The sequence below is a fragment of the Adiantum capillus-veneris genome, chromosome 5 (genome assembly GCF_014529385.1).
Source record: "Adiantum capillus-veneris isolate H3 chromosome 5, ASM1452938v2, whole genome shotgun sequence".
Taxonomy (NCBI): domain Eukaryota; kingdom Viridiplantae; phylum Streptophyta; class Polypodiopsida; order Polypodiales; family Pteridaceae; genus Adiantum; species Adiantum capillus-veneris.
This window is the reverse complement of record NC_140935.1, coordinates 20,755,723-20,827,811: the sequence shown is the minus strand read 5'-3', so window position 1 is coordinate 20,827,811 and position 72,089 is coordinate 20,755,723.

The following is a 72,089-nucleotide window of genomic DNA, read 5'->3' as shown; positions in this document are numbered from 1 at the left end:
ACAGATTTACTAACTAACAACACATCTACAACAAATTTATTTTTATGCTCCTCATTGTCTAGAGATTCCTAATCTCTATCTAGCTACATTAGTTCTTTGTCCATGATGGTGGCATCTAGAAGTATACTTGGAGAAACATCTATGCCTTTAAGCTCTAGAACACAAATCTCATTTTCTATTGCACTATCTTCTTGCATTGGATGATTTCCTTGAGTAATTTTCTTATGGCCTTTAGGTCATAGGGTTCTCTTTATAGATACCTCTATGAATTTAAGATAATCCAAAATATGTCTCTTTATGGCCTCAAGGCCATAGGGTTAGGATTGTAATCAAGTATCAACATATAAATAGATCTATGGCTTAAGCCATATGGTACTTTATTTATGTGTCACCCTATGGCCCTAAGGCCATGGTGTCATAGGGCCACAAGATGCCCTCGATGAGCACTAGTAAAAAATCATCTATGCTTTATGCTGGAACCCAAGGGCCACAAGGTGTGCCTCTTGAATAGTAAGAAACCCTTTATGCTATATGTTATCACTCCATGGCCCTTGGGCCATAGGGTTTCCTCTATGCTTTATGTTTGCACCCTATGGACCTAGGGCCACAAGATGCCCTCTATGATAGTAAGCAATCCTCTATGCTCTATGTTTGCACCCTATGGACCTAGGGCCACAAGGTACCCTCTATGCTAGTAAGAAATCCTCTATGATCAATATTCAAACCCTATGGCCCTAAGGCCATAGCTTGATGTCCTCTATGGTAGTAAGAAAAATCCTCTACGTTCTATGTTGGCACCCTATGGAGACTTGAGGACCACAAGGTACCCTTTATAATGCTACTAAGAAACCTTGTATACTCTAAGTTGGGAGTACCAAATGGCCCCTAGGCCACAAGGTTCCCTCTATGCTAGAAATAAAACCTCTACGCTCTACATTCGCAACCTACAACCCCCAAGACATAGTGTGGATCAAATGGATCCTAGGCCACAAGGTGCCCTCTATGCTAGAAAGAAAACATATATGCTCTACATTGGCACCCTATGGCCCCAGCGCCATAGGGTTCCCCCTGTGCCTAGTAAGAAAGCATTGAAACTCTATATTAGTATCTAAAGACCATAGGCCACAATGTGCACTCTATGCTAGTAAGAAACTATCTAAACTCTATGTTGGTAACCTATGGCCCAAAGGCCATACGGTGGCCAAGGAACCCTTTACGAGAACTCCCCACAAAGACCTAGGTGCCCTTCTTAATACTCTTCTATTTTGGTATCATATGACCCCAGGGAAACAAGCTATCCTCTATGCTAGAAAAAAACCCTTTATGCTCTTTGTTGGAACTATATGGGTCCAAGGCCATAGGGTGCTCTCTATGCTAGCAAGAAACCCTCCATGCTATATGTTTGCACCCTATGGCACCAAGGACACAGGGTGCCCTCCATGATTGTAAGAAACTCTCTATGCTCTATGTTTTCTCCCCATTTGACTATGTTGGTGACATCCTATGGCCCCAGGGCCGTAGGGTGCTCTCTAGGATAGTAAAAAGACCCTACATGCTCTCTGTTGGCACTCTATGGTCCCAAGGGCCATAGGGTGGAAAATGTCACCTTTGATAGTATTCCTTATTACCATGTTTGCAAAGACCACTTTAGCCTAGGTGCCATCTTAGAGACTCTATATTGGCACCCTATGACCTAGGGCCATAGGGTGCCCATTATCCTATAAAGAGACCCTCTATGATTTGGAATAAACCCTCTATTATCTATGTTGGCACCCTATGGCTCTAGGGTCAGAAGGTGCCCTTCATCCTAGCCTAGAGACCCTTTATGCCCTACATTGTTACTCTTTGGCCCCAGGGTCATAGGGTCCCTTCTATGCCAATAAGATACATTATATGGTCTAAGTTTCCACTCTATTGCACGTAGGTCTAAAAAGTTTTCTCTACGAAGAAATCATGTATACTATATGTTGGCAGTGTATGGCCCTAGGGCTAGAAGGAAAACCTAGGGCTATAGGGTGTCCTCTATGCTACTATCATATGGCCATCTTGCCCAAGGGCCAGATGGTGGACAAGGTGTCTTGTGTGAGAGAATTCTCTACTGGGTGAAAGCATGTTAACATGTCGTGCTTTTTGTGCGAGTTAGCATTTTCAAGTCAGCACATCTTTAAAATGTTGGGCGTCCGATAAAATTTTTACAAATAATATCAAAATTTATCGGAGGTTGTCCATTTGGACTCTTTGTTTCAAGAGATTTCTACCGATATATCATAGATCTTGGAGATGTAGCTCATGTTATTGTTCTAGTTAGCATATGTCAAAATTATGCTAGTTAGCATTGTCCGGGACATGAAAAAGTGTGACCATGCTTTCACCCTACTACATATACAAAAACCACTTTATGGCACTATGGCATCCCAAGGGCAACAAGATGCTAATAAAAATCCCTCTATGCTCTATGTTGCCACCCTATGGTCCCAAGGCCATAGGATGGCCTTTATGATAGTAAAATTCCATCTCTGCGCTATGTTTACGTGTATACTAAGAAGCCATTTATGCACTATGTTGGCATCTTATGACCCTAGATCCATAAGATGTCCTCTATGGTAAAAGAGAAATCGTACATGGGCAATGATGGCGTCCTATGGTCCTAAAGCCATAGGGTGTTCTCTATGCTAGCAAACCCTCTATGCATAATGTTGGCACCCTATAACCCGAGGGTCACAAGGTATCCCTCCATGCTCTAAATAGGCACCCTATGGCCCCAGGGCCGTAGGATCCCTCTATGCTAATAAGAACGGCCTCAATATGTTTTATGTGGGCACCCTATGGCCCTAGGGCCACAAGGTGCCCTCAAGGCTAATATAAACCCCTAATGTTTCATGTTTGCACCCTATGGTGCTATTACCACAAGGTATTGTCTATGCTAGGAAGAAACCTTGTGTGCTCTGCGTTCACACCCTATGGCCCTAGGGTGCCTATATGCTACTAAGAAACACCATATGCTCTATGTTGGAACCCTGTGGCCCTAGGGCCATAGGGTGCTATCATAAGAAACCATCTATTGTCTACGTTGAGACCCCATGGCCCTAAGTCCATAGGGTGGCCAAGGTGTCCTTGAAGAGAATTCCCTACTACATACATATAGAATACTTTATGGCCCCAAGACCATTGAGTGACCTAACTGCCCCTTTAGAGACTCTATATTTGTATCCTATGGACATTCAGTGACTTGCGTGCCTCTTCATAGACTCTATGTTAGAGCCCTATGGAACTAGGGTCATAGAGTTCTCTCTATGCTAGTAAGAGACCCAATATGATCTTTGCTAGCACTCTTGGGGCCATAGGGTACCTTTTATGTTAGCAACAAATTCTGCATGCTTTAAGTTAGCACCCTATGGCCCTAGGGCACAAGGTGCCCTCTACGATTCTATGCCAAAACGAAATCCTCCATGCTCTAAGTTTGCGTATAACCACGATTAAATTGTCAATCCATGGGATGAAGCTGACTCGACTAGTGCATAGAGGCTACAAGAGGTTGTCAATTTCTCAGAAAACAACTAACAACTCACATCTAGCTCAAGCTACACTCAAGTGACTGAAATCACCAAAAGCCAATCGCTCATTGACAACAAATCACATCCGTTACAGCATCAAATGACATCCAAACGTAATGAAACTTCTAGGACATGTTTATAAGATCTAAGCACACATGCTTATGATCTCAAACCCCATTTTAGGTCAAGTTCTAAAATCGCGATTATTAGCAGCAGTGGATTTTTGACCTAGTTGTTTTTGATCCACAATGCATCTAAATGCTTAGCAATGATGCCCCAACACCTCACCTATGCTTAGTTTTTTATTTGAAAGTGTAAATTACTAGTTATAATGAAATTAGGATGCAGATCAGTGACACTAAAATCTACAAAATATTGTGATGTGTTTATGTCAATGCGTAGAGCTCTTACCTGCGGTTGCAATGCAACAAATGTGACTGCAATGTGACAACCGAGGAGGGAGTAGGAAGCACGAGAAGGAGAGGAGTGAGCGTCGTTAGCTGACGCTGTGTAATTCATTATCCAAAACTTAATAATAACTTACAAAAATTGGCTTTTATACCTTAGCCAAGGTTTTTGGTGTTCAAAACTAATAATCTAGGATTTCTACCAAAGATGGGTAATGACAGATTGATACAATCTGGAAGCTTGTAGCCCTGACTCATTAATTATAAATTTTATCCAAGAAAATAAGAGTTACAATATTCCTGATTTATCAAAATAATAAGTGTTTTACAATGAGAACTCTTAAAAATGGTATCGTGGTGTTTGTGTTAGCTTGCTACTAACATTCCCCTCTCCTTGCCTGTGTCGTCCCTTGACACAGCTTTATGGGATGAAGTAGTCTTCAAGCTGACGGCAGGCGAGGCGGTCTTTAAGCACTGTTAGAGCGTTTTGATATCTGATTTTCCATTCTTTATCTGGCACTTGCAAGGACTACATAGTTACTCTGTTTTTTAGCTCCACTTCTGAGTAGCCTACAAACCTTGAGGTTAGATTGGTGATCATTGGCGTGAATATCTTTGTTCGCCAAGTGAAGAATCCTATGCAGAATGCTTCCTCAAACGATAGCATATTGTGTGAAGGTAGAAACATGCATCTGGCGTAGAAGACATAGAGGACTTCTTCAAAGGTTGGCCATTGAGATCATAGCACAAACCTTTGTTACCCTTGAGGAATGACATCTAAGGGGTGCCTGCTTGTTCTGGCTCATTGAACACTTTGATGCATGTAAGCAGCATTCAACATATTTTGTATAGTATAGCACACGACAATTTTGGTAGACTTTTAAAGAATGACATGGCACCCTTTAGGGTTTTCACCATGTATTCTTCAATCGTTGGTCCCTTTTTTGGAGCAGGCAATCTGGGAAAATTCAGCCAAGTTGGCCGCTTCTTTAGTAGTGCCTCATGTGCTTTCCAGGTTCTTACTCTTCATATAGAACAGAAGGTAGGATTATTTTGCAAGGCTGCAGGTGCTCTTGTGAATAGAATCAAGTACCTCGGGTTCTTTTTCAGCCAACTCAACCTCCACTTCGGATGGTGTTTATCTGCACCCTCGACTTGCATGTTTGTGTAGCTCTCACCCAGTTCTTCCATTTCTTTCTGTTGCTTATCTCTTGGAGATGATGTTGTTTAGCCTCCGCTCTCAACTCGTGCACTTGCCTCTATAGATTGGGGATGAAATTAAGTCTATCATCTAACTCCCCTTGGAGTGCATCGATCACCATTTCTAACTCTTTGGCCCGTGTGCTACGGTCAAGTGCTTCTGAGTGAAGTCTTTCTGTCATCTCCTGCATTTGCTTAGCATATTCGTTTACTTGCAGGATGACTTCATCATTTCATTGTCAATCTTTGCTTTGTGTTATTTGTCTTGATGTCTCTGCATATTCTTTTACCGCTGGCTACATCATGCCTATTGGTTGCTACTGTTGCTCTTGTATCGGCTAATATTTTTCTGTGGAGGTAGAGGGTGGTGCCTCGGCCTTCTCTACCTGTGTTGAGGTGGAGGGTGTTTCCTCGGAATCTTGTTCTCTTGTGTGCTCAAATTTTGTGGAGTCCGCTTCTGGTGCAGGATTGGATGCCTTTTCTGTCTCTGGCTCTTTCTCATTTTGCTTCTCTTGATTAGAGACATCTGCTTGTTGTGTTTTTTCCGCTGCTTCTTGCTGTTTGGATTCTTGTGTAGCTTCAGTTATTTTTTCCTATTCAGCTTTTGTTTCTTTTGTTGGCTCATTTGTTGTGTCTTTAACTGTCGGTTATGGTGGTGGGCTCGGCATTGGTTGATCTTCGTGCTCCAAGACAAGAGAAGAAATGCGGGGAGACACGTCGCCTTATGCATGTTGTGCTTCTCCTTGTGCAGTAGTTTCCTCTACTCTCTTTTGCTATTCTTCCACCTCTTTTTCTTTTCTCGCCGCTTCTTCGGCTTCCTTCAATTTTAAAGCTTCTATTTCTTGGTACATTTTTTCCAAGGATTATGTTGGATCTTCAAATTGCTTTCTGGTATGATGCTTTGTTCTAGGTCCTTTAGGCTCAATACGTACCCACTTTTTTGGGTCCTTTCCTTGTGCTTGGCAACTGCGTTGGTATGAGTGTTTCTCTCTTTTGAACCAGGCTTGCTTTTGCACAGGCTTCTCCTAGTGTGTTGCCACATCTTTCCTCTTCATCTCTTCTATGCGTGCTCTCCTTTCTTCATTATCCGAGCTCTCACTGTTGTGCCGTTCCGGTGAGCTTTCAACAGATTCTTCATCAAATTTGTAGGATCTCTTAGCCGATCTTATAGCTCGAGGAGATGGTTGAGATGACACTATCCAAGTGTTTTGATTTGGGACAGGTGGTAAGTCATCGGCCATGCCGATGGCATGGTATGCAATTCTTGTCAACACCTCTGGTGCACCCAGGTATGTGATCTTTCCTTCTTTCTTTACTCCTTTCAAAGTGGTGAAGACATATTGAGCATGGTCAACTAGTTGCCTGCTTGTTGACTTGAGGACTTGCATGAAGGTGGTGGCAACCGCATGGTTTGGTGTTGTATAGCTTGGTGGCCTCCTATCAAGGAAATAGATGTGTTGGTAGTATATCTTGGCTCGCTCTTCAATCTGCTTGTGAATAAGGTCCACAAAGGTGGCCGTTGTGGTTTCTTTTGTGAAAGTTTGGGCCGTCTTCCTATCCCTTGCCCTCATTGTCATTCCTTCTGTGGGCAGTCTGAGTTCTTCTTCCACTAATTCCTTGGTTAGGAATTTGCACCGTTCCATCTTTCTTGATTGTGGACAAAATCTCATAAGCTTTTTGGAAGTCCACTCCACACGGCTCCTATTCATAAAAGTCTCTGAGTCCTAGCCGTTAATTGGCATCTTTGGTTTTGGGATTTGAGACGACATCATACACTTATTTTGGTAGGAGTTGCAACTCTACCTGACGTCCCTCCTCACTCTTGAATCAGCCAGTGAACACTTTGGTGTGATGCTCTTCAAGCTGTTCTTTTGAGAGATAGGTTGCTTTGGCGGTTTTGACTGAATCGGGGTCCAGTTGGTATGCTGGTAGTTCTTGCAATGTTTCTTTCTGGTTGAGCTTCTTCTTGGCCCTCTCTGCTGCTTCCATGGCTCCAGTTCAGTGAATAGAGTGTCAAAGTTAGCAGATTTGATGGATTTTTCTCCGAAGTGTCCTTTAGTGTGAAATGCTGACAATTTTGGTCCAATTTGATTCAAATCAATTTTTGAACAAGCATAGATGCATAAAAACATGCAACGAACAAAATTGTAAAGTCCAAACAAAAATTTGTAACCAAAGTAAATAATCGCGATTATTTGTAGCTGAGTTTTTTCTCCAACTTTTTGCAAACTTGACATCACATGCTTGAAGTATAAACCAAATCCATGCTCTGAGTGAAATATGGGATCATTTGGATGCATAGGGTAAAAATGGTACTAGATTTTGGCTTTAGGTCTCTGAAACAGTAGATATAAAGGAAATTTGAGATTTTAGGCTCCAAATTGGTTCAAACTTGGCTAGTGGGCTTATCACAAGGACATCTTCTTCATTGAAAATATCACAATTGTCTCCTAAGTCAATCGCATCTGACACACACGCTTCTAGGGTTGTATGCTTCTTGCTATAGAGTATAGCATAAATTTATTTGTTTAGCAGTCCCTCTAGAAACAATGATACCAGTCGTTCTTCTGCAGATATCTCTAGCTCTGGGCATCTAGCAATGTATTTCTTCATACGTGTTGCGCAATCCCTAACAGACTCACCATGTTTCTGTTTAAAGCTATAGATTTGAGCTACCGTATTATGTTTGATCCTTGTTTTGGAACAAGCAGCTACAAATCCTTGAGCTAATGTGTTCAAGTCCATGATTGACCTTGGTGGAATGTTTTAGAACCATGTCAATGCTTTTCCTTCTAATGTCATTCCAAACCCCTTGAATTAAGTATGGAAATCGAATATACGTTCTGCTCTTAGTACTTGCTTAAAGCTTGCTAAGTGGTCATATGGATCCCCTGATCCACTGTATTTTCTGACCCATTTTTTAAAATCAGTTGGTCTGACGCGTCTATTTGGTTCAACTCCCGGTCTCTTGGCAGTTGGTCCTGTTTCAAGTCCTTCAAACTAGTCTGTTGGAAATAGTGACTCACGTAGCCCTAGACTAGCCTTAGTGTCACCCAATTTTCTTCTTGATGAGGTGGTTTCTGGTTTCTTAACATTACTCTCGTAAGATCTCTCACGGTGTTCATCTCTTGGAATGGTTTCTGGTCCTTGGCCCAATATCCAATCCCTTATGGAATACCCTTGGTATTGGTTTGTTCTACCTCCTCAGGAGTCATCATAACAAAGTTGTTGTTATAAAAATCCCTAAATAGATAGGTAGGTAGGTCTATTGATCCCTTATCCTTAATCTTGAAGATATAGATGATCTTCATGGCTATCAATTGTCCTGATTTGGCATGCAAAGTTCACAAAAGATCTTTTACGTTTCTATCCTCCCAACAGTGGAGTCCTATCCTAGGATTATCCGTACTAAGCCGTTTCAAGGGCTTCAATCTACTTGATCGTATCTCTCAGACTCTAAGGTTGGTGGTCCTTCTTTCGTTGACATATTTGAGATTATGGTGTTTAATTCTAACCCCCATTTTTCTATCACGTCAGGGTTTTCAACTTGTAAATATTGAGATCCGTTTTGATCTATGTACATTTTTCCTTGTTTGTTTGCCCTGATTTCTTCTTCGAACTCAATACCATGGTCATCAATGCGAATAGTGTACTCTTCGTTAGGACTTAGGTAAACTTGAGCTCCATGGTGACCAGTCTTATAAAAGGTGAGTATATGCTTATAGCGCATTGTCGTCCCGGTTTTTGGGTGAGTCAAATAAGAAGACATTTCGGACGTGGAATTATAAAACGTATCTGAGACTTCTTCCGGAATAGTGTGCAAGGAATTGCCTTGATTTATGCTTTCTTCGCTAAATACTCTACTGGAGGTTTATCCGAGTATGCCCTAATTTCCTAGTACACGACCAGATCTAAGGTTCATAAAGACTTGTGAAGCCCTGGATAGAGTACTTAGCTTTGGATTGACTTGTTGTCAATTTCCACTTGACTCGATTGCAACTTTCTACAAACTATCGATTCCTTGTCTGCAATCTGATACCTGTACAAATTTAATCAAGTTAGCTATTCTTCTATAAAGCAGTAGAGTTTTTGCTAACTATCGTGATTGGTCTATGTGCATCACTTTAATTCGAACTATGGGATTCAACAAATGACTTTCCGATTGACTTTGATAAAAAATCAAAGGATAATCAAAGTGAGAAAACAACATCCACTAAATGAATATAACTGGGAACAATTGCTGCAACACTACTTTCAGCCATAGAAGACATGCTCAAAAGGATGAATCACATGATGAGCAACATGCAAAAAGCAACTATGAGGGGACCAGGACAAGGGATACCTCAAAAGAAACAACCAATTAGGCCACAAAAATGGTGTGCAATCGGGAGTAAATTGACCAACCATGAGACCCACGAGTGCTACTTCGGACCAAAGTATGATGGGAATGTTCAGTATGTGCCCATGAGGCCACAATGACAACCCATGTACAGATATCAGCCTAATATGGCCCAAGCTCAAAGACCACCTATGGGTATGGAAAGACCTCAACCTGTGTTGGGTCAACAACCTCCATATCCAGGACATAATGTAGTGCATGTAAAGTACATGCATTCTGAAGGAGTCATAGCCTATTAGGAAGAGGATGGGGTCTAGGAGGGCCTCTTTATATGCCATGAGATTATGGTGGTGATTAACATTTGGACGAATAGATACATGCCATGTGTGCAAGAATGGTGGGTGTGTAAGAGTGATCAAAAGATGCACTTTTCTCCCAAAAAGAGGGAGGACAAATTTATGATTTTCGGCCTTTCATAACTCCTACATATGATCTCCGATTTGAGCGGAGATTTTAGATCTAGAATCTGCAGGCCGAGCTCTTTCCATAGATATGCTACATGACATAATTTTGCCTGCTAGATTTTATATTTCATTTTGGGAGGAAAATTTGAATTCAAATAAACTAGCCGTTTTAACTGTTTGAATTCAAAAGTTGTCCTTTGATTGCTTTCTTAATAATAAAGGTTTGACTCCCTTAAACTGCCAAACAAAGAGGCCCTCCTAGACTCCATTCTCTTCCTAATGGATGAAGAAGCATTAGTGCCTACTACACCTTATGCCGAGCCTAGTCCATCTACATTAATGGTAGAGGGAGATTGGTAGAATTCACATCCACGAGCAATGGAGGAACTTGTGACTTATGCTCCACCAGAGCTTGCACCAATGTATTATGTAGCTAATCAAGGTGTCAGAACTCCTATGGTAAGACCCATGATTAAACCAAGAACAGAAAACTATCAAATTGTGGTGCAGATGATCATTAAAAAAATAAATGCTCAGAGCCTGACAAAAACCTCAAGCCGGTTGAAGCTTATTGCATACAATGTTGCAAAAAGGGAGGACACTCCGAAAGATTGTCCTAAAAATCCTTTAAACAAGGGTAAAAAAAAGTAAACGTAGTCCAAGTGATACCTAGTAGCTTGTCTGAGAGTGAATCGATTGTTCCAATCAAGGTACTCACTAGAGCTTAGGCTAAGAAAAAGAAACAAAACTCCTCTGATGATTTGGAGACTACAAAAGCTGCCTCTCAAAAGACCAAAAGAAGCAGAAGCAAAAGGTATGAACTGAGAAAATAGAAACAACAATCTGAAATCAAGGAGAAAGCAAAAACACCACTCCGAGAAAAGGTGAAAGAAATTGGAAGCGAAATCAGAGAAGCAGTTGTGAAATCTGGAGATCAATTTTGGTTGATGAAATTTTTGAGCCTATTAATGCATCCTTGGAAGCTTACCAAGAAGGACTAAAAGCAAGCCAAAACATGGAAAACAAATGGAAGAACTATCCTTCTGCAGACATGGAAGCAGCTAAGCTTGAAGCTTATCAAAATTTGATAAGAATCATGCAAGAAATGCTGGAAAAACAAAAACCCAAGCTTGAAAATATCACAAAACCTAAAGAGCTTGTGTTAAGAGACATTAAAGAAAAATCCAAAGTGGTGGTAGAACCCCACCTAGAAACAAAAGAACCAAAATTTATAGTGTGAAAACAAGGCAAATTACGAAAACAAGGTGAATCCTACGAAGGGCCTGAGAACGCGAAAAATATAGACTTGGCTGAACCAGGGGAAGAACCTAGGCCTGCCTACATTGCAAATGACCTAACAGAGGATGAAGAAAAGATTTTACTAAGCTTACTAAAAGGATACCAAGATATCTTTGCTTGGTCTTACAAGGATCTCAAGGGTGTTGATCCAGAAATCTGTTAACATACCATACCCATGAGAGATGATGCGAAACCAAGTAGACAAAGGCCATACACATATAATAAAACATTTGCCAGAAAGATCAAAGAAGAGATTAAAGAACTAAAGGAAGCCGAATTCATTTACGAAATTGAAAACACAGATTGGGTTTCTTCCTAATTGTGGTAGTACCTAAGAAGAATGGAAAACTAGGAGTGTGTGTCAATCGCAAAAAAGTGAACGCAGCTACCATTAGAGACAAATTTCCTCTTCCAATCATGGAGCATGTTTTAGAATGACTTGCAAGGAAAGAAGCTTACAATTTCTTAGATAGATTTTTGGGATACAATTAACTTTTGGTTGATCCAAAAGATCTGCATAAAACTGCTTTTGCAACAGAATGGGGTATTTTTGCTTATCGCGCTAGGCCCTTTGGGTTAACTTATGCCCAACCACCTTTCAAAGATTGATGAGCCATGATTTTAAAAAATATCTGAGGAAATTCTTGGAAGTATATATGGATGATCTATGTGTACATTCATAAATCCGGGCTGATCATTTTGAACATCTCAAAAAGGTATTCGAAAAATATAGACTTTATTGTATTTTCTTAAATCTTGAAAAGTACACATTTATGGGTAGACAAGAAAAAATTCTTGGACATATAGTGTCTAAAAATGGTATAGCTACTGATATGGAAAAAATTCAGGTCATTGCTTATTTGCCTAGACCAACAATGTAAGGTCCCCAAACCCGCCGACACCAAAAGCGGGATGGGACCATTGACAGGTCTCTAGGTCTACTAAAGTCAGAGTCCTTACACAAGAAAAATTCCAAGGAATTCACCCTTACCATTGACAATGGTTTAGGTTTATAGCCCTAGAAGGAGACCCAGTCCTGTCTAGGAGTGGAAACGGGACCACAAAAAAAAAACTATTCTGGCCGTGTAACTTCCATCATTAGATTAAGGTTTCCTTAGCCAACGCTTTTTCCCCCCTAACATATGTGAGGGCACAGACGTTCGTGGATTCCTATTCCAAGTGAAGAAGTTTCTAAACGTTTTAGTGCGCGGGAATGGATATATTACCTGACTAATCAGGTCCTCCCGTCCATGATTGACAACCTTAGTCAATCCCCACTTACCACCCCGCACTCACACATGATTTTTGTGTTGTTTAATTACTACCACATTCTTTTCACAGTTAAAAAAATGATTCCTTTTAACTTTCATAACTAAATTTCATTAAGACAACCCTTGAAAGCAGTATTGAAAATATTCTTTTAGCAAACAAACATCTTTAGACTTAAGACAAGGTAATGTCATTCTGAAGTATCTCTGACCAGTACTAGCTTGTCTCAAGACCACCTATATAGGGGTGAAAAAAACGCACCCATTCCTTATTTATAAAAACTTGGGTGGAAAAAACCATCACCCAAAGTCCGGGCGCCCATACGCCAAATGGTTGCCCATACAACCGGGCGGTTCCTCTAGGATAAACTTGATATCTTAAGTAATATCCGCAAGCACAAACAAGCACGGGGTAAAGACTCCACACGCGCTGAGGAAACCGAATCGTCTATCTGAAATCACCATCATTACTCATTACCTGGAGTAAAATATTCCAAGGAATCAGAGGTGTCTTGAGATAAGCTGTCTTAAGGATGGTTAAACATTTCTTTCCTAGGTTAATCAGTCATAACCCAATCATTTCTTTCTTATTTACAATCATTTCTCGTTGGTTTCCTGGAAGTTACCTTCCATTTACAGTCAGTTTATCCTTCCTAAACCTTACGTATGCAATGCTAACTTAGAAATTGACTTTAAAAGACTTAAGTGAACAAAATAGAAATCCACCTGGGACTGGTCGTCCATGTGCTGCTGCGCTGGAGCCTGCAGACTTTCCTCAGTCGGCCTATGGCTAGGCCCAACCTCATGTTCATAAGTGGCTTTATTTCTTTTGCTGCTAATATCCTCTTCCTCGGTAAGAGGATTTCCTCAGGTTCTCTTTGGATCCATATCGGCAACCGTTAATTAACCAATTGGAGCTTTGATCTCTAGTGATTTTTGCGTAGAGGTCTCTCTAGATGAGAGATAATGTGCCAAGGCTCCGAGTCTAATTTTTTATGAAGGAAGGGGGTCTTTTTATAGTTTTTATGGGCCCCGAGATGTTCTTGGCAGGTTTTGGCAACCTCAAGCAAGGCCCCAGCTTCTAGGTAGCGCCACCTGCTGCTAAAACTGTCCCGGGCAGGTTCCCCACAGGTCCACACTGCCTCCTCAGCTTCAGAATCGTTTTTGATTGATTTTATTGATTTTCAATGATGAAAATTGGAATATCAATAATTTCTAGAACCTTAGGATAAGAAAGTCTTTGTTAATAATAATTTATTGAAACCATCCAATTTTTCTTAACTAATTGAATTCCTAATTAACGTTTTAAGACCCGTAACTTTTCCAATTTTTATCGGAATCTGATTCTGAAAAATACCAACCATAGTAAAGCTCTGGTTATGATTCCAAAAATACCAATATCAGCCATGATTGAATCGTTCAATAGTGTTTTCAAGTTAAATTTACAGGTTGTGTACAATTTCTAAGGTTTCAAAAACTGGAAACTTTACAATCACCCCAAACTTAAGGAATTGAGATGTCCTCATCTCAACCAAAATTGAGTAAATCTTTGCAAAGTGATACTTCGTCTTTGCATGTGGCGTCTTCAGTGGGGTAGTCCTTCCATTTTACTAAATGTTCTTTGATAACTCTATTTCATAGACTCCTTTCCCTAGTATCGAGAATACAATCTAGTTGGAGTTCAAGAATTCCTTGCTTCTGCATCACTATCTGTTTGTCATCTAGAGTGTGGTTTTGATTTGGGATGTAGGGTTTTATTGAGGTGTTCAGGTAGTTTTAATCTGTAAGCTTGTTCACTGATTACTTTAATCACTTCATAAGGTCCACAATATCTGGGGCTTAGTTTTTTGTATTTTTCCAAGGATAAAGTGCTTCTTTTTTGTCATACCCTAAGGAATACTTTATCCCCTTGTTTGAAAAACCGATCATACCATTTTTTATCAACATAATGTTTTTGGCGGTCCTTAGCTGGCTGAATGTCCTATCGTATGGCTTTGGTTTGGGCATCCATCTCCTCCAACATTTTCTTTGAAGCTTCAACTCTTGTAGTAGGGTCAGAAAAGTTTAGGGTGATATACATTCATGCCCATAAAGAGCATTAAATGGTGACATCCCTGTACTTTTATGAAATGATGAATTATAGGCGAATTCCACCAGAGGAAGAAATTGTATCCATTTCCGGGGTTCTCTACTACAGTAGGCTCTAAGGTTGTCTTCAGTAACTTGATTCACTCTTTCCGTCTGGCCGTCCGCTTGAGGGTGATAGGCTATACTAAAACATAGCTGGGTACATAAGGATTCAAATAAAGCTTTCCAAAATTTTGAAGTAAATTTTGCATCTCTGTCACTGACTATTCTTTTAGGAATTCCGTGTAAAGGAAGTCCGTGTAATCTGAAGATCTCTTTGATAAATAAATGGCTTATGTCTGATGCAGTGTAAGTTGTTTTTACAAGGATCAAATGAGATACTTTAGTCAGCATATCCACTACCACCATAATGGAGTCGTAACCCCCTTGAACAGTGGGAGGGCCCGTTACAAAGTCCATGCTAATGAGTTCCCACTTCATTTGAGGAATGTCCAGAGGTTGAAGTTTTCGTAGCATCATTACTCGTTCAGCCTTAATCCTTGACAAGAAAGACATTGTTTGATGTAGTGAAGTATATCTCCTTTCATTCCTGGCCAGAAATAGCTTTTCCTTATGGCATTACGGGTCTTTGCATAACCAGGATGGCTGGAAACTGGAGTGTTGTGTCCTTCATAAAGGATTAACTCTTTTAATGTTGGATTCTTAGAAATGTAAAACTGATACTTATAATAGAGAAGCCCATCCTCAAGTGAATAATCCTCAATTCTGTCTTTCTCTTTCTCTTTTAGGTCTTGTTGATTAATAACCTGTAGAAGTTTTGGATAATCCTCATCTTCCAGGGAAGCTTTCTTAACCTTGTTTAGGACTGGATTGTCGACTGTGGAAATAGCCCCAAGAAAAACCTTACAGCTAAGAGCGTCAACAACCACGTTCTTTTTCCCTGGTTTATATTTTATTTCAAATTCATATTCTTGTAAGAGTTCTATCCATCTTCTCTGCCTCATGTTGAGTGTTGCTTGTGAAAAAATCCATTTTAAACTTTGATGATCAGTGATTAACTGGAACTTCTTCCTAGAAGATAGTGCCTCCAGAGTTTTAGAGCATGAATGACAGCTAGGAGTTCCAGATCATGAGATGGATAATTCAGCTCGTGGATTCTTAATTTCTGCCTTCTTGGTTTAAGACTCCTCCTATAGAAAGACCACTAGCATCTGTCACTACTTCAAACTCTTGAGTGAAGTCAGGAAGTTTGAGTACAAGGGCTGATGTGAGATTTTCCTCCTATTCTTTTTCCCATGTAAGTTTGGTTGTCTTTTCAAGTAGCTGCATCAAGGGGGCGGTGATGGATGCATAATCTTTGATGAAGATTCTATAACATCATGTAATGCCCAAGAATCCTCGAATCTCACTGACCGTTTTGGGTTGTGGCCAGTCTATTATATCCTTAATCTTTGCATGGTCTACTGAAATTCCTTCAGGGTTTATTATAAAACCAAGATAACTAACTTCGGGCATGAAAAACACACATTTAATCATCTTGGCATATAACTGATGTTGGCGTAGAAGATGAAGTACTTTTCGTACATGGCCTTCATGCTCTTTTTCATCTTTGGAATATACCAAGATATCATCAAAAACTACCAACACAAAGTCATCCAGATATTCTCTCAATATATCCTGCATGAGACGATTAAAAGTAGCCGGAGCATTCATAAGACCAAAAGGCATCACGATGAACTCATAATGCCCATACCGGGTGTTGAATGCAGTTTTGTAAATATCTGCCTCCTTGATCCGGATTTGATGGTAACCTGGTCTAAGATCAATTTTTGTGAATACCTTGCTCCATGTAATTTATCAAGCAATTCCTCAATGGGAGGAATATGATACTTATTCTTTACTGATACCTGGTCAAGTCCCCTATAATCGATGCAGAGACGTAAAGATCCATCCTTCTTCTTTTTGAATAGAACATGCGCTCCCCATGGTGAAATGCTTGGTCTTATGAATCCTTGTTCAATAAGCTAACGAACCTGTTCTTTTAATTCAATAGGTTCAGGGAGGGACATTTTGTAGGGTCTTTTCGAAATTGGTTCACTACCTGGAAAGGTTTCTATTTCGTGGTCTATGTCTCTTGGAGGCGGTAAATTTGAGAGATCTTTCGAGAATATATCCGAAAATTCCTTAAGACATTCAGGAGTTGACTTGTCCCTTGAATCATCTACCTTATTAAGTTTTACTACAAAGATTTGTTGCCCCTTGCGTAACCCCTAGAACCTTAGGATAAAAAAGTCTTTGTTAATAATAATTACTGAAACCATCCAATTTTTCTTAACTAATTGAATTCCTAATGTAACCTTTCAGGGCCCGTAACTTTTCTAGTTTTTATCAAAATCTGATTCTGAATAATACCAACCATAGTAAAGCTCTGGGTATGATTCCAAAAATACCAATATCAGCCATGATTGAATCATTCAACAGTGTTTTCAAGTTAAGTTTACAGGCTTTGTACAATTTCTAAGGTTTCAAAAACTGGAAACCTTACAACAACAGTCAAGGGGGTTCAAGACTTCATGGGGCATTGTGGATATTATAGACGGTTCATTTACATGTACGCTATAATTGCAAAACCCATTTATAGCTTGATTACACACTTTGAGTGGACCGAGGCATGTGAAGAATATTTCATGAAGCTTAAGAAAGCTCTCACCTCAGCTCCAATATTGAAAGCACCATATTGGAATAAGATATTCCACATACATGTAGATGCTTCAATTTTTCCATAGGTTGTATACTAGCTCAACCAGGAGATGGAAAATTTGATTTTCCTATTTCATATGCTTGCCGACAGTTGAGCATGGCAAAAAAGAACTACACCATCACTGAAAGGGAAAGATTAGGAATGATCTATACCGTAAAAAAGTATAGACATTACCTACTTGCAAACAAATTTGTGTTCTTTGTAGACCACCAAGCTTTATTGTACTTGGTCAACAAGCCATGCAACACAGGAAGAATAGTGAGATGGTTCATCATTCTTTTGGAATTTTATTTCATTGTGGTTGTAAAAAAAGGCACTACTCATCAAAGAGCAGATCATTTATCAAGATTGTTTCAGGAGAATCACCTAAAGGGGTAGAGGATGATCTACCAGATTCCTATTTGTTCTCCGCGGAAATGATACCTCGATGGTCAAAAAACATGGTATCATTGATGAACATAGCTCAAGGTGATGCACAAATACCACTTCCTGTTACAATTTGGATTAATCAAGCAATTGGCTATGTACCAATTAATAGCTGGGAGGCTATACAAAAGAAATTGTGATGGAATATTTCTCTTATGCATTAATCCTGAAGAGAAAGACCAGTACCTAAGTTGAGCACATATTACCATAGTAGGACTTCACTTTGCAGAAGACCAAACTATGCAAAGGATTTTGAGACTTGGAGTATTTTGACCAACTATGAGGAGTGATGTTCGCTCTTTTGTAAAGAAGTGCCCTCAATGTCAAAAACAAACACCCATACCTCACATAACATTGTTTCAAATGTCACATGTCCCAAGTTGGAGTAACTATCTAGTTACTTACTTATCAAGTCAAACATTTCCTGAGGATATGAATAAACATTGTCAAAGAGAAATTAAAACTAAAGCAAGAGACTATGCTTTTATTGGAAACCAATTGTATGAGAGAGGTAAGGATCAACATGTGCATCTTTGTGCAAATGAAGATGACTATATTCCAATTATAGAACAAGCACATGCTAGACTAGCTGGAGGTCATTTTTTTAGTGAAACGATTGCAAGAGCAATCTTGATGGTAGGCATATGGTGGCCAACACTTTTTGCAGATGCCAAGGAATATGTTAGAAGATGTGATGCTTGTCAACGAGAAAAACTGCCAACACGAGTAGATAGCATGTCCTTAAGACCAATGATGGCGGTAAGAGCTTTCGCAAAATAGGGTATAGATTTTTTTGGGCCAATACAGCCACCTGCTTATAGGACCCACTCTCAATATATCATTGTAGCTGAGGACTATTTGACCAAGTGGACCAAGGCTAAAGCAACTCAAAAGAATGATGCCAGAACAAGTGCCACATTCTTATATGAGTATGTACTCATGAGATATGGACTGCCAATTGAAATTTTCAGTGATCAGGGAACTCATTTCCTCAATGAGGTAATTGAGTCTTTTCTTAATGAATTTATGGTCATCCATAACAAATCAGCTCCCTATCACCCATAAGCAAACGAACAATCTGAGCATACAAATAAAAATTCTTACCTCGATACAGACTAGAGTGCTTAGTTCAGGAAGGACAAACTGGGAAATAAATCTCCATGCAACTTTATGGGCTTATTGAGTTTCATTCAAAACAGCTTTAAATGCTACACCCTTTAACCTTGTTTATAGTCTTGATGCCATACTGCCAATAGAATTTCTATTGTCGACATTAAGGGTAGCTAAGGATCTTGAGTGGACTGGACATGAATTGTCAGAAAGACTAGAAGATTTAGAGAAGCTAGATGCGCAAAGGCTAGCTTCCGTAGCTCATAGCTATGCACAAAAGTGGAAAACAAAACATTTTTTTGATTCACATCTAGTAACAAAAATATTCAAGAAAGGGGACTTAATTTCAGTCTATTCCCTCAAGCAACACATTCCAAGTTTAAGAAAAAGGGAAACGGGCCGTTTATCATTGAAGATGTATCTCCAAGTGGAGCAGTAAAGTTGTCCACCCTAGATGGGGCATCAATGGCTAATATGATTAGTGGATGTCGTTTAAAGAAATAGAATTTGCCGCTAGCCAGTGATTTGCTAGAAAGAATGCATGCAGCCAAGCAAAGAAGGATTAAACGACAGCAGGTTATTAATGAATCTCAAGAATAAGCTCGACTTTTGGTACTCAAATAGGAAGTTACTCTCAGGAATCAATAGACACCGATTCCCATCAACACTCTGGAAATACATGACCGACAATGGGAATTGCCTAAAGATGCAGTTTCAAAAGATGATGAATGGTTAGACAGAATGTACATATGCATCAAGTACAGCTCAACAATCATAGCACAAATGCTTTTGTCAAGATAGGAGCTAGGGTAAATACAATCAGTTATTCCACGTACAAGAAAGCAACAATTCAAGCATTGATGACGGGAATAGCAACAATCAAAGGATGCAAAAGAACCCAACACCAACATTGGGAGTAGTCAACTTGAATGTGATAGTACATGGATGTTCATGTCCTCATTAGTTTGTATGCTTACTAGATGAATACATGAATGAGACGATGATTCTTGGAATTCCCTGGATGCGGACATACAAGGCAATACCAGATTGGGATACAAACCAGCTCAAGCTATCGCTGAAAGGCAGACAATTCATTGTTCCAATTGCACCAAGTAAGGAGGAATGGAAAGGAAATCAGCATCAGAGCAAACCATGAAGTAATCAATCTTCTCCGGCCTCTTGACAAGTAAATGCTGCAAGTAGCATGCAAGGAGTCATGCAAATTTGGGTACCAAAAGCACAGCTTAAGGACAAGCCATTCAAATCTGGGTGCCCAAAACAATACCGACATAACCAAAGACGGTTCCAAAGGTCAAAACTCAGAGATGAGCATCTCCGAGCAAGGAACCTAACTTGAAATGGATTTGGCAAAAAAAGGAGCACTTATCTTCTCCACAAACCGTAAAACCAATCAAGCAATGGAGAGTTAAGTCTGAAAAGAGTCCACCACACCATTCCACACCAAGAAAATCAACCTACGAATGGCGAGAAAAAGCTCGACAATAGTCAAAAGTGCTACCAACAGCTCACGCAATCAGCATGTTGAAGCATCTTGATGATACAATCAAGCAAGCAACACACAAGATATAGGACTTGCTCTTTGGAAAACAACAACAGCAAGCCTTGACATCAGAAACCCTTGAGTTAATTACTCAAGACCCAGCTCTTGCACAGGATATTGGTTTGAACTGCATTGATCTTCAAAGCATGGTAGAGCCAACCACGGCTATGCATAGACACGATTGTTCAACCCATGCACACATTCGTCCTGGAGTATGCCATCTAGGAGGAGTGGAAGTGTACTAAGTAATTAAGGGCAATGTTTGAAGAGTGAGGAAAAACTTTTGATGTTAACGTGTAATTTTTTGCAAAATTAACTAATAATTCCCTTATAATTCATCATCAAGGGAAAGTTCAATGATAATATCTTTCCGATGAGTGTATATAATGTATATACTATAAGAAGATCATCAAAAATTAGTCCTTTTTTGTTATTTTTCATCATTTTTCTTGATAAGGAGACTTAAAAATGGAGAAATCCAACAGAAAACAATAAAGCTATGTTTTTCAATGGACTTTCTTCATTATTGGATTAACACTTTGCCTTTTTAGTGTATTTTGTTATTTTCTTTGATTTTTCTCATAAATGATCCATTTTGTATGGCGAGAAGCTAGTATGAACCCCTGGAAAAAAACCTAGAATCTAGGCAGTGCACGAAGACCTACGACCAAAAAATGATCATAACGGCCTGTCAGCTCGACCAAATCAGATGGGATTTGAACTGTAGCATGCCCTAGCATAATAGAACCTTTCTATATCATCAATTGACCATTTGACAGGGGTTGAGGGGGTACCAAGTAGAAAAGCTAGGTTTTGACAGATGCCAGAATTTGGTTCTAGCTCCATGGACAACTTGCCAACGAGGTTTATATAGAATGTATATGATTGGTTTCGTAAAATCAATCAAGCAAAGCCCTCAAAAAGCATAAAATAGCTCGAAGGCTACAAAGCATCAAATTCGACATACGAGGTCAAACTGACTCCAAATGAGCCAAAAATGGATGAGTTGCTTCACGACTATGTTGCGGACAAGTCCAAAGCCTCATAAGTGACAAACCAACTCAACAGGCAGTGTAGTCACATAAATCGGTGATTTCAGAGTTGACAAAGCACAAAGTGATGCTGACAAGACCAAACTTGACCAAATTCAATTTGGGACTTGTTTTAGGTGTATAGAATGTGTTTAGGCCAAAAATTTTAAGTTTTGCAAGAAAATTATGACTGCTGTAAATAATCACAATTATTTACTTTTGCACTATTTTTGCTTGGAAATTGTATCATCACCTCACCTATCATGTGTACACACCCCTATTACATGCCAAAAATCAAGTATGAGACAAAATGAGCACTTATAACTTGGAAAAATTTCCAAAATATGCAAAGAAGTCTTTGCAAGCCAAATTTTGAGTTATGGACCATTTTTTTGATCCAAATCACTTCATATCACATAGACAAGGTCTATGCAATGCCTAGAACTTAGTTGTACCAAAAAATGTTGATTTTGGAAAAAAAGTTAATAATCACGATTATTTACTTTCATGCCAAAATGGAAAATTTTCTCTATTTTGCCATCCTACATCCAAAGTACATGACCTGCACCGTGGCAACTGAGTGACCATGTACCCATTTGGATCCAATTGAACCAAAAATTGCCTGGTGTCTTTGTATTATGCTGGTCTAACACTGTATAAGTTCAAAAGTCAAAACTAGTGTCCCTGGATAATTTACTTTTGCTAGTTTTTTTGCACTTTTTGGCTTGGTTTGGCAAGTACAGCCTGTTAAAATTCGTGGACAAGTTTCAACAAGTTTGGACAAAATCTGTTCAAGATTATCAACTATTTCGTGTCTGCACACTCTGATTTCAAGAATCTAGCTTAAGTCTCACTTTTGTGATGCAAATTTCATCAAAATTGATTTGTGCGGTCTACTTGATATGCTTGGCCTTAAGGTATGCTGAAATTTGTGATTTGTCGATTTTTGAAGTAGATGTAAATAATTGCGGTTATTTACTCCAACTAATTTTTTGCAAGTTTTTGTCCCTATCTTGACACAAATCTGTTAAGCACTTCAACTTAAGGTCTCTAGCCAAGTTTCATCAAGTTTCGACAAGTTTTGGTCAAATGGTCATCAATTTTCTGTTCGTAGACTAACTTTGCAAATTTGGTCACATTTCCAATCCAATGAACCAAATCTTACCAAATTTGGTTTGTGGGCTTATTATAACATGATAAAGCTAGTGATATGCTGACTTGGTCAAAAAAGTTGAAAGATGGGGCATATGTAAATAACCGCAATTATTTACAATTGGCAACTTGTGCATCTTTTTGGTCAACTGAGCATGTACACATGTTTATCACATCAATATAAGCCTATGAATCAAATTTCAACAAATTTGAATACTTTTTTTTCCAATTTACACTCATGATTCAGAAAGTCAGTACAAACTTTAGTTTTTACCCAGTTTTTTGCCAGTTTGGTGATCCAAATCTTTTGTGCCTTTACAAAAGGTTGTTTGTACACATGCAATGAGTCAATGGTATGAGCCTTGGTCAAATCTGAACTGAATGTAAATAATCACGATTATTAACTTCAAGCTTGAAATGAATACTTTTTTGCAATTTTTCAATGGACAGTCTTTTTATGAGCTAATTTAAGCCTATGAATCAAGTCAAAACTTAATTTAGCCTAAAATGTCAAGAAAAAGTAATAATTTGAGTTTTTGTCAACTCTTGAAACTTTTACCTTGAAGTGTCCTTGAACTTATCAACTGGCTCAGACAAATTTTAAGCTTACTCCCCAATCAGATTGAGTGTTTTAGAGTCTTTTTGTGCTATTTCTAGCCGTAGACCTGAAATTTTGCAACTTCCAATAACAACTCACAATGATTCTTTCAGAGAGAGCAACGTTCTGAAATCCACCTCGGATCCTACTTACCCTACTCCTAGATTCTCATGCAATGGGATTGTGGAAAGTGTCCACAAACACTCATTTACTTGTTTTTAATGATTTTCCGAGCATTGATCTTAAGACTTGTCTCGTCTATCAATCATCCTCAAAATCCTAATCTAATCGTACAATTCTAAAGGCACTTAGCAAGTACGAATACTTCCAAGCTACCTCTACACAGCAAAAGACGACAATCTTACGGTAAGGGGTTTCTAAAAGAAAGTTTTGAACTCTAGCTGATCCTAAAGGAAGTTAAAGAATAACTTCACAAGATGCTCGTGTTTTTTCGTAGTTTAGGTCTCTTCGTTCCCCGGTAGCGGTGCCAAATATGGGACGCATGTCTAACCTCACCATCCTATCTTATTGCAGTATTAGCGAGAACAACTATTAAATTGTCAATCCATGGGATGAAGCTGACTCAACTACTGCATAGAGGCTACAAGAGGTTGTCAATGTCTCGAAAATCAACTAACAACTCGCATCTAACTCAAGTGACTGAAATCACCAAAAGCCAATCGCTCATTGGTAAACAAATCACATCCATTACAGATCAAATGACATCCAAACGTAATGTAACTTCTAGGACATGTTTACAAGACTTAAGCACACATGCTTATGATCTCAAACCCCACTTTAGGTCAATTTCCAAAATTGTGATTATTAACAGCAGTGGATTTTTGACCTAGTCGTTTTCGACCCAGAATGCATCTAAATGCTTAGCAATGATGCCCCAATATCCCGCCTATGCTTAGTTTTTGACTTGAAAGTATAAATTCCTGACTATGATGAAATTAGGCCGTGGGTCGGCAACACCAAAAAAGCTATGAAATATTGTGATGTGTTTACGTCAATGCATAGAGCTCTTACCTGCGGTTGCAATGCAACAAACACGACTGCAATGTGATAACCGGGGAGGGAGTAGGAAGCGCGAGAAGGAGAGTAGTGAGCACCGTTAGCTCACGCTGTGTATTTCATTATCCAGAACTTAATAATAACTTACAAAAACTGGCTTTTATACATTAGCCAAGGTTTTTGGTGGTCAAAAATAATAATTCAGGGAGTTCTACCAAAGATGGGTAATGATAGGTTGATACAATCTGTAAGCTTGTATCCCTGGCTCATCAATTACAAAGTTTATCCGAGAAAATAGGAGTTACAATATTCCCAATTTATCAAAAAAATAAGTGTTTTACAATGAGAACTCCAAAATTGATATCTGTGGTATTTTTGTTAGCTTGCTACTAACACTTGCAGCACCTTCTACTTCCAATTTACAAACTTAAACAATTGTCATATATTATACAATCATTTCTTTGCAAAACCTTGATACAATGTTGCAATTGCTACATGAAAAGCAAAAAAAATGTACTAGTCCTAGCTTCCCTCTATTGAAAAAAATCAAGATATGAATTCCAATTCTCTGCATCATCTAGAAGAAAAACAAAATCATAGTTTGGAACAAAATACTCGTACTTTATATCTATGAATAAAATATTTTTACAATTATAGAACTAGATCTTCACATAATCCAAAGGAAAAATGCTTCATAAACCATTTGCACTTTGATAGTCGATGTTTACTATCTAAGCAAATAACTTGCATTTACAACAAATGTTGAATATGTGTTTAATCTAATTAGTTGCAATACAAAGATAATTATTTCAAATGCTTACACCATCAATCCATAATAGAAGAACTTACACCCAACCAAAAACGATCATACATCAGTTGTTCACACTGTCATTTTGGAATTTTGAGGACTAAATACTTTTTTGTTTTTTCTAGCTTATTTCATTCTCAATAGAATGTTAAACCTTAATCACAAGATAAGCAATATATGTCCCTAATGTATATGAACACAAGGTAGTAAGGCCAAAAACAAATGTTTTTGAAACACTTAAAGAGTCTTTAGGTGATCTAGAATAACCAACCTATGGTCTAAAGGCCATAGGGTATCATGTGATATTTTATAAGATGTCTGCATAGAGAGCTAAGTGATTTTCATCCATGGGGTGGTTTAAGTGCCCCTGTGGAGATTTTATTTCATCACCCTATGGCCCTAAGGACTTAGGATATCCCAAATGCTCTTGGAAAACTTATGTTTCCTTCTAGGATAGCCCAAATGCTTATGTACCCTTTTAGAGACTTTATATAATCACCCTATATCCGTAAGATTGTAGGGTAGCCCAAAGATTTTGGGGATTCTATGTTGACACTCTATGGCCATAAGGCTGTAGAGTAGCCCAATGCTTATGTGCCCTTTTAAAGACTCTATGTAATCACCCTATATCCATAAGATTGTAGGTTAGGACAAATGCTTTTGGGGGATTCTATGTTGACACCCTATGGACCTGACGCTATAGAGTAACCCAAATTCTTATGTGCCCTTTTAGAGACTCGATGTAATCACCCTACATCCGTAAGGTTGTAGGGTATCCTATTTTCTTTTTGGGGATTCTATGGCCCTAGGGCCATAGGGTGCCATGTCTACAAATAACTCTATGATCCTCAAGTCATAGGGTGTTCTTCCCAAACCTCATATGGTCACTTAACTTTAAATTATTACATAATATATCTTATGACCATATATATATATATGTAAAATTCTATTTTCTACAACATGTCCATATAATATCATACACTAAAGTCTAATTCATTTATTGTGAAAAAACTCAAACTTACAAGTTCAAATGTTTTCAAAGAAAATAAATTGAAAAAAATAACAAACCAAACATTGATGTTTTTAACATCATGGGAGGATTTGAGATGGGACAAATAAAATAAAATGACAACAATAATAATCTAAATATTAGTAATGTAATATCATGGGTGGCTAGCTTAATCTGTTTCCTGTATAGTTTATAGAATGGCCTCAGCACTTGCATCCAATGGTTCTTCAGTTTCTTCTTCCTCTGAATCCTTAGCATTGACTTTCTCTATAATATCCACACCTGCCCACCTTCTAAGATCAAGGTCTTCTTTCACTATGGAATGGCAAAGAGATTCCAAGTGCATCATTTGATCACTAGTACATGCACGTGATATCACCTTTCTCTGTTGTTGTAGTGCCTCTTTAGTCCCGGCCATAGCCTAATGAGAAGATGTCTATTACTTGATCATCTTCTTTGACACAAATTCATTTGATTGCATGATGCACAAACAAGGATTTGGCCATGGTCACAGCATCATACTCGCCGTCGATGATGCAGAGAGTATGCATTGGCTCCAACATTGACTCTTTAACACTAGAGTAGTTGGTGTACTGTTCTCCTTGATCGAAGAATGTCCAAACCCCAAAAATTACTTTGCAAAGAGCACACGTTTGGATGGTCTCTGATCCCCTTAAGGAGCTCAAAGGTAGAACATGCATTTCATACCATTTAGCTTTTTCAAATATTGCCTTCTCTAGGGAAGGAGCATGTTGATACTTGACTAAGTTGGCAATTAAAAACTGTGATGGTTGATGTGCTACCCCACATACTCCATCAATCACTTTATCAAGTTGGCTAGCACTCCAACCACTAGATGTAAGACTTTTGTGTATTGTATCTATGATGCAAACACCAACACGGATTGTAGAGCTATTCTCACTGCAGAGAAACTCAATGCCTTCCATATTCTTTCCAACACACTTGATTGTCCATGGTAAAATGAATTGCAAACTAGAAGTGCCATTCTTTTGTGAAATGATCCACTGCACATATCCCCTAGTGATCTCAAGAATTGGCTCTTTAAATGCCATCAACATTTGAGGCTCAAAACCCTGGTCTACTTTAAGTTCGTTGCACGTGCAGTGAGGTCGAGCATGCTCGCTTGATGTGGTTGCTTCACTAAGCAGATCTTCTCTTCTGTTAGCTCCTATTGTAGTAACTTGACATCATTATCCTCTAGACCATTTAAGCATCTAAAGGTTGTTATGCTTGGTTGTTGCCCCACGAGCATTTGATGTCTGATGCTTCTCCAAGATGTTTATCCACTGATCATAGATTTCATCATTGTACATGACCATGTGTGCTTGTTGTTGAGATGTCGAGCTCTACATCTTGAACTGTCATCCACTACGGGTCTTGGCCGCTAACGGCATTTACTCACTGGCGTGTTAGGTGATCGACATGGAGGATCTCTGCCAGTGATTCTACAGCTGGACTACACTTATAATGCCAGCCTAGTACGCTTCTAGCGAGTTCACACTTAGTGACCGCATGTACATATGTGCTACTTTTCAGCTTTAACACTTAGTCATTTTGTACTCTCTTTTATGTGCAAAGAAGAAGAAGCTTTCCATCTCTGTGTGCTTTGTGCTTGTCTTGTGTAGCTCTCTTGCATCCTCTTGCTTTACATGGTATCAGAGCCTGGTGCAGGCAGGAGAGGCTAAGAGAGCAAGAGCATCACAATCTCTTCATTCTGAACAGGTCTCCAAAGTGCAGTATATAGAGATTTATTGTACAAGTACAGTGGTTGTATGTACGCTTGATTGTGGACACTCGTTGAGTGTAGAAAGCGTTACAGGTACCACGATAGCAGGTTCAGCAGATTTGCAAGTTTTTGCAGATTGCAGCTATTTTGTCTTAGTGCTTCAAGATGTCTGACGGTTTCAGTCAGATTGTTACTAAGAAGCTCGAGAAAAATAACTATCGTGCATGGAAGTTCATAATAACTAACTTCATAAAAGGGAAAGGTTATTGGGACTATGTAAAAGGAGACAATGAAAAGGAACCAGAGATTCCCGAGGCAAATGCTACAGCAGAACAAAGAAAAGCTTTGAGGGACTGGAAACAAGGCCAGAGCAAAGTGATGTATTGGCTTTCTATAAGCATCACAGATGGCATGATGGGCTATCTTCAAGATGCTGAAACCCCCACCATTGCATGGAAAAACTTAGGCAGAGTGTTTGAGGTGAACACCAAGGCCAGGAAGATTCAACTAAAGTCAGAGCTAAATCAGGTTAAGAGGGACAACCTCTCCATCAATGATTATGCCTTGAAGATCAAGAGTATCATTGAGGCTCTTGGATCTATTAAAGTCTTAGTGGAAGACGATGACATTGTCCATGCATGCTTAGATGGTCTAGGAGATGAGTATATACATTTCAGGTCTTCCATGAATACAAGAGACGACATCCCCGTGTTCCAAGATTTGATTTCTATGCTTATTCTTGAGGAGAAGAACCTTGGTCTTGACACATCTTCTTCTCGTGGAAGAAATAGGTCTGAACAAGCCTTCTATTCTAACTCCAACAAAGTTAGAGGTCGTGGTTGAGGCCCAAGTGGTTGCAAGGGACAATTTCGAGAAGGTCAATCAAATCAAAACAATACAGGTGGCAGGGGAAACCAGTCTCAAGGCAGGGGGAGTCAAAGAGGTCGTGGTGCAGGATCAAGCATGCAGTAACATACTGCAGATAGCAGAGAATGTTGGACTTGTGGTGAAAGAGGTCACATGTCATGTGACTGTCCAAAGGGAAAAGCAAGTGGAAAGAGATAACAGGGCAACTATGCATCTACTAGCAGAGATGTAGATGACAGCAAAAGCGAGTGCATGTTTGTTATGCAGCATGTAATGAATACAATAACTGCAGAGAATTCCACCCAAGATGATGTTTGGTATGTGGATCCAGGTGCCTCTAATCACATGACGTCTCGTGGAGAGTGGTTTAGAGATATGCGCAAACCAGATGTGTCAGGCTATATGCAGACAGGAGATGACACAGCTCACCCCATTGCTCATGTAGGGGACATACCTCTAAATATGAAGAGTGGGAAATCAAAGTATTTAGCAGATGTACTTCATGTCCCAAACATTACAAAGAATCTTGTTTCTGTTGGACAAATGGTTGAGCAGGGTTTGCAGGTTCGTTTCAATCCGAATGGATGTTATGTAGAAGATTTCCAGAATGGTTGTAAGATGATCACAGAGGGCAAATGTGTGGGTAGAATGTTTACGTTGAATGTAGACATGCCTGAGGTAAAAGCTGCATTATTTGCACAGGGCACAGGTGTTGTGGCTGATGTTGACATTTGGCACAAACGCATTGGCCATGTCAATGAGCAGAGATTGCGCAGCATGCAATCAAAACAAATTGTAAAAGGTTTGCCCAAATTCAAGGTGGATGGTATGCATAAAGTGTGTGCAGCATGCCAGTTTGGAAAACAGTCAAAGGGCTCATTTCCACATGAGCACAATGTATGTAAAAAGCCACTTGAGGTGGTGCACACAAATGTTTGGGGTCCAACCGATACTGCAAGTATACATGGTTGCAGGTATTATGTCTCTTTCATTGATGACCATACAAGGAAAGTATGGGTCTACTTCATGCGTAGCAAAAGTGAAGTGTTTGGTCACTTTCAGGACTTCAAAGTCATGATTGAGAAGGAGACAGATATGCAAATCAAGACATTGAGGTCAGATGGAGGGGGAGAGTACTTCTCCAATGATTTTTCAGATTTTTTGTGAATGCATGGTATACGCAGGCAATTTACATGAAGATATACTCCACAGCATAATGGGGTCGCAGAAAGGAAAAACAGGCACATTGCAGAGGTTGCACGTGCATTGATGAATGAGAAGAACATGCCTCATCATTTCTGGGCTGAAGCTGTAAATAGAGCTATTTACATTATGAAAAGGACACCTACAACTGTGGTGCATGATGTAACACCTGAGGAAAAGTTTACAGGTACAAAGCTTGATTTGGCACACTTGAAAGTGTTTGGATGCATAGCTTACGTGCATGTACCAGATGAGCTGCATAGGAAATTGGATCCTAAAGAAGAGAAATGTATTCTTGTGGGACATTCCCTTGAACAAAAGGGGTACAAGTGCTACAATCCTACTACACGAGAATTACGAGTGAGCAGAGATGTAGTCTTTGATGAGATGAGCAGGTGGTACAATAATGCACATTGCACTATTGGGGCTGATGTAAAAGATAATGTGGTTGTACAAAATGTGAGGCCACAATCACAGGTTTTGAGTGGACCATGAGAGTTCTCTTCTCGTGGCTCTGTTGAGAAGCCATGGAATGGTAGACTATGTACGCAGGTTACTCCACCAATAGGTACAGGGAATGTATCACGAAAAGGAAAGGAAAAGGTTGATGAACCTCCCTTTATGGCTGATGCATCATCAGGGTTTTCACATGTAGACATGGATTCAGATGGTTCTGAACAAAGTCTTGATGAGGAATTTGGAATTCCGGCTGTCAAGACACCTAGTGTAAGGAAAGTACAAGAAGATGCTAGAGGGCAAAGGAGTGACCCAGGACCGCGCAGATCTAACATAGTCAGAAATCCAGTTCACAACTTGACTTATGATGGGTATCTAGCGCATCACCAAGCCTACATGGCTAAGGTGATACAGGATGTGGAGCCCGCATGTTTTGAGGATGCAGTTGGAAATTTGCATTGGGATGATGCAATGAATGAAGAGATGGCTGCATTGGAAGCAAACGACACATGGGAGTTGGTGCCATTTCCAAGTGGCAAGAAATCTATTGGCTGTAAATGGGTATGTAAAACCAAGCATAAGGCTGATGGTAACATTGAGCGTCACAAGGCAAGGCTGGTCGCAAAGGGTTATGCACATACGTATGGCATAGACTATGAGGAGACCTTTGCTCCAGTCGCAAAGATGACGACTGTGAGAGCTGTCATAGCAGTGGCTGCATCTAGAGGATGGATTATGCATCAAATGGATGTAAAGAATTCCTTCTTGAATGGTGAGTTGCAAGAGGAAGTGTATATGGATCAGCCACCTGGTTATGTTGATCCAGGTTACCCAGATTATGTATGTAGACTTCTCAAAGCTTTGTGTGGTTTGAAGCAGGGCTCTAGAGCATGGTATGATAGGATTGCCACGTATCTTGTCAGTATTGGTTTTAGGAGAGCTCATGCTGATCATTCACTCTATGTACGTGAGAGTGATATGGGGATTGTGGTCATTACCATATATGTAGATGACCTTATTATTGTGGGTGATAATGCTATTGAAATTGACCATGTGAAGGGTCTTCTCAAACAGGAGTTTGAAATGAAAGATTTGGGCGATTTGTGCTACTTTCTTGGCATTGAGGTGATCAGGACTCCAGAGGGTGTATGGCTGTCACAGAGACAGTATGCTTTGGACATGTTGTCAATGTATGGTATGGCTGATTGTAAGCCAATTTCTATTCCCTTGGATATGAATGCAAAGCTGAGTGCAGAGAAGGGTGATGTTGTTGAGGATGTCAAGATGTACAAGAAGATTGTGGGTAGTCTAATCTACTTGACTATCACGAGGCCATACTTGAGCTACGCAGTAGGCTTGGAGAGTCAGTTCATGCAGCTTCCGAGGAAGCCACATTTGGATGGATTATGATGCACACTTCAGTATGTGCAAGGGACTCTTGACTACGCATTGTTCTATGTAGCAGGTGTGCCATTAGCATTGGGCAGGTAGCATTGTTGATAGGAGATCTATGAGTGGCTTCATGTTCTCTTTTGGGAGTGCTGCTATTACTTGGAGCAGCAAAAAGCAGCCTAGGGTTGCTTTATCGAGCACAAAGGCCGAGTATAGAGGTGCAGCAGTTGCAGCGTGCGAGGTAGCTTGGCTACGCACATTACTTGAGAACTTGGGAGTGCAGGTGGACCAGCAGATTGTCATCCATTGTGACAACCTAAGCAGCATGCAGTTGGCTAGGAACCCAGTGTTCCATGCCGGGACCAAGCACATAGAGGTCCATTACCACTACGTTTGATAGCGAGTGTTGGCGGGCGACATTGACTTGGTCTATGTCAGCACAGAGGAGCGGATAGCAGATATATTTACCAAGGCCCTCGGAGCTGAGAAGCTTCGATGTTTCCAGACTATGCTTGGACTCTGCGACATGCAGAGCTCGAGGGGGAGTGTTGAGATGTTGAGCTGTACATCTTGAGCTGTCATCCACTATGGGTCTTGGCCGCTTACGGCATTTACTCACTGGCGCATTAGGTGACCGACAAGGAGGATCTCTGCCAGTGATTCTATAGCTAGACTACACTTATAGTGCCAGCCTAGTACGCTTCTAGCGAGTTCACACTTAGTGACCGCATGTACATATGTGCTACTTTTCAGCTTTAGCACTTAGTCATTTTGTACTCTCTTTTCTGAGCGAAGAAGAAGAAGCTTTCCATCTCTGTGTGCTTTGTGCTTGTCTTGTGTAGCTCTCTTGCATCCTCTCTCTTTACACTTCTTTGTTGGCAAATGATTTCTGGTTGAACGTGATGTTTACCACATTTACAAAGGCCTTCAAAATAAAGAAATGAAAATTAATTTTATTTCAAGACATATTTGTAACAAAAACAAGTATAGGGAAGTGGAACTTACATCCCAAGGTGATCGACTCGGATGAACGATAGGAACTCCTGCCTTGGGTTTTGATGGTTTAGAATATGCAAGCCATTGACTATGGCCATGCTTCAAGACCTCCACACAAGGCTGGTGTTTCATTGCTGTTATTCTCTCCATGTTCTCCATTTTGGAAATTCGAATAGCAACCTCTTTGGGAGCCTCTACCACTATCCTTGCAGTTCTAAACTTGTAGAACTCTTTTCTCGAAGCATACTTAGTGCTATTGCTACGCAAAAAATCTCTAGCCGCTATGACGGAATGCTGACCAGCTGGAATCCTGTAGTGGTATGTTGATAGCTTGTCTCCATGCACTTCAGTTGTTTGTAAAGGAATTTTTGTAATTAGGTTATACGGCATCAGGTTTGTCGCACTGGAGATTGGCCTAGAGTGCCCTGGAAATTGCTTCAAGAGATATTTTACATATACATCTGACAATGATCTGCATTTATAGCCATCTGGTGCAAGGTTGCATTGCTCAACTGGGACCAATTGGGTAAATTGTACACCAAATTTAAAGTAGTGTGCAATTCCAATGTATCCATGTAGACCACTCTTAGAAGTTTTGGCAACTTCTTTATCAAGATCTTTTCCTTTGGGCTATATAATAGAGTCCAACACAACTAAGGATACTGAGTCCACAACCACTGCCACTGAGAGGGGTTCAACTGTTAGGGTTGTAAGTCCACTAGAATCTCTTACTTCTTGAGTCTACAAGGGTATAACTGATAGATTTTCTTTGGCCACATTTCTACTATTATCTCCAAGTGAGGGAGTCTGACTCTCCTTGAGAGACATTTTACTCCAAGGCATGGAGACATTTCAAGATCTAGACAATCTTTCTTTATCTCCTTGACAATACCACAATCTTTGAAGGGCATTTTTCTCTTTATCTTGAAATAACAAGTGGACTTTCTCATCACTTTCACGATTTGGTAAGATACCAAGAACTTGGTGTTGATCATATTGCATCAACTGACTTTGACATTCTCTTCTGAGATATTTTCTGTAAAAAAAATGACATATATCTAGACAAGATGGATATCAATACATCCATATGGACCTAGGGCCAAAGAGTCCCCTCTATATTAAACCATGTGGTCCTAGGTCCAAAGGGTGCCAACAAAATGGTTCTACTAGTGTACACCTAGGCCACCCTATGGTACTGTGATCACAGGTTCTCTTATGACATTATAGGAACGTCAAAGTAGTATCCCTTGAATGGACTAAATCCCCCTTTAGAGCCTCTACACCAACAACATATGGCATCATGTGGCGTGAAGGCCATGGAGTCCCTTGCATGCTAGTAAGAACCTCTTTATGCTCTACATTGGAATCCTATGGCACCAAGGCCACAAGGTGGCCTCTATGTTTCAAAGAAACCTTTCATGAATGCTTTTTGGCAACCTATGGCCCCAGGTCCATAGGGTGCTCTATAAGCCAGTAAAAAGAACTATTTACTCTATATTGAGGAGACCTTGTGGACTGAAGGCCATAGGATCCCGTCTATGCTAGTAAGAGTCTCTGTTTACTCTATATTGGCACCATGTGGCTTGAAGGCCATAAAGTTCCCTCTATGCTAGTAAGAAAATCTCTGGTCTATGCTCTATATTAACTTCCTATGGCCCCAAGGCCACAAAATGCCTTCATTGTTTCCAAAAAACCCTGATTGTTTTGACAACCTATGGCCCCAGGGCCATAGAGTACTCTCTATGCCGATATAAAGCAATATTTGCTCTATATTGGCACCCTAAGGCCTAAAGGCCATAGGATTGGCCCCAAGGGCCCCAAGTGTGATCTGTATGCCAGTAAAAAATACTATTTTCTCTATATTGAAGAGACCTTGTGGGATGAAGTCCATAGGGTCCCCCCTATGCTAGTAAGAACCTCTATTTACTCTATATTGGCACCGTGTGGTCTAAAGGCCATAGGGTTCCCTCTATCTAGTAAGAAGATCTCTATGCTCTATGCTCTATATTGACATCCTATGGCTCCAAGGCCACAAGGTGCCCTCATTGTTTTCCAGAAAACCCTCATTGTTTTGGCAACCTATGGTCCTAGGGCCATAGAGTACTCTCATGACAGTATAAAGCAATATTTTCTCTATATTGGCACCCTAAGGCCTGAAGGCCATAGATCCCTTTCAATGTTCCACAAGGTTCCCTCTATGTTTTCAATTTGAAGAAACCCTTTATGATGGATTTTTGATAACCAATGGCCCTAGGGCCATAGGGTGCTTTATATGCCATTAAAAGAAAACTATTTGATCTATATTGGCACCACGTGACTTAAAGGCCATAGGGTCCCCCCTATTCTAGTAAGAGCCTCTCCATGCTCTATATTGGCACCCTTAAGCCTGAAGGCCATAGGGTACGCTCTATGCTAGTAAGAACCGATTTATGCTCTATATTGGCACCCTATGGCCTGAAGGCCATAGGGTCCCTTGTACGCTAGTAAGAACCTCTCTATGATCTACACATCCTATGACCCCAAGGCCACAAGGTGCCCTCTATGTTTTGAATAAATCCTTCATGAAGGGTTTTCAGGGCCATAGGGTTCTCTCTATGCCATTAGCAAACACTATTTTCTCTATACTGAGGAGACCTTGTGGGCTAAAGGCCCTGGGTCCCCTCTATGCTAGTAGAACTTTTGTTTTCTCTATATTAACACCGTGTGACCTGAATGCCATAGGGTTCCCTCTATGCTCTATGCTCTATTCTCTATCCTCTATATTGACATCCTTTGTCCCCAAGGCCACAAGGTGCCCTCATTGTTTTAGCAACCTATGGCCCCAGGTATAAAGCACTATTTGGTCTATATTGACACCCTAAGGCCTGAAGGCCATAGGGTCCCCTCTATGTTAGTAAGAGCCTCTCTATGCTCTATAATGACATCATATGGCCCCAAGGGCACAAGGTGCCCTCTATGTTTTCAATTTGAAGAAACCCATTCAGGCCATAGGGTGCTCTATATGCGAGTAAAAAACACTATTTTCTCTATATTGGTATCATGTGTCTTGAAGTCCATAGGGTCCCCTCTATTTTAGTAAGAGCCTCTCCATGCTCTATATTGACACCCTCTTGCCTAAAGGCCATAGGGTCCTGTTTTAGGGAAAAACTACTCCCCTGTTCATACTCACGAGCACGACACAGACAACATACTTATCATCCGATGACACGACTAACCCGTAGGTGCACGTAGGCAATCTCGTTAGCTTGTCAGGCTGAGACCAATCTACACATACGCACTTTTATGATGCATCAATCATTGACCCTAGTAGAATGCAACCCACTCTATCCCTAAACGCTCACAACACCATTTACACTTCCAATGAACTCGGAATCGCATCAAACTTACTAGGCACCATCCTCTCACTAGGATATACTTACCTATAAGTCTAATCTCACCAGATTTGAACCCTAGTTATCTCAAATACAGTCGCGATCCGCTTGTGCTACTTACAAGCAAAACAAGCTCGAGGAAGAATCGATCGCGATCAACTCGAAACGGTGAATGCGTGGCGTGGGCGTGTAGCTCTCGGAGAGACTACCACAATGGTGTGGTCACATCGTGAATCCGGTGAGGGAGAAGCGCGTAGCGAAGAGGATAAGACACACTCACTCTCTCTCGAACTAGTACGACAAAGGATTAATATTCAAATGTCATCCAAAAAATGGTTCTAAGGTGACTTTTATACTTTAGTCACCTTAGCTCAAAAATGTACATGGGGTTCTCTTACTGATTATTACAAAGTGGGAACAAATTTGAGTCTTGACTAACTGATTAATATTTACATAACCCAGACGAATGGATCAAAATGATAAGACGTCTTTGACATAAAATGGGAATTTGATATGCTTTACAAGATGGGCTCATTACAACAGTTGGACCAATGGGGCTCCAACACTCCCCCCCTCCTAATTCATGTCTACCACGACATGATCGTCTTTGTGTTCATTGTCGTTGTCGTCTTTCTTGGTTGATTTGATGTAGAAACGCATCATATTGCATAGACTTGCTTGCCATTAATGGGCGGAAAAATTTTGACTTGTACATGAAGAAGCCCGTGTAAAATGCTTCCTCAAAGGTTTGGAGATGGTAGCTTGGTAGAAACATTAGCCGTTTGAAATAGGCATACAGTATTGGTTCTATCGGTGGCCCACTTAGATCATATGAAAACTCTGAGATGCTTCTTTCAGTATTCATATACTCTGATGTCCAGCTTTCTGAGAAGACTGTGAGACAAGCCAAAAATGTTCGCGTTGTTTTACATAGCATCTTGCAGGATAGGTCAAGAGAGCCTCCGAATTTTGCGATGGCGCCCTGCAGGGTTTTCACCATGTAAGAACCGGATATTCTCTCTCCCTTTGCTGGCCCTGGCATTACTGGATAATTTAGCCATGTCGGATTTCTGCTCTGTAGTGCTTTATGTTGGATGTATGTGTATGTTTGGGGAGTTGGGTAAAAAGTTCTGTCATTCCTCAGCTCAGGCGGTACGTTGACTAAGTGGATCTGGTTATTAGGATGATCCAAGAGCCATTGACGCCTCCACTTTGGTTGGTTGTCTACTATTCTATTTTTTTGTTCCCGATCCTGTACTTCTCCTTCAAACACTGGCACTTGTTCTTCTTTTTCGAGCTGCCGTTGATGCGTTAGAGTTTCGTATTTCAGCAGAGCATAGGGTAACATAGGAGAATTCCATTCCTTCTGTGGCTCTGCTGCTGTTTTGCTTGATCTTGAGAGCCCTTGTAGCAACTCCTTTTCTAGTTGCATTGCCTTGTACCATATCATTTCTGTTTGTTTTTCCATCTGCTCGGCCAGCCTCTGCTCTTCCTATCTCGTGACTGAATCTTCTTCTGTCTCTTGGTCTTTGGAGCCGGTTTGATCAGTCTGTGTATCTGGTGCCTCCTGCTCATCTGAAACTTCCTCGTACTCATCTTGACCCCCATATACTTCAGCGAGTCTAGCCAAATTCGTTGTTGCTTGCTCTAGGTGCACTCGTACATGTCCTTGGTGTTGCCCTGCAGTTTGTAGACTTGCAATTTGCGCGGCCATTGTTCTACTATTGATTTGTAGAGCTTGAAATTCCATTTCTTTTTGAGCGGCAGACTCCTCTAACTTTTTTAACCTGATGTGCAAATTTTCATTTTCTTCCCTGAGTGATTTGGAAACAATGCTTTCCATTTCACTGTCAGGAGCTGGTCCTTGTTGTTGTTCACTTTGTAAGTCTGAAATTTGTCTTTGTAGTTGATCTTCTGCTCTAAGCGCACTTTCGGCAATCATTAAACGTTGTTTTCTTTCCAACTCCAGCTCCCTCTTCAGTGCAACCACTTCTTCTTCTGGGTGGACTACCGGTGTTGTTGGTAGCGACGTTTTTTGCTTCTTAGCTCGTTTGATTTCTCTTGCTTGTATATTTGTTTCTGCTCTCAAATCTTTGACTTCAATTTGTAAGTCATCGATGACGACTTGCAAACTTTTGATTGTCTCCAGCGCATCTTGCTTTTCTTTTTCCAACTTTTGGATGTGTTCATCTCTGTCACTGACATCTTCAAGGAATACGTTGATTGTATCCTCACATATGGCATTGAAGTCTTCAGACTCCTGTAAATTGTCTTTGAGAATATTTAATGTGCCTTTGAGCCCCAAGAGCTCAGCATCTCTGATGCTGATCATCTTTACAGTATCCTCCCTTTGCTCTTGCAGTCTCAGAACTTCCTCATGGGTTTTTTGTAACTTCATTTTGTTGGACCGGTTCACATCAACTAACCATTGACTGTGCAGTCTTGTTCTGTTTAGTATTGTCGCCATTGACTGCAAATCTTCATCTATAGTAGCTTCCAGCTCAATTTCTTGAGAGGAGGAAGCTTTATCTTTAGTCTGATCCACCTCCTTTTGCTTGCCCTTATCACATTGTGATATGGTACGAGTTTTTGGGTGTCCATCTGTTCTTTCTTCTTCTTCTTCCCCTTCTTCTTCACTTAGAGGTGTGTGAACTCTGTCATCACGATGTGAACTTTCTGAATGCAAAGTAGAGTCAGCAGGTGGGCTAGATTGCCTCTCACTTGAATCTTGCCTTGGAGATGGCGGCGGTGTTTCCTGATCACGTGAAGTTGGCCTCAACTGATCTCTCAAAGTTTGGAGATTCTCCTCTTCTAGTAGCAATTCTGGTTCGTCCCTAGCATTTCTTTCTTGGATGTACCTCTCGAACTAGTCCAACTCAAAAGCTGGGTTGTTTCTATTCTTCGTTTTCAGTGTGTCAGTGCTACTAGAAGGTTTCCAAGTGGCACCTACATCGCCTCGTAGAGATCTTTCTAGAGCAAATCCTTCTAGCATCCTTTCCATTTTTGCTATCTTCTGCAACCTGGTGTTGTTTTCCATTTCCGCTTTTCGCTTCTTTAGTCGGGCATCTTCCTCTTCAGTTCTTCTTTCTTCTTCCATCTTTTCTTGTGTACTTCTTGTTACTCTTTCCAGCCAATGTCCTCCAATGGTGTTAATAGAGGACGGTACTTTCCTTTGTGATCTGTCTTCGATATTCTCCCTTAATACCAGCCAGTTTTTCTGATGAGGGACAGGTGGCAACTGATCTGCCACGCCTATGGCATGGTATATTACTCTAGTTAGTACTTCTCCTCCTGCAATGTAATTTGGTATGTCCTGCCTTAACTTTGTCATTTCTTCAAATAGATATGACGCGTGATCTATATAGAACTCATGGGTCATTCCCATAGCCCATGTCAGTGTGGTTGAGATGCTCCCGTGTGGTGTAGTGTATCTTGGCGGTCTTTTGCTGTAGCTCAACAAACACTGATTGTACATCTGTGTCAGTTCTCTTACTTCCGGGTTTGCTATGAGTCTGAAAGAAGGTAGTTTGGACTTTTGCAAGTAGACTGTGAGGTTTTTCCTTCTTTCTCTCATGTTGGCTCCTTGATCTGACAATTTCAATGCCTCTTTGATGATCTCTTTGGTGATCTGGATCTCCATCACTTCGTTATCCATGCCTACCACTTTGCAAGTTCCATCTTCTTGGATAGTCTCTATTAGATGTTGTACCCTCTTGAAATCTATCCCTACTGGTGGTAGTGATACAAAGTTCCACAAGCCAACTTTTTTGAGCCATGACCTTTGCGGTGATCTTTCCAAGTAATTCTCTACCTCCTTGGGAATCATCACTGTATCCACTAAGTTTCTTTTGTCATCCACATATGAACCTTGATAGATCTGAAAGGTTGCTGCCTGTTGCACATCTGCAGGTATCCATGTGGCTGCTGGCTTTAAGGAATTGGGTAGAAGTGCATAGGGTACTGTACCTTCCGTTGCCAGGTTCTTGCCTTTTCGTTTTCCCGGAGAAGCCTCCATAGATCCTATCATCACAATTAACAATTATAGAACAAACATAGTACTACTCTCCTAAATTGATTACCACTGAATCATGCATCTAGATGAGCCTTCTTAGTCCCAAGATTAGTTAAGGTAAAATGCTAGCAGATAGACAAGATCTTCCATTGTGCGACTTTGGCGGCTTCAAATTAATGTTGTCGATGAAGGAGAACAAGTCCAAATGCCTTGAAATTTTGTGTGGTGTATGCTCACAAGGCATGTAAGGGCACTCTATCAGCTGAAGCTCAAAATCTGTTCATTTGCAACTTTTTCTCTATCTATCGCGATAGACTAGCATTTTTTTGACCTGGGTCCTTTTTTGCAGTTGTGCCTCCACCAATTGGTTTCCCATACCTTGCACATGATCTGATCCCCTTTTCACCTCAAATGAATGTCAAGTGACCCCTTTTTGGATCAACTCCCAATTTTCTAGATTCCCTTCAAAGAGATGTTGGTCTATCTCCTTCATTTTGTGTTGTTTTGGGCTCAAACTTAGTGGGTGGTCCTCTTGCATCATGTTGAAGACAACTGCTAATTCAAATTTTTGATAAGATGGTCCAGTATCCCTCTACTTAGTCTATCACGATAGACTGGTACTTAGTGCCAATTTGTCATTTTTTGGCCCTGTGACCATCTGTCTGCCTTCTCCTAGTTGATGCAAGGTTTCTTGACCCCTCACATGTGAATTTTACCTGTCTTCCCTTGAGATGTCCTGTTCTGACTCTGAGTTGCCTGCATGTCTTTCTCAGCTTGCCATATGAGTCCATCTTGTCACCAAATTTGGTGTAATGCCTTCATGTGCTTCCCCAAGTCTAGCTTGTAAAAATTTTAAAAAGTCTTTCCCCCAATAATTGGTGTAGCAAGAATATCGTGATAGACTAAGTTTTTGGCCGGAAAAGATCCTTCTTGCACTTTGACTTGATATTGGTGGTTAATAATCCTTGTTAGCACCCCTCATGAAGCTAAAGTCAAAATTTCACTTGTCTAAGTGTAAATTCAAGTCTATCGCGATAGACTAGCACTTGGTCATTTTTACCAGTTTTTTTTAATGTTAGTTGACCACCATGGTGTTAATAGGCCCTCCTAGACACACACATCAAGTTTTAATCAATTTAGCAAAGTGTACTCCCTATTTGCAACACTTAGCTGGTCCTGGAGTTGAAGTAGACCACTTAGGTGATGGTCACGGTTCCTTTTGGTCATTGTATGATTCCGGCTGTCTTTTATTTCCTTTTGACCTTCCATCCGAGCAGTCAGTTGTTGTTTTGGTGTTTACAACACCACGAATGACCATTTGGACATCTTTCTGGACTGTTGCCGGCATTTGCCCTAGTGGAAGAGCTTTTTTTCCGAGTGGACACATTCTATCTCGTACTTGACCTCTTTTGGATGTACCTTGTTGAATTTGGTGTCATTTTGTCACTTGGTCGACCCTTTAGAGTATCATGACGCTTTGTGCGGTTTTCGTCAGATAGGGACTTTAGGCTCCGTTTTGACGAACTTTTTCATAGTCTAACCCTTCAGTCGGTTTGTCGAGGTTATTGGCTTGCTATCTATGAATTTTGGCTCATTTCCAATCACCTTGGTTTAGTTGCCCTTTTGCAGGTCCTGTGAAATTAGGGTTTTTTGAGCGGCTTCCTTCACGCTTTCCGAGGTCATAGGCTCAATCCCTAAGCTATAGGCATTGTGCCTTTCAATTTTGGTTCCATTTGGTGGCCTCTAGGTCTCCTTAACAACCATTCTACCGTATGTGTGCACAGGTTGTGATTGTGATGCCGGCGAGGTTTTGCGACTAACTGAAGTAAACAACACTTAGAGTCAGTGTTGACGAGCATAACTCTCATATCTGATGTCGATCTGGCGACCGTGCACGATGGATGAGCTCCTGGAAGTCTCAACTGCTGTAGGGAGCTCTCTCTCTCCCACTATGGAAAATGACTCAAATGAGGGATTTCTATCCTAGCCTCTCTATATGTAATCAAGACTCCGACACCAAATTTTCCCATCTTTTACCTGTGGCCATAACTTTTTGCGAGATGTGGTTTAGGCTTGCAAATTTCTTGATTTGGACTTCGGTTGCTCCAATTTTACCACTTTTTTAGATTTCTCGAGTTGGAGGTCCCTTCACGACGGTGGTCATTTTGCCCTATCACCTTTGCAGTCCCTATTTTTTATGTGTCTTCTTTACCTTGCTCTGATCAGGCATCTCTTCTTTTGTGTTTCCATCTGGATTACGGATGTTTTTCTATAATTTTTGCTAGAAAATGGCTAAAATAAAGCAAATAAATCCCAAAATAACCCGAAAATAGCAATTCTAACCTAGACAAATCCCAATGAAAAGCAAAACACTTTGTAGCTCACTTTTCTCTCGTCTATGTACAATCTCGCTCATTATCGTCAACCTTGGCCTATTTTTTGTTGTTTTTAGACAGTTTTAGGCCAGATTTGACTCTCTTTATAGTCTATACACATCCCTAGGGGCTCATGAATGATGATTTGGTCCCCAATTCTGATTAATTACGAGGGCATATTCTTTTTCCCAAAATCACACAATAAAACGCAAAAATGGTTGAAAAATTGCTCACAAACATTGCCCTCTAATATATGACATGAGTCCAAATTTGGAATGCCTCCCCCCCTCCTAATTGGAGTCCTCCCGGACGACAGGGTATCGTCAAGGGTATGTGTTGTGCATGGGGTTGAACTCGTGCTAATGCAGGCCTTGTAATATAGCCCTATATGCATGTGCAGTCAATGCATGTAGAAAGAATTTATGCGGTGCAGGAGGAAGGTATAAGCGATTCACTTATTGGCATTTGTCGTTGAGGCTTCCTGTGGTAGCTTGAGTTGGCTAGCATATTTGCTTTGCAAGGAGTAGTTGTAGATCTGCCGCTCTTTGTTTGATTGTTTTCCACTGGTTTTGAATTGGCGTATGTGGTTCTTTTGAAGTCGATATTGTCGTATCTGGTGGAACATTCTTTCTTTCTGCCTTAATGACTTGGGTCTTAGACATCCTTGTAGTTTTTGTTGTTGATTTTGTTTTTTTCCTCGTGCTGTTTGCATGATGTTGCATGACCTTGACAGTTGTAGATAACTACTCGTTTGTCATCTTTGGCCACCCTTCTTGTGTTGTTGGCTCGTTTTGAATTGGCAATTTTGGCCGCCATACCAATATAGTCCGTTGTGTATTTGACAGATTCACTATGTTTCTTTGAAGTTTTGCTAGCTTTCGGTGTTTTGTCTGTTCTTCTAACTCCTTTTTTATAGGAATTAGGCTGTCGTGCCTTATCCAAACTTTTTATTTCCGCTTTTGATGAAATTGTGCCTCGGTCAGCTCTGTACGCCGTACCCAAACTTGCCTAGTTCCCTGAATGGTTGCTGATTTTTGATAAGACGTTGCTGGACTTGTAAACTTTGTTTGTTGTTGGGCAGATCTTAGCGGTTGTATTGACTTTTGTTTCCTCCTTGACATGAATTGGTTATATGATAAGAAGGGTTCTGAAAAGTTTTCATTTCTGAACAGTGCCTCATTAGTATCCAAATCAATGAATACCCTGTTAGCTTTCATCCATGACACTGCTAAGATACAAGGCATTGCTGATTTACTTGGTGGCAATACATGGAATTTTTTGTAGTGTACGGGTGTGCCTGCACTATGATTGGTATTATAATAGACCACAACGTGGTCACCTCATCACCCGATGCTACTTTCAACCGGTGTGTCTCTAGGATCGTCTTCATTGGTCCAAGTTTCTGCAAAAGCTCAAAGCTGATGACACTCATTTTTGCTCCAGTTTCAAGCAATGCATAGATTTCAACTTGTTTTGTGCCTGCATAAGCTTTTATGTAAGGACTACACCATGTATCTTCCAAGTCATCGATGATGCTGTCGTCCTGAGCCCTAAGGTCTGTCATGGTCTTTTCTAATTCGTCGCTTTGTATATCCGCTTCGATTGTTTGGGATGTTGAAAGAGGATATTCGTCAGTCATCATTGGAGTGACCATGTTTATTGTCCTGAGAAACTGCTTTCGTTTAGCAATCCGTTCCTTTGCTTCTTGTTGTGCCTGGTCCTGAATTCTTTGTTGTTCCTGTCTATAGGTTTTTCCATAATGCAGTTGAAACAACATTTCCGGTGTTAAAGGTAGATGATATTTTTTTAAACGACACCCACTAATCTAGTTCGGCATTTCTTTTCCATCTAGTGTCGATAGTTTTACTACTCCGTTGGACGATATTTCTTGGATCAAATAAGGCCCCGTGCCCCTTTTCTTTAGCTTTTTGGCATGGTGTTTAAGGGTGTATACCAAGACATAGTCTCCCGTTTTAAAGTCCTTGTTCTTCACATGTTTGTCAAAAAACTCTCTCTGTTGTCTTTTTTTTGCATATATGGCCTCTACAGCATTGAGTCGTAACTCATCTAATTTTTCAAGGTCCTCTAACCGTTCTGAAAGTTCATGCCCCGTCCAGTCCAATTGTTTGGCTACCCTTAGTGTGAGGACCAAAAAGTCAATAGGCAATATTGCATTTAACCCATATACCATATTAAATGGTGTAGCATTGAGTGTTGTCTTATATGCAACTCGATAAGCCCACAATGCCGAATAGAGCATCTAATCCCAATCTGTTCTTGTTTCACTAACCAGTTTCGTAAGAACCGTGCACAATATTTTGTTGGTCGCTTCTGCTTGGCCATTGGCTTGTGGATGATAGGGTGCAGATTTGTGATGAATTATCATAAACTCATTTAAGAGATGTTGGATAACTTCATTTACAAAGTGTGTCCCTCTATCACTCACCAGTTCGATTGGAAGGCCATAACGTGTAAACACATATTCATATAAGAATTGTGCCGTGGTTCTAGCGTCTGCTTTCATTGTGGCTTTTGCTTCCACCCATTTGGTCATGTAGTCTGTGGCCACTATGATATATTGTGCTTGTGAACGATACATTGGTGGAGTGATAGAACCAACAAAGTCCAATCCCCATTTAGCGAATGCTCGAGCACTCATCATTGGTCTTAAAAGCATTTCGTCTCTTTTAACTGGTACGTTGACATTCATCACACCTTTTCACGAATTCTGCTGCATCTTGAATCATGGTCGGCCACCATATACCTGCAACCATAATGATTTTTACGGTTCTTTCTGCTGAAAAATGACCTCCTGCTATACCTGCATGAGCTTGTTCCAATAATGGAAAGTAGTCATTTTCATGAGGAACTAACCTCAGCTGGTCATCAGTTCCTCTTTTATACAATTGGTCACTAATGAGGGTATACCTATTCGCTTCGATTTGTAAAGCCTTTTGTCTGGCTTTAGACCAATCTCCTGGAAGCTCCTTATTAGTCAAATATTCCACAATAGCATGACTCCATGCGGGTGCTACTGTCACTTGGTATAATGTGGCATAATCCATAGTGGTATTGGATGTGAAAAAGTCGCATTTCTTGATGTAATTTGCTACATCGCCTGCCATTCCTAGCCAATACACTCCAAGTCTTCTTAATTGTTCATACATCATTTGATTTCCTCTATGGAATCCCCCTTTTTGTGTGTGGGCCTCCTCTAGATACGCTTCGTACTCCTCTGGGCCTATACACAACCTTAGAATCCCATCGTTTCCATGATGGTACATTCTTCCCGCAAGCATTGTGTAATTTCGTGCTTGTCTAACGTCTTCCACCGTGTGTTTGTCGTCAAGATTCATTCCATATGTCAGCAACGGAATAATTTGCTTTGACCATTTCGGTACCATCTCTCTATTAAACAAGTATGCGTCTGGGAGATCATCATCTACCCCGGTAGCATTTTCACCATGTAGTAATCGAGAAAGGTGGTATGCTATTTGATGAGTTTTTCCTTTCTTAACTACTACTGTAAAATCAAACTCCAGCAACACAATGAACCATCTTACAATTCGTCCTGTGTTACAAGGTTTGTTTACTAAGTACAAGAGTGCCTGATGATCCACAAAGAATGTGAATTTGTTAGCGAGTAAGTGATGCCAAAATTTCTTTACCGCATATATCATACCCAATCCTTCTCTTTCAGTGGTAGTATAATTCTTTTCTGCATTGTTGAGTTGTATACTAGCATAACTGATTGGAAAATTCATCTTTCCCTCATCTGGTTGTGCTAATATACAGCCTATTGCAAATTCCGAAGCATCTACATGTACATGGAAGACCTTTTACCAATCTGGTGCTTTTAGAATTGGTGCTAATACCAGTGCATCTTTTAGTTTTTGGAATGACTCCTCACATTCATTTGTCCAAATGAAGAGCGTGATTAGACTATACAAGGTTTTTTCTATTACAGCGTACATGTAGATAAAACGTCGATAGTATCCACAATGCCCCATAAATGATTGTACCTCTCGTACAGTGTTTGGTCTTGGCAATTCTATGATCACCTTTACCTTGTCTTCATCAGTGGTAATTCCATTAGCCGACACTATGTGGCCTAAGATTTTACCTTGTCGTACCATGAATACACATTTTTTTGGGTTGAGGAAAATCCTATACGTTTTGCATTCTTCGAATACCTTTCTCAGATGATCTATATGGTCTTCTCTCAATAGAGAATAAACACACAAGTCGTCCATGTAAATATCCAAGAATTTTCACAAGTATTCTTTAAAAGCGTGTGTCATTAATCTCTGAAACGTGGCTGGAGCATTGGTCAAGCCAAATGGCATTACCCTAAATGCATATATGCCCCATTCTGTTGCAAATGTTGTTTTGTATTGATCTTCTAGTTTGAGCCCCAATTTGTTATAACCAGAGAATCCGTCCATAAAGCTATAGGCTTGCTTGCCTGCTATTCGTTCCAGGACGTGTTCAGTGATAGGAAGAGGGTAGTTGTCCCTTATTGTTGCTGCGTTTACCTTCTTGAGATTCACACACACTTGTAATTTTCCGTTTTTCTTGGGTACCACCACTATCGGGGACACCCAGTCCATGTGTTCTATCTCATAAATAAATTCAGCCTCCATAAGTTTTTATATCTTCTCTTTTATCCTTTTGGCGAATGTCTCATTATATGTGTATGGACGTTGTTTGCTTGGCTTTGCATCAGACTTCAGAGGGATTGAATGTTCACAAATGTTAGGATCCACTCCTTCAAATCTTTGTACGACCATGCAAATACATCTCGAAATTCCTTAAGTGTTTCAATCAATAAGTCCTCTTCTTCTCGACCTAGATATGTGGCAATGTAAGCAGGTCGCGGATTTTCTCCTAGCTCTGCTAAGTCTATTTTCTTGGCGTTCTCTGGCCCATCGTAGGACTCGTTTGATTTAGGCTCCCTCATTCGTTGTGGAACCACCAATCTTCTTTCCTAAATGGTGTACTTACAATAGTGAGGAGGTACATCTATCTTTTTACTCCCATCACTAGCGTTCGTTCCATCGCTACTTTCCATTTCAGTTGTCCATACATTTTTAATTTTTTGTTTCAACTCATTGTATCTCGTTTTCCGTTCAATTTTTTTCATAATTGGACTACCATAGACATTCAGTTTTTCTATTGCAACTCTTTTTTTTGCTTTGCTGGTTTTCTTAGGTTTCAACAGTCTCGACTTAAATCCTGAGTCTTCAACAACCTTAACACTAGGTTGGTAATGGGACACTTTTATGTCCTGTCAAGTGACCATTTTCCTTGAATTATTTCAAGAGTTTCAAAATGGATTTTGAGGTGCTATCTGTCTAGAAAGTTGTCTCATGAGCTGAAAAAAACAGGACATTTTTTGGAATATCAATTCCATCTTTAACCTTGTCCTTGCACAACATTTCGCAACCTACACTGTGTGAAAAAATGGGTCCTGTTTTTGGCTTTTTTCAGCTTTTTGCAACTATACCACTCTAGAATTCATGTTTGTGAGGTCTATAATGCTAGAGAACTATCTGTAGTAGTCCTCAACATGTCCTGATGCTTCTAGGGAGAAATAAATGTTAAAGTTGTAAGTTATGACCAAATTACAAAAATTGTCAAATCCTATTTTTTAGCCAATTTTAGCCCTATGATTTTTTTGGTGGCTTTCATGATATCCAAATGCAGTTTTGATTTTCTATGTCGCATATTGTAACATAAAGCTAATATTCCTTGAGTTTTGGGGCACCTAATACCCTATTTTGCATAGTAGACAATGATGGTTGATTTTTTCAATTATAGAAGAAAACAAAACATTCTAGTATATCAAGTATAGCTTTTTCAATATTGTTAGTTTCTTGTGACAAGTACATGCATTTTGTAGGTAGTAACCATATCTAGTCATAAGGATCAAATTTGGCTAGATATTGAATAGTTTCTATGGGATTCTACAACTCATAATGTTGAGCCCATTTTTTTCATGTTTGTTGTATTTAGCACTTCATCTTTGTCCCCAAGATTCCCCTTGGTAAGAGATGTATTATTCTTTTGAAATGCTCCATGGATCCTTATGAACCTAAAGGTCAATAGGGAACTAAGAAAACATGCATATATTATTTGTATTGAGCGTGGTTATAGAAACTTTGATGATAGGTTTGTAGAATGGTAAAAAATCAACTTTTTTGTACCTACTTCTTTTGGCAAAAGAAAAAATAGTGAGTGAGAAGCAATCATATGTTCTGATCACCAACCCATTGAAGTTAAGTAGGGAATTTATCTCAAGTCCTACAAAAATCCCCAATCTTATTTTTATGCAACAAAACGTACGAAATGACTGTTTTGATGAAAATGTACTGGTCCATCAATTTTGGAGGCTTGGTGTGACCAATAGATGAGAAATTTTACAAGTTCCTTATTTTTTCCATGTGTAGTAGGCCTTGAACTATAACCTCATGAAAAGATTTTACAAAATGAGTGGATCTACTATGGTTTTGGAGGTTTTTCTCAAAACCCTAAAAGGACACTTTTATGTCTTGTTAGGTTACCAACCTAGTGTTAAGAAATCTTCCTGACACTTTATCCTTAGCACAATCAACAACATGAATGTTCATAAGAAAATGTGTCTTACCCTTAAACTCCGGCATGGGTCTCAGCCTGGTTGGCTGACTGATATGTTGTCGTTTACTCTTGTATCTGTTTTGGTGTCTCTCACTTTGGTTTGGGAAATTGTAGAAGACGTCATTGTCTTGATCTTGATTGTCGTCTCCCTCCATAGTTTCCGACTTCTCGTCATCCGCGTTATCCTTGTTTTCACTTTGATCAGAAGAATCATAAAATTCTTCTCCTTCTTGCTTGATTTCTTTAGTGGGGATGTCCACATAGCCCACTATCTAAATCTCAAGTTTCGTTTTTGTTTTATGGATCCTCATATTCTCAGTATCTCCATTGTTCTGGTCCCCCTCCACAATTTTGCTCAACATGTAGTATGGTATGATATCGTAGCCATTCTCGTCACAAAATTTGGTGGGAGTGACTTCATTGACGCATACATCCAATGTAGCCAAAATTTGAAACCATTCTAGGGGTTCGAGCTGCTCTTCAGGAAAAGGTTCTCGTATATAGGCATCGTCTTCCAAGACTCTCTCTAGTGTCCTTTCATTGTGGTCAAATTCACTACATTGAGATTCCCCGCACATCCATATCTCTTTTTTCTTACAAAGCCACGCTGGGACTTCTGATCCACTAATGGTGGCTGAGTCAAATTCTTCCACAGGGGTTCTTGTGACATCATGGTAGCTATGATTTTTCATGTTTACGCGTGTAGTAGTTTCAGCATGTCTTAGATACAAATAATCATACCCCTAGTCCTGCACCATTTGGAGTTGCCTCATGAACGGCCTACCAAGGATAATTTCATAGTTGTTCTTCTTGCCAAAATCTACTATGGCAAAGGTATTTTCGTACTCTATGCCACAGGAAGATACCACAATTGCCTCAAGCAATCCTATTGGCCTTTCTATGTGCCCATCTGTCAGTTGCAATTTCATTCTAGTTGTTCGTATTGCTGGTTTTCCCCATTTCTCCCATAGCATTTTGGTCGCAATGGCAATGCCATTTCCATTATCAAGTATTGCCTTAGTCTCTATGCCGTTATACTCAACTGGTAGGGTTGTGTTTCTCTCTTCACCTTCACAATACTCTCCTACCTTGTTGAGTGGCACTGGTCTAGTGTTGACTTTCTTCGGTTCTGTGTCATTAAGCTCTGTTTCGAAGAACTTAAGAGGCGTCCTTATGCCAAATTTTTCAAGACATTTGCCCACTTCCGTCCACATGCTTGGCCTAATTTTTAACAATTCTGCCAATGTAATTGTACACTTGACCGGAGTGGTCAACAAGTCTGTCAGGATTTTAATTTAGTGTCCAATTAATTTGACCCGCCTATTCTTTGAGAAGGTACTCTTTGAATTTATGACCTTGCCTCATAGTCTCCCATATATGATGGCAAAGTTCTGAGTGATTGTGGTCTGCTATCTTCGAATGCAACTGAACCATTATCCCCTTAAAATGATTTAACGTCTAAATCCCATGAGTCTTATTCAAGTTCAGCTCCGAGAAAGGTGCTGACTCGCCTGTTTTTGTCTCATATTTTTCTTGAGCTTTTCGCACCGTTTCCCATAGCTCTTCAGTCCAATTTTCTTCCACAATAGGGGAATATGGTGGAAAATCTTTCAGTGATTCATCAGTGCTATTAGGTATGTCTTTTGCATCCTCTACATCCAGCAAGGATTTAATGTTTTCTATCTTGTCGGGTATCCTTTGTTCGGTTTTGTGAGGTGTTTCATTGTTTGGTGGTTTGATTACTCTATCTCCCGCTTCCATAGGTGGAGGCTCCAGTAAAGCTTGTGCAGTTTCAATCAGCTGCTTGCACATCTCTAGTCTCTGTTTTTCTATCTCTGGATATGGATATGTCATCCATCTTTGCTCTAGATTCTGTCTGTTCTTCAATCTTGCTTCATATGCTTGCAAGATTGCATCTAAGGGTTCATTGATCTTATCTACCAATACCAACCCTCCTGAACTTGCACTTCTTGGTCCTTTCGTTGATTTTAGAGAGTCGGACTCTCTTTGCTGTTTAAGTTGCTCTCGAGCTATCGTTAGCTCAGCTTCTACATCTTTTTGTTTTCTCTCACGTCTAGCTTTCATTTTTGCTCTTCGTTCTTTCCAAGGATTATCACGACTGACGCTAGACTTGTCAGTCTTGATTTCTTCTTGATTTTCATCGTTGCTCTTGGGCTGATTGTCATTTTTCCTTGCTTGGGCTCTCGTCAAGACCTTAACAGGAATTGGAGTTTTGTTTTCTGACCCTCCACTGGAAGGTAGCGCTCCCAGCATATTCAAGGTAGTTTTTGCTCCTTTGCTTGGGTTTTTAGGGCAATCAGGGATCAAGTGAGTAATTCCACACTCCGTGCAATATGCGTTGACCCTAATGATTTCGTCATGAGGGCAGTCCCTCAGCCAATGGTCTCCACCACACTTGTATCATGGTCCTTTAGGCTGTTGAGGTGCTCTTGAAGCTCCTCTTTGTTGGTGTGCAATTCTTTGCCCGCTCATGCCTCCGTTGGCTATGAACAACAGTGTTCTTTCATCCACGCTATATCGTCCTTTCCCCGCTTCCTGTGCAGCAGTTGGTGGTCCTATATTTCCTATCATGCTCCATGGTTCTGGTGTAGAGGGTTCGTCCGGTGGATAATAGACAGAGTTCGCCGCATATCCATTGGGCTCGTCGTAGTATGCATGCATAGGTACCAAAGCCTTCTCATCCGACTCAGTTACTGTGGGTGTGTATCTTATGCTGACTGGTCGTAATCCTGGTAGGGGTGGTTGTTGTCCCAACACTGGTTGTGGTCTTTCTATGCCTACAGGTTCTGGTAGGTTCCCTGTTTGATATCTAGGCATCGGTGGGATTTGAGGAGATGTCGCTTGAGCTTGCGGAGCATATGGTCGTTCTCTCACATATCCCTTGTTATAATAACACTCCTCCGTCCCATGGTTTGTCCATTTTTGTTCAATCGCACACCATTTTGGTTGTTTAGCTTGTGGTTTGGAATACAAGTTAATCTTTTTAAGCACTTCCTCTACAAGCTGCTCTTGGCTTACCGCTACTTCTCCTTTCAGTGTTGTCTTAGCAGACTTGCTTCCGCTTTGTTGCGAGGAAGAATCATCATCAAGATCCTTGAACTCACCCTCTTTGTAGACCGCACAATTGTCCACAAGGTATAGAGCTTCCTTGGTTAAATCATTCAACGTAGTGCTCCTTTTCATATGTAAGTCCTTTTGAAGATCTGCATTCCTTAGTCCTTGGATAAATATAAGCATAAGTCTGGACTGAGTTGGCAGTTCTTCCACGGGGCAGAACTTAACATATCTTTTTAATCGGAGGGCTGCCTTTCGCACAGACTCTCCATCTTTCTGTTTGAATTTATGGATTTGTGAGACTGTATTATGAGCTATCCCCTTTTGTGAGAATTTCTCGATAAACTCGTCAAACACTTCCTCCATAGACTCAAAGTCTCTTCGCTCCACCAACTCAAATTATGTAGCAGCATCATCCTCTAAGGTTAAACCGAATCCTGCAAATTGGGTAGGAAAGTCTAACACCTCTTCAGCTCTAATTACACGCACAAAGGCTGCTACATGATCTCTCGGATCTCTGCTTCTCGTATATTTCTTGTTTACCCATTTTTGCACTTGAGAAGGTCTAATTCTACGATGGTCTACAAATCCCATCATGGGATCTCCCCATCCTAGTCCGTATACCTCCTATGGTCTTCTGTAGTGATCAGTTCCTCTCCCAATGGTGCTCCTAATTCATAATTTCTAACAGTTCTTGTGAGAGATGGTTCATCTCTCCCAACTCGTTCTTGGGGTGTTCTTCCAAGTTTAGTTGACCCCTGAGTCTTTGGCTTACTCTCTCCTTGATGCTGTGCATAGAGTGGTGGTTCTTGTAAATCCCTTAACCCTCGTGCGGTTTGATAACCCTCTCGGGTTCGGTCTTGTTCTAATGTAGCACTCTGTCGAAGCCATGCCTGCAATGATGGCTGAGTAGCTGATTGGTCCTGGTAGTTGGACGTCGGTTGTTTTGTAGAATGTGAGGTAGCGTCATACTCTTCTGAAAAGGGATTAGTCGACTTGCTAGGGGTGTAGGTGGCTCTTGGTACTTTGTCGGGGCCATAGGTCGATGCTTCCGGAACTGTTGCCTTTCCAACCTCTTCTGGGAGAATACGTTTTTATTCTCGCCCGTATCTGTCAACAAAAACAATATCCTTCCCCATAGCAGTTTCATAAGAAAATAAGTAAAGAACCTTGTCTTTGCTTCATTCATTTGGGTAGGGTTCCTTGCATTGAAAGTAAGAGACTACTCCCTCGCTTTCATGCTTGTAAATTCCTACATTCCCATTATAGGTTGGGACCCTGGTTGTTTTCTTATCATACATAAAAAGCGCTCCAGGTCGATCAATGTTAGGAGGCGGTTCTTGGGTTTCTGAAACCATTTTCCCTTTTGCCACGTTGTCCCCATATCTGTTGTAATTCTCAGGGTTACTCACTATCAGATAGTGGTTCCCCTTTTCGTCTCGGAATCTGTCACCATCATCATAGAGTCGAATTATCTCTAGTCTTTGAGCCGGTATTTCTTCAATACAAATACACTTGCGTCCCCGATAGTCAGAATAAACTAAGGCTCCCCTCGAGTTTGTTCCTTCCAAGAAGATTATAGTGAACTTGGTTTTGTTTAAAGGCTGTTGACTCCCCATCATGAAGAAGGACTTTTCCGACGAAGTGTCAGTATCACTACCCTCTTCAATGATTGGTGCTAATGGGTCTAGTCTCGTCTGAGTTACACTCTCTTCTGTGGACGTGGTGCTTACTTGACTTTTGATACTTTTAGCTCCCGAGTTAACAAAGGCTCCTGACCTTAAATACATAAGAATGAAAGTTTGGTTGCAAACTTAAAGCTTACCTGGACTCCTTCTTCCTGTGTGGCTTTGTGCTGATCTCCTTCTGGGATCTACACAAGGATGGTTAGTCTGTTCACAAGGGTTTTCCCTGAATTACCAAAAATCTTTCAAGTATATACATCAACCCCTTAGTCAGTCTTCTGATGGTCCAATTTCAAATATGAAATGATGGCTGGGATCTATATAGCGAGTATGTCCTAGAAGTATAGTCACAAATTGCAAAACGTGTCTGATTCACTACTTTCTTAGTCTATCGCGATAGACTGACAATTTGCTCAGCACAAGTTAATTCAAAAATGTGACTTTACCCTTGAGTTCCAGTTACCCTCTATAGCCTATCCCTCAAGTTTTATGAAGTTTGGACACTTGGGTTGGGTTTTGGTCCCATTTTAGTATTTCAGTCAGAGCTTGATTCTCTATCTGACCCTTAGATTGACCTTCAGTGATCTAAATGCCTTTAATTTTGGTGTGTCTGCTATTTAGGCCCTGATAAAACTCTCCCCAAAATTTGAAAGAAAAGTTCCCCAACAACAATTTCCTTGGTCTATTGCGATAGACTGGGCACTTTCTCCAATTTTAGCATTTTTCTCAAGTTTTCACCACAGTTGGTTCAGCCTCCCCTTGTGTAGTGCATTGACCAATTTTGGCACTGTTTGGACATTTGGCCAAAGACTTCTTGCCCTTGTCTCTGAATTCAGACTCTAAACACCAGTTTTGAAGTTTTGTGGTCAAAATGGTGTTCAAATTCACTCAATTTTTGTGAGTACCCTTGTATTGATGTGTTAAGCTTGTGGTATAAAGGTTTTTTGCTTGTTGCTAATCAATCACCACCTTCATCAGTCTATCGCGATAGACCAGGCAGAGAGAAATGGGGACTTAATTTTTTGTCTGTTTTTGCATAGTCTTGTTCCCTGTGCCCATATAAGTCTATCCCCCAAGTTTTATGAAATTTGGACTTATTTTGACCTCAAACTCAAGCACTTCACAAATTTCACTTTTCTCTGACAATTCACAACTACATTGCACTTGAAGTGATGCAAATTTGATGACACTTCATCTTAAACTTGTGAACATCAATCATACCTCATGACACAGTTAGTTTACCCTTGGCTAATGGTTATATCTCTTCTTGGCCTCTTTAGGTTCACTTAGTGTTTCCTTATGACAATCAAGTGTTTCTTTTTTTGTTGGTTTTGGTCGCAGTTTTTATGTTTTCTCGAGTGTTGGATCATAAATTTCAATGTCGACTCTTTTCACCCCTTTCAAGGGTATATGGGGTGGGTTTTGCTTTCAAAGCAAGAAAACAGCCTTATTGTTTCTTCTTTTTGTTTGTTTTTTGCGGTTTTACAGCGTTTTTCTACTCTATTTCTTCACAAGTATAACAAGCACTCAAAACCAAAAACCATAACTCCACATTATCCTACTTAACTAAATCTAACTAGTCGCAGACCCTCGGCAAGACATAGGCTTCCTGGATATCCACTAGACCTTAGGATACTCTATCCTGGATCTTGTTCTAAAAGTTTAAGCTCTCTCTAGTCAAAACTAACGTAAGCTAACCATCACACGAGTGACGTAGATCTCCCTACTGAAGGTCTTGTATCCCCAGCAGCGGCGCCAATGTTTTAGGGCTAAACTACTCCCTTGTTCATACTCACGAGCATGACACAGAAAACATACTTATCATCCGATGACACGACTAACCTGTAGATGCACGTAGGCAATCTCGTTAGCTTGTCAGGCTGAGACCAATCTACACATACACACTTTTATGATGCATCAATCACTAACCCTGGTAGAATGCAACCCACTCTATCCCTAAACGCTCACAACACCGTTTACACTTCCAATAAACTCGGAATCGCATCAAACTTACTAGGCACTATCCTCTCACTAGGATATACTTACCTATAAGTCTAGTCTCACCAGATTTGAACCCTAGTCATCTCGAATACAGTCACGATAGACTAGTATGTCATAATCCAAAAGTGGGCTAAACTTAAGTTTATGAGTATCTATGTGTAGCTAATCTCTTTCTCATTCCATGAAGCACTTGATTATTAAAAACAGACACCATTTGTGCTACTTACAAGCAAAACAAGCTCGAGGAAGAATCGATCGCGATCAACTCGAAACGGTGAATGCGTGGGGTGGGCGCGTAGCTCTCGGAGAGACTTCCGCGATGGTGTGGTTATGTCGTGAATCCAGTGAGGGAGAAGCGCATAGCGAAGAGGATAATATTCAAATGTTATCCAAAAAATGGTTCTAAGGTGACTTTTATACTTTAGTCACCTTAGCTCAAAAATGTACATGGGGTTCTCTTACTCATTATTACAAAGTGGGAACAAATCTGAGTCCTCACTAACTGATTAATCTTTACATAACCCAGACGAATGGATCAAAATGATAAGACGTCTTTGACATAAAGACTTACATGATGCTGGTGATCCTGCTGATGTCACTCTTTACCAAACTACTGTTGGCTACCTCATTTATGTATGCAACACGAGGCCGGATAAATAGTTTGCAATCTCACAGGTCAGCAGATTTATGCATAGCCCAGGGTCTAAGCATTGGTAGGTTGTCAAGAGGATTTCCACTACCTTAGTGGCACTTTACATCTTGGCTTGTTTTATCCCAAGGGGGGATTATTGCCGCCATACTTACATGTTTTTTCGGACTCAGATTGGGATGGTTGTGGATCGAGTTCGCAAAGCCAGATTGTACACCCGCAACGTAGGTGTTGGCGCATAACTCTTGTCGGGGGCAACACACTGCACTTCTCCGCACTCGATTTCGACCATCGGTGCGCGCGTAGCATTAAGATAAAACTCTCACTCTCTCTCGTACAGAGAGTACGCTCACTCACACAGACAAAACTTTAAAATGGGAATTTGATATGCTTTACAAGATGGGCTCATAACAACAGTTGGACCAATGGGGCTCCAACAGGTCCTCTCTATGCTAGTAAGAACCGATCTATGCTCGATATTGGCACCCTAGGGTTCCCTGTATGCTAGTAAGAACCTCTCTGTGATGTACACATCCTATGACCCCAAGGCCACAAGGTGTCCTCTATGTTTTGAAGAAACCCTTCATGAGGGTTTTTTGGCAACCTATGGACCTAGGGCCATAGGGTCCTCTCTATGCCAATAAAAAACACTATTTTCTCTATATTGAGGAGACCTTGTGGGCTGAAGGCCATAGGGTCCTCTCTATGCTAGTAAGAGCCTCTGTTTTCTCTATATTGACACCCTATGGGCCATAGGGTTCCCTCTATGCAGTCAAAAACACTATTTGCTCTATAGTGGCACCATGTGGCTTGAAGTCCATAGGGTCCCTTGTATGCTAGAAACCACTATGAGGGTTTTTTGGCAACCTATGGGCCCAAGTCCATAGGGGCTCTCTTTGTGGCCATAGGGTTTTTTGTATACTAGGGAAAACTCTCCATGCTCTATCTTGTCAACTTATGGCGGTTGTCCTCTATGCTAATAAGAAACCACCATTGCTCTAGGTTTGTCTCCTATTGCTTTACGGCAACAAGGTGTCATCCTCAAATGTTATCCAAAAAATGGTTCTAAGGTGACTTTTATACTTTAGTCACCTTAGCTCAAAAATGTACATGGGGTTCTCTTACTCATTATTACAAAGTGGGAACAAATCTGAGTCCTCACTAACTGATTAATCTTTACATAACCCAGATGAATGGATCAAAATGATAAGACGTCTTTGACATAAAGACTTACATGATGCTGGTGTTCCTGCTGATGTCACTATTTAACAAACTCTTGTTGGCTACCTCATTTATGTATGCAACACGAGGCCGGATAAATAGTTTGCAGTCTCACAGGTCAGCAGATTTATGCATAGCCCAGGGTCTAAGCATTGGTAGGTTGTCAAGAGGATTTCCACTACCTTAGTGGCACTTTACATCTTGGCTTGTTTTATCCCAAGGGGGGATTATTGCCGCCATACTTACATGCTTTTTCGGACTCAGATTGGGATGGTTGTGGATCGAGTTCGCAAAGCCAGATTGTACACCCGCAATGTAGGTGTTGGCGCGTAACTCTTGTCGGGGGCAACACACTGCACTTCTCCGCACTCGATTTCGACCATCGGTGCGCGCGTAGCATTAAGATAAAACTCTCACTCTCTCTGTTACAGAGAGTACGCTCACTCACACAGACAAAACTTTAAAATGGGAATTTGATATGCTTTACAAGATGGGCTCATAACAACAGTTGGACCAATGGGGCTCCAACAGGTCCTCTCTATGCTAGTAAGAACCGATCTATGCTCGATATTGGCACCCTAGGGTTCCCTGTATGCTAGTAAGAACCTCTCTATGATGTACACATCCTATGACCCCAAGGCCACAAGGTGTCCTCTATGTTTTGAAGAAACCCTTCATGAGGGTTTTTTGGCAACCTATGGACCTAGGGCCATAGGGTCCTCTCTATGCCAATAAAAAACACTATTTTCTCTATATTGAGGAGACCTTGTGGGCTGAAGGCCATAGGGTCCTCTCTATGCTAGTAAGAGCCTCTGTTTTCTCTATATTGACACCCTATGGGCCATAGGGTTCCCTCTATGCAGTAAAAAACACTATTTGCTCTATAGTGGCACCATGTGGCTTGAAGGCCATAGGGTCCCTTGTATGCTAGAAACCACTATGAGGGTTTTTTGGCAACCTATGGGCCCAAGTCCATAGGGTTCTCTCTTTGTGGCCATAGGGTTTTTTGTATACTAGGGAAAACTCTCCATGCTCTATCTTGTCAACTTATGACGGTTGTCCTCTATGCTAATAAGAAACCACCATTGCTCTAGGTTTTTCTCCTATTGCTTTACGGCAACAAGGTGTCATCCTCCATGCCAATACTTTAAAAAAAACTAAATGATGTACATTGACAACCTATGGACTAGGGCCCAGGTGTGCTCTATGCTACCACAAACCCCTCTATGATTTACATTGAGACCCTATGGCCCAAGGGCCACAAGGTGCCCTCTCTCTCTCTCTCTCTCTCTCTCTCTCTCTCTCTCTCTCTCTCTCTCTCTCTCTCTCTCTCTCTCTTGGATTTGATTTTTTTATTTGACATTACTACCTCTCCTCCCTCTCTATCAGCTTCCTCTCCTTTGTTTGTCTCTCTTCCTCTCCTTTCTCTCTCACTCCAAATAACTTTTTTTCTCCCTCTTCTCATCTCTCCCCATTCATATAGCAGACAGTCCCTTGTGAATTTTGGGCTTGAATATTATCTACCGGTTTGCCTGTACCATCGTCATTCAGACACCCCCTACCATATCTCCTCTTTCTAGGACCTCTCTCACACCAACAAAAAGCGTAAAATACAAAGGTTAGTTCTTTATTGTTTTAATGTTTTATTGTTTTACTATTTTTTTATAAGAGAGGAAGTAAATGTACAAAAAAAGATTGAGCTTACCTGCGAGCAGTGTCGTGAGGCACTGTCGTGTTTGGGAGAGAGGCGCAGGGAGGGAGAGAGAAGGCGGAAGAGGCGGCATCGTAGGATGATTCACGTTTATGAGAGAGGCTCAGGGAGGCGTTCAATGTTGTAAGGTCCTCCTCTTATCCCTTACTTGCTAAAATATCTAAGCCGTCGACTTTTCGAATACGATCAAGTAAAGCATCCTAGCTACCCATGAGACGCTTTCAGTTTTAACCATGGGAACGTGGACATAACCAATGCAAAGCTATCCATGAGACACTTTTAGTTTTCACCATGGGAACGTGGATATAACCAATGCATGGAATATTAGTTTTATCTCAAGAAAAAATTTGCATAAGAAAACAAAGAAAGAATAAGGGTAAGGTGAAAAAGTAACTTGTTGAAAGTAGCTTGTTGAAGAAGCCACTTGTTGAAAAATTATATTGTTGAAAAATCCACTTGCTGAATTGAAAAATAGCCACTTGTTGAATTGAAAAAGTAGCCACTTGTTGGAAAAGTAGCTTCATGCATAAGCCACTTGTTGGAAAGTAGCTTCTTGCATAAGCCACTTGTAGAAAAAGTTGCTTCTTGCATAAGCCACTTGTCGAGAAATTAGCTTCTTGCATAAGTAGCTTGTTGGTGAAGCTTTGAAAAGGAAGAAATCATATCAAGATATGCAAAAGTAACTTATCACGATAAGTAAAGGGACTTATCAAAATTCAGTTTAAAAGGACGCCTTCCCTACTCATTAAACACTTTGCTACGCTTCACTTCATTTCATTTCTCTACACATTTTGAAAATACAAGCTTAATAGTGAGCTATGAAATCCATAGCTAATCCTCATTCTTCATACACACCCTACACACATTTCTCTCCTCAAGAGAAGCCATAACCAAAATCCAAATTACCATTACCCTCTTCAACTTCTCTCTCTTAACCTACAAGCTTTCCATAGCTTGAATTTTCTTAATCTCTTTCTATTCCCATAACCAAATTTGTGGTTTTCAAGCAAAGGAAAGCGGAAAAGATCCGGCCACATCAATACACTTGCCGTTGCTCTTCCAAAGCAAGGAAAATACCCTACTATCTACACATTAAGGTTCCAAAACCTTAAGCCTCTTTAAGACACTTGATTAATCCTCTCCACGGTAGTAAAGGTACGCCTAAATACCTTCATAAAGAAGAATTTGTAAATCATTCATACACTATTACATGCATATTTTACGATACACTAGCAAGTCCACTCTTAGGAACTTTGCCATTTTACACTACCATGCATAGAAGGGTTTTACTCTTGCATAAGCACTCAAAGGAAGTTTTGATTAGTTGCACAAGGTTGTAGGTGCATTTTGAAGTTTTGTGTGTACAACAGATAGACACACCAAAGTAAAAACTCATTATAAAAAGCATATGCATTGTTTATTTCAAGTTTGTCTGCTTCAAGTTTGTTTTGCAAATTAGAAGGGGAGAGTAAGGGGATAGATTCAAGGATGTCATGACTGTGTTGCTTGAACATAAAACTCCCAAAACTTCCATGGAGATGCCCCATGGATGGCAAATGATGAAAAGGGACCAAAATGGGATCCATCGAAGTTGGGGATAACTTGAAACTTACGTAGAGACAAAACCTTAAACTTCCATGAGATTCGTTGTTTTCTTAAGGTCTTGTTTGAATAAAAAATTAAAAGGAATTATGAATTATGGGTTTATAACTCAAGGAGCTTAATCTAAAATTACAACTAGGATTAAAAACTTTTACCGAGAAGATTGACGTGGATAGCCCTAGCATAACATAGCGATTTAAGTGTGAACTTGTCTTCATGTTTGGAAAAAGGCCGGTGCAGGTGTTTACCTGTGGGATACAATGGGGGATGGTCCTTTTCGGCTAGGACTGATAACCGTTGGTCTATGGTTGAGCTCAAGGTTCATTCACTACCCTAGAAATGGGATTGAATGGGGGTGTGTCCTGGCCGGGTGGATGTGACCCGTGGATGCGTCTGGAAATCAACCTAGTCCATGTAGGCCTGATGCCGACGGGAAAAGGAGGAAGGAAAAAGGATCCATGGAGGGATCATGATAAGGGAGGAGGATTTGATTTAATTAAGGAACTCTTCAAATTGTTTGGGAAAAAAGAACCTTGGAAAGGCTAGGAACTTAAATGGGCTATTCCACAATTGTCCTCATTAGCCGGACCTTTGCTCTTCTTCTCAGGATTATTGATTTAAAAGGAACCCAAAGTAGATTATTTTTGAAACCTTTCCCACACAAGATAAAGAAAAATAAGAATTGGAATCTGTGTAAAGGTGTCGCCTTCTCACGTGGCAAAGGAGACAGGATACCCGAGTCCTAGGACGAGGATCGGGATATGCTTGGAGAAGTATATGTGACTGCTTGAAAGATAACTAGATAATCTTGCTAATATTAAAGGAAAAAGGAAGTAAAAATATTCTATAAAGGAAAAGGTGGGAACAACCTGATAAATGCACATTTGCAAGGGTATGCAATAGTTTGCATGCTACTTTCAAATGCTTGAAATGTATTCTTGGTTCGCCATGATTGGAATACTATTTTCTAGTATCATAGTACTACCTTGTGAAGGTACATTTATCAAAAGGTTCGGTGGGTGGACGGATTCCGTAGGGTTAATAGTTGGCCGAAAAGTTGAACCCAATCTTATCTTGTCTTAGCAATTAAGTCCAAAGCGGGGAAAAAGGGATTCCAATCTACGGAGCGGGGAACACCTTAGGGGAACTCATTGACGGTTGTGCTCGGTCCTAACTGAGAAAAAAGTGTCAATGACCTTGAACCAAGGGTGAATTAGAGAACTCCCACCAGTTGACCCTGGAAGGTTGAGTTCCAAGTTAGTCTGATGACTTTGATTGGTAAGTTTGATCGGTAAGCAAGGTTCTTTGGGCTCAAGGAATCCATATGAGAAAAATTGAATGATATCACCCCCTTGAGTTGGCATTGGAGAGCAGGAGGGGTCTTGTCTTGGTGTCGGTCTCAAGAAGGAGGTATGTCAGAGATCACGATGTATCCATGTGGAGATGGTACAAGCGGTGGTCCCCGAGCATGGCCCTCACAGATGTCGTGAGATGTTGCACGCTTCAGAGGCACATGGAGGGTGGTAAAGGGAGGCTATTCATTCAGTGAAGGGTAGCATGAGGTGTTGTTTGTTTGGGAGAAGAGGTGCAATAAGGGTGACTAGAGGGGCGCTCTTTGTTCAAGAGTGGAGGCGCTTTGAGGCGTAGGGAGGGCACGTAGCAGAGGTGGCACAAAGGAGGCGTTTGAGAACGACGTAGGGAGGGAGGAGAGGCATAGGGAGCGCGCACGGAGGGCATTCAGGAGAGGCGCAAAGAGCTATGTTCGAGAGAGTAGAGTAGGGTTTTGAAAAGAAAGAGAGAGACAGAGAAAGAAAGAGAGATAAGGTTAATCAATTTTGTTAGTTCAAAATTCAAAGTTCAACTTTCAAATTTTACACCCAAACTTCTCGCTCTCTTTTATTTTGAATTTTGAAGGGTTTAAAATCGTTTTCTTAGGGGAAGAGTCATACCTAAGGACTGGAAACTTAAAGAGCTTTCCGCAAAAACAAAAAAATAATAATAAAAAGTGTAGAATTTTTTCAAAATATTGGCGTGAGACTTTGTCAGTGCCCGTGTTGTCTCGCTACGAGCGGAATGACACCCATGGTCGAAATCACCGTCTCGGGGCCAAAAATCGCATACTGAAAAATACACTAAAAAGCATTCAAAATTAGAGAATTTTCCCTCGCAAAAATTGCGATATTTTTTTGTGCCATATTGATTGGGAGACTTGAAAACACAGTTTGGAAAAATTTGGGGTAAGCAAAAAAAAAAGGCTTTTTTTTGGCACGTGCAATTGCACACTAATTGCAAGTGTTTTGAAAGTGTGAGTATACATGCAACATGCACATATTTATACAAATAGTATTTAGAATGGGTTGCAAAGGTGCTGGTGTGCATTTGCGAAGAGGGTTGTAAAGGTGCACATACGCAATTTGATCACAAATTTGATTATGCGATACATGCATACCGTCGTTTTTTATGTCCCTTCAAAGATGTAAACATATCATAAGGATGTACATCCACGGGACTACTTGAGGCACGGTCTCTATATATAATTAATGGTTGTGGATACACCACATGGCATATGATCAATCAATGTGGATGCACCATGTGGCATATCGTGCAGCTCATACGTATCCCCTTATGTCGTGGCGGGCTCTAGCTTTTTGAAATCACTATATATTGCACCCTACGGCCCAAAGTTCATAGGATGCATACATAGCTCACCACATAACAAAAATACATAGTACCTTGTGGTCATAAATCCATAAGATCTATATATACTTAGCTAGAAACATCAACCTATAGCATTCTATGGCCTTTTGTCCGTAGGATGTTCATATACTCCTCTTGAAACACCTACGTATAGGGCCCTATGGACCTAAGTCCATAGGATGTATATATATATAATCATATCAAGACACCTACATATAGCATCCTATGGACCTAAGTCCAAAGGATGTATACAAACTCATTGTGTCCCTAAGGCCACATGATGCTATATACCCATCATGAGACAACTACATATAGTGCCCTATGGCCCTCAGGCCATACGATGTATATTTACTCAACACAAAACACCTACATAAAACATCATATAGACTAAAGGATATATGATCTATATATACTCAACACAAAACACCCACATATAGCATCCTATGGGCCTAAGGCCATAGGATGTTATATACCCATCATGAGACAACTACATATAGTGCCCTATGGCCTTCAGACCATAGAATGTGTACAGTTGCATTGCAAAACACCTACATATAGCATCCTATGGCCCTAAGGCCACAGGATGTTATATGCTCATCATGAGACAACTACATATAGTGCCCTATGGCCCTCAGGCCATAGGATGTGTACAGTTGTATTGCGAAACACCTACATATAGCATCCTATGGCCCTAAATCCATAGGATGTTATATGCCTATCATGAGACAACTACATATAGTTCCGTATGGCCCTCAGGCCATAGGATGTGTACAGTTGCATCTACATATAGCATCCTATGGCCCTAAGGCCACAGGATGTTATATACCCATCATGAAACAACTACATATAGTGCCCTATGTCCCTCAGGCCATAGGATGTGTACAGTTACATTGCAAAACACCTACAGATATCATCATTTAGCCCTAATGACATATGATGCTATATACCCAGCACGAGACAACTACATATAGTGCCCTATGGCCCTCAGGCCATAGGATGTATGTTTACTCAACACAAAACACCTCCATAAAACATCATATGGACTAAAGGCCATATGATTTATATATACTCAGCACAAAACACCTACATAAAAAATCATTGGCCCTAAGGCCGTAGGATTAATACATACTCATGATGAAAACACCTATATATAGCATCCTGTGGCCCTAAGTCCATAGGATTTTGTATACACATCATGAAACAACCACATATAGTGCCCTGTGTGTATATATTCATCATGAAACATGTACATATATACTCACAATGAAATGTGGTTTTCCTAACAAATATTGTTGAAACTTTCTTGCAGGTATGGATTTTAATCAAGGTGATAGATTATGCATGTTTGTAGCCACACAAAAGGTTGCACTTGGGAGTGTATGTGAGACAAGCCCAAACGCATATTGCTCATGCATGCTTATTGGGGAAGAAATTGTACTAATGTGAGTTCATTTGTGTTTTCAAGAGAAAGCACTTATTCCATTTCCAACAGTGGGAGATGCCTTTCACAGGATTGTGAAATGGAGTATTGGGTTGCTACAACATATTAATGAGATACTGTACGAAGGGGTTTCTATGTCTGAGACTCACAAAGGAATCGGAGCATTCGAGGCACAATCTGATGGAATGAGCTATAGGGAGGTTTGGAAGGATAAGAGGGTTCAACTTTGGGATGAAATCAAAACACATGTATTTGCTGAAGGGGTTGTCATGTATGTGTGTCCATTTGATTCCGTGAACTTTGGTGAGCTAGGTGAAGGTAACATCGGTAATGGTATTGAAACATCCTATGCTTGTGAGACTACTATTTCTACACAATCTGATGTATGCAACATCAATTTAGTTTGTTGGCCTATCAAGAGAGTGACAACTATGGATGGAAAAGCGTTGTTACAAAATGAGGATCTACATGCTAGTGACGCATTGCAAGATACATGCATTGAATTAGCTCCTTTGGTAGAGCCTATTTCAAAAAAACAAAAAAATTTCTTTATGAATAGGAATCCAAAAATGCCCGTGAAACCTTCTAAGAGATCCAGTCAAGCATCCCTCTCCTCTGTCCAGCTTGTTTCAACCATAGATTGTTGTTCTATGAGGTGTTGTCAATATGCCAATAGAGATAAGGTCATGGCTATGCGCAATGAATTTTGGGGACAAAGTTTGCAAAATAAACTAACTATGTGTATGATACAATGTTGACTACTTGGCGTGAGAACAAAACAACCGCAAAGACTTGCTATGTATTTTCTTTTAATGGCAATGAGGTCTGTAGTAGAGCTTGATACAAAATTCATGGCATTCCAAAAACTTCATTTTATCATTACCGTGAACCATTTGAAAATGGGGTTCGACGCTCAGTGCATGGTAATGATGGTGTCATAAGAAAAGGAAGAGACCATACAAAAACGGGAAGGGAATTGATGCGCTTTTTTATAGATGAAAACTCGGCAAAAATGCCAATAAGAGTAGAACTATGGAAGATGGTACCAGAGAATCCTTGCTTGAAATACCAAACACGTACAAGCAAATAGACATCTTACATGATGTCAATAAACACTCAAGACCATGAGTCTCAAGCCAATGTCTAGCACTACATTCAATAGGGTTTGGAATATAGAGGCTGCTAATGTGACCTTGTAAAAAACAAGCGAGTTCTCCAAATGTGTTGTGTATAGTCGGACAAAGTCTCAACTAGAGTCAACAAAGGATGATGAACTGATATCACGTTTGAAGTATGAACGTAAAATTCACATGATGCAACAACAAAGCTGTAGAAATGTGTACTACACCTGGCATAAGTTCTCGCAAATGCAAAAGGTTAAGTACTTATGCATTATACATGACAAAATGGACCAAAAAAAGACAGCAATACGTAGATTGTGAGTGAACTCAAAAGACTATACGAATGCATATCAATTTCAAGTATCATTAACAGGTATGATAACACATGGGCATGGGCATGGGATGTATGGTCATTTCTCATCGAATGGTCTATGGTCTTCAGATCTGAATGCTACAATTGGTTCCCCTCCATTATGCTTATGGAATTCGGAAAGAACAGAAAACCATGGGCTAGGAGATTTATTCCATGATGGTATGTCACGCAGCAATGTAACATTGTTCAATGCATTAAATTCAAGGACAGCTCTAGACCACCAAAACAGAATGATGAAAGAGCGTGAGAGGAATGCATCAGTAGCAGTAACACCACCATTGGCTATTGAAGGATGTAATGAAGAGATTTCTAACTTGCAACAATTAGCCTCCTTTCAATGTGATGTGGATACCATGTCCACTCCCATGTTTCAAAAATTGCATGAGAATCTTTTACTACAGCTAGATAATTGTGCAGGAGAGAATAAGAATCGATATTTATTTGCATACTTATCCTTGCTAGTAGAAATACGTGTTTTCAAAACCGTGCATTTGGGATTATTAATGGTGAGTCATACACATGAGGACATAGATGCAATGTTTAGCAGGTTCTCAGAGGGATTACGAACAACAATTACCTACACTTTTCCACATTCAATGGAACATTTTCAAAAATGTGAAAGTTCAGCTCTAGCACCATTTTTGATGACACAAGTTTGTGACTTAAAATCCTTTGTTAAAGGTTACATGTGTGATGGACAAGATGCTCGTCTTGAACACTCTAAGCCACTTCAATTTTGTTTCTTTATGCAAGATGATATCCTAGTAATGTAGTACAAAATTCACCCCAAATCACCTGATTGGATACCGAGGGAGTCAGGAATTGAGTTGTGGAAAAAAGATGATAAAGGGAAACCAAAATTACCAATAGGCTGTCCAGATGTACTTCCTATACCAGACTATGTGAGGGATAGTCCGCTTGTTATTCAAGGGATTAAGACATATCTTGAATTATGGAAAAGATGGATTCTACTAAAGGGAAAGGAGCACGATTATACAAAATACATGGAGCCAGTTATTATTTATTGGCAAAAAACAATTAGTGATCTTGAACAACCAACCAATAAACAAATTGGTGAATATAGATCATTTTGGCCAAAGAATACAAGGAGTCATTGACTGCAATAGATAGAGGAAGACACAGATGAGTTTCAAGGATATGAAGAATTGAATGGTCACTATGTTGGTCCTCAAAGTGCAAGGCCACAGGAAGCTTTTAGGCCTAAAATTGATGTAAGGAAAGGGGATTTTGTTATTGTGAGACCCGTAGATCCAGAATATCCGATATGGGTAGGAGTTGCAGAGTCAGATATTGGTGTAGACAGCTCATCTCCCAACTACAAGAATGTTTTCATTCAATATTGGGAACCAAAACATTGGAAAAAAAATCCCACAATCCAAGAACAATATGAGGATTGTTGGAAAAAGAATTGGTGCTTCCATCTTGCTGACCCAAAGCGTTGGGAGTGTGTTGATGCAGTTGTGTGGTCATGGACTCCAAGGGGTGGAAGACTTGCAGAAGCAATAAAAATCTTATCCAATGTTGTGGAGAAAGCACAAGCTATCTTAATAGGAGAAACTGAATAGCAATTTATTTTCATATTATTTTTTTCTTGTAATCTGTGTCTATGTATGTTTTACAAAGTAGCAATTAACACCAACATGAAATTAAAATTTTGGATGGGACAAAAAAAGGTGTTTCTCAACACCACCATTTTCTGGAGAATTTATCTTTGTCTAATGTAACACAAGTCCGTCCTCAAGACAAGTCCCAAAATAAATGAAATTTTCCCAAATCAAATGGGAAATAGTAATCCATAGGCATTGAAATAAGTCCCAAAGTTGTGGAATTTTCCCATTTCATCTAAAAGAGTGTTCAAGATAGATGCAAGAAATTGGCCTATTTGTCTCAATCTGAGTATAGTGCTAAAGTGCTCAAGCATTTCAATATGGAAAAGGGGAAGGCATCGAGCACTCCATTTACTCCATATGTGAAACTTTATAAAAACGATTGCCCTAAGTCTAAAGAGGAAAAGTTTGAAACGGCACAAGTGCATTTTTCATATGCAGTTGGGAGTTTGATGTATGCTATGATTGCTACACGTCCTGATAATGCATTTGCAATGGAAGTTGTTAGCAGATATATGTCAAATCCAAGCAAGAAACATTGGGAGGCACTAAAAGGGGTTATGCAATATTTGAATGGTACAAAATACATGTGCATTTACTTTGGAAGAAAGGAAGCATCTGTAAGGGGTTACACGGATGTAGATTATGCAAGAGAATTTGACAAGAGAAGGTCCACTTTAGGCTATGTTTTGGAATTCACTGGAGGTGTAGTTTCATGGCGATCTCATGTGCTACCTTGTCTACTACAGAGGCTGAATATGTTGAAGCTTCAGAAGCTTGCAAGGAATCTATATGGCTTGGTCGGTTGGTGGAAGACTTGGGAATCAATGTTGAGATGCCTGTGTTACATAGTGATAGCCAAAGTGCTATACAATTGGCAAATAATCTAGTGGTTAATGCAAAGACAAATCATGTGGATGTCAAGTAACACTTCATTTGTGAGGTGCTTGAGGACAAGCAATTGCAGCTTGCCAAGGTTCACACCACTGAGAATCCTGCTGATCTTCTGACAAAGGGATTACCTTTAGAGCGGTTTGCACAATGTCGGGCACTCATGGGCATTGGGTAGATGATGATGGTCATTGTATACCTGTATTGTATTGAGGCGGTCCGGGGCGGGCAACAAGAAGAGTGGCCTCTAGACACCCTTCAAGGCTCCCGTGCTGCTCAATGGGGCTGGGGCACAACACAACACAAACCAAAACAACAAACCCACAGCCAAATCCCAACTACACAAGGGGCACAACCTAGTTTAAGAGCGAACTAGGACGCAAAAGAGGAGAATCGTTAGAGCAACCACAAACAAGCAAGGAATTTACACTAACCCTAACACCAATGGAACACTCTTACACACTAAAACATGATAGAGAGAGAGAGAGAGAGAGAGAGAGAGATAGTGCTCGGGCTGCTTGAAACGTATCGGCAATGATCAAGCAAACACAAGTATATATTTAAGAAAGAGAGAGAAAGGGGGAGGGGGTGCTTGTTGCATTAATACCTTCTTACGAATCTGTCATGACAAATCAAAGTGAGATTAGTAATTTTTCAACATAGCTTGCATAAATTTCACCACAACACATCATAAGAAAAGCCACCCCAATCACTGTCTTAAGGCCAGGGGAGTCCTCTCCACCCTGTCGCCCTCTTACAGTATGTGGGATTTATGGCTAGATTGATGACAACACCAGAGACAAGCTATCAAGAACTTAACAAAAAACACCAAGACACTTACGCATCATTGTTGTCCATTACTTCACGTTGAAAGGGAGACAAAGTATCCAAGCTTAGTCCAAATCCACCCTCCTTGATTCAGTAAATGTTGGGCTTACACTAGTAGGAGAAATGATAGATTTCCTACTCTCAATTGAATGATCACTCTCTCTCTTACAATGGCATAGAGTTCCCTTGCTAATCCCCTATTACAACACATGCACATGCATAAGAGAATGAGCTTCCACTCAAGAGCTCCTTCTAGAGAGGTTGAGCTTGGCTTGTCAAGCTATAGCATAGTGCTCTTGCTTATGGCTCCCCCCTTTTGTGCTAGCTACACCCTCCTTTTATAGCAATTTTGAAGGCTAGGGTTACTCCTCTAACCATGGTTGGGTTAGATTTTCAGCAATTTATCTAATTTCTTTTGCTTGGAATTATCAAGAAGTTGGTGAGGAAAGAGAGAGGAGAGAAATGGAGGTGATAGGACTTTTCATAGTGGGTTAGTGTTAGTAGAGTTAGTATTAATTTACAAATGGAATTGGATATTTACAATGGGAGTATCCATGTAGGATACAAATAAGGAAGAAAAAACTCTTAATAGGTAAGAAAAGGTGGCTTTCTTACAAGGTTGATGCTCCAAGTGTCTTGAGTAGGGCCGATTTTGACGCCTGTTGACGGTCCACTAGCTTTGACGGTACATTTTTTCTCCACTCTTGACCTTCCTTGAGAGACAAGGTAATTGAAGCTGAGTAATCAACCACCATGATGCTGTCTTTTAAGAGAAGAGGCTGAATTTTGTGGTTTTTTTGATAGATATGGGTAAATTGGAGGAGGAAAAATGAGACTAGGTGGTCATTTTTGGAATGGAATTGTGTGTGGGAGGTATGAGTTCACCATGGTTTCTCTTATTGTTCAAGGTTGAGGAGAAGGTGAGTAGTGTGCAGAGAGGAGTGGTGAGAGAGATGGGGATGATGAGTGGAGAAGTGTGTGTGAAAGAGGAAAATGATAAAGTGGAAGAGAGAGTGTGGCTGCATAGCATGGGAAAACTGGGGTCCACTAAAAAAATCATAACTCACAGCTCGTAGCTCAAAAAAATATGAAAAAATTTGAGGCAAAAGTTCAGCCCACGAGCTACAACTTTTGTTTGTATCACCTTTTCAAATTCGGAGAGCAAGTGAACTTTAAAAATTCAACAAAACCGACCGTTTTTTTCCACTGCAAAGGTCCTTGTGGGGTCCTTCTTTGGATGATTCTTTTGAATACCTCCAAGAGTGAGCCCTCCATAGTGCATGTATGCATGCCACCTACCCTTGACCTTATTTGGTAGGTCTATAATTGAAGATATTGTTGAGATTATGATATAAGTGAATAGTACAACTAAGAAAATCAAATATTGAGGGGTCTAAAAAAATATGTACATGCCAAATATAAATAATATAAGTGGAAAAAAATATAAAGGGGTCAAAAGAAATCTCTCTCATTATGAGGCTACCATAAAAAGATAAATATTTTTGGTGTTCTAATTTTTTAGAAAAACAAACAAAATAGATGTAGGAAGGGAAAAATCACAATAGTGAAAAAATATACACATAAATAAAACTAGTTTTTTTGGATTTTTGTTGGGGTGGAGTTACACCAAATATAAGAGAACCTTACATGAAAATATTTCTATATGGAATAAAGAGTATGAAAAATGGTAAGAAAAAATTGTGGTAATGGTGAGGCAATGTACAGAGCATAAATAACACACACCTAGGTAGAAATATTTAAATAAATACCAAAATAATTATGAAAAAATCTTTTATTTAGGCCCTATATACAATGAAATATTTACACACAAATGGGCCATAATATACTTATAATTTTTATTTTTTTATTTTTTTGGCTCAACTAGTCCAGTGACTAGCTAATTGAGGGTTTTTTAAGAAGATATGGGAAAAGTCCCGTGACTCACGCACGCCTATGTACAGTGAAATGGTAGGGATAGCCACAGTGTTTGGGTGATTTTGGTAGGGTGAGGTAACTCAC